Source organism: Thamnophis elegans, chromosome 11, assembly GCF_009769535.1.
Source record: "Thamnophis elegans isolate rThaEle1 chromosome 11, rThaEle1.pri, whole genome shotgun sequence".
Classification (NCBI taxonomy): Eukaryota; Metazoa; Chordata; class Lepidosauria; order Squamata; family Colubridae; genus Thamnophis; species Thamnophis elegans.
The window spans coordinates 46117234-46189322 of NC_045551.1; the positions used below are offsets into that span (position 1 = coordinate 46117234).

Genomic DNA, 72089 nt, shown 5'->3' on the forward strand with positions numbered 1-72089 from the left:
ACTTTTAAAAAGCCAACTGGCCCAAATTTGCCCAAAATCTTGATAAAAATAGATATCACAGATTTTCACCAAACAGTCAGCACTATCATAGATTTGTGAAGGCAATAATCACCTTGGTGAAAAGACAAATACTTCAAGGATTTAGAAGAGAGTACATCCCAGGATGCAATGAAGAAACTGAAGGTTCTATCACATCTTCCTACACAGTAGTGACTTGGAGTTCCCCAATGATCTTTTACACAACTTGGGTCCAGTGTGATGTAAGAAGTGGGAACAATACACAGAATCACTAAATTTCAGCATACGCAGTAGGAAAGCTTGGAGGCTATTAAGAAAATTGGACACAGGTAGAAAACCTGCACAATAAACACTCAGTGTAAGTGAAAGGACACTCCTTTCTCATCAAGAAAGCACTTTCAGCTTTTTGGCAGTCAGGCTGAATGCTTTCTGAGTACTCTTGTCCCTTCTCTTTGAAGGAAATTGACACTGTCATTGATAATCTAGAATATGGTAAAGCACCAGGCTTTAATGGCATTCATTTAGATGTCCTGATAAATCCTGGGAAGTACACATGGGATTGGATTGGTAAATTTCTCTCAGATATAGAGACTAAACTCATTTGGACTATACCAAATAAATAAATAAATTCTTTTGACAATCATTTTTCCATTAAGTAATCAAAGAAAGTTAGCATTTTTCTATATTAAACTGGACTTGATTTTAACAACTGTTTCTTTGGTACATTACACATTCTGGTTTTTTTTAAGGCATCCTAAACCCAAAAACTGCATCACAATACTTAAGAAAGTACAAAATACAGGAGACAGCTAAACTGTAGCCCAAACTCTAATCTGAGAAATATAGAATTGATAATTTTATAATTTTGAGTCAATTAATTTCCTCAGACAACCTGAGATGAGAATCTTCAATCTGTAGGAGCTGAAATAGATTGTTACAGATTGTTTACATTCTACCTATCTTTCAAATCGCTTTGAGGATTGTGAATCTTCACAACAACAACATTCAAAATTATCTTAGACTAATTTAAGAGTGTCAGATCTGTGATGCAAATCAAGGCAACTACTGTATAAAGTAGGAGCAGAGAATTAAAGCCTGTTTCATAAAATATATTGGCTTAAGTCACTATAGAGTATACACCTGTATTGAATTGAATTGCAGATGAGCTTAAAATTTAGCAGAGAGATTTAATTCAAATATAAAACTATGTTACATCATAGTCATAAAATATAAACGAAATACTTAAATTAATAAAGCTTTTTAACCTGAAGAAATTTGCTTTCATTCAGATTGCATAATACCGTACAAAAGCAAAACAAAATAAGCGTAAATCAATTTTTACCTGTCTAAAGTAGTATCAGATCTATATCGATTAAGAATAGCTTTCTCATCATCCTCCGCTTCCATGTTCCTATTATTAAGAAAGGAAGATTTCATGATAGTTAATAATTAATAATTAGTTATCCTCTCACGGACGTATGACATTTACCAGCTATTTAGCCTATATAAAATTATCTTTGGAACTATGGAATAAACTAAAGTATCACAGCATCTCTGCTAATATAATTAATAAAATATTGTTTAAAATAATATTTTTATTAAATAATATACATTTAATATTCTAAAATTATCTTCACAATTAAGTATGCTATAAATAAGAAAAGTGTAATAAGCTTTTTTATTTATGTCTAAATTGTATCAATTTCAATTAATCTATGTTGCATCCAAGACATAGTAACAAATTCTCCCTGAGGTTTCAGCATTCGCAAATTTGTTATTTGCAACATTACTGCAGAATGTCTCTATTACAAATCACAGGAAATGCCTTAATCCAATTATACAAAATTAGGAACATAAAAAATAAGGAAGTGACAGCAAAAAACAGATCTAATGGTCCATCGAGTTTGTCCTTTGAGTTTATTTGCTTGTTGTTTTCTTTTTAATTAATTTATTATTTTTATAGTTTATTAAATTTTATTTTATTTTTGTTGCATGATGGACATGTGTTTAGCCCAAGCATGCTTAAACCATGTAACTTTTATCTTTAAAATAAATAAAATCACTTATTTCCATAATTTGATATCTTGTATGTGAAAACAAAACTAAAGTAAAATCATTTTCCATTATGGTTACCATATTTGAGCTGAAAAAGTTATTTTCTGACTGTCCAGAAATGGAAACAAGGAATTTGTGTTTCCTGATCGGTCTTCTATTGGTCATCCAAAGATTTGCAGCCTAGAAATGGCAACCATAATATAGTCATGCCGGCCACATGACCATGGAGATATCTTCGGACAGCGCTGGCTCTTCAGCTTTGAAACAGAGATGAGCACCACCTCCTAGAGTCAGGAACGACTAGCACATATGTGCGAGGGGAACCTTTACCTTATTAACACCAGCAATATCAGACCTCAATTTAATGAATAAATTGTTCAAGAGACAGGAAGTAGTATTTTTTTCTGTCCTACAAAACTCATAATAAAAGGAGATTCCACTTTTATTACAAATTCAATGCTAATTATTTCCTCTTAAAACTCCTCTTAAGAGATTAGTGGAAAGGCCTGACTTTGCTCAATTAATACATTAGGTTCTTATACATCATTAACAGTACAATGAATTGCAACATTGCAGATGAAATGGGCATAAGGAAAGAATATATACATTAAAATGACATTGTACCTGTGCAAGTTCTCTTGTGATTTATACTGATTAAGAACCACTCTGCCATAGTTTTCATTGGTGCTGCAATAAACAAAAATTAGATATCACCCTTAAATATAGTACAGACAGTCCTTGACTTACAACCACAGTTGGACTGGAAAATCTATTGTTCACTGGTGTGATTGTTCAGTGAGGCCTCATGTGGCTGCACCTGATTTTATAACCATGATCGTTAGGTAAGACATCACTTGATCACGATTTTTTAAAACTCCCCTGGTGGTTTTCCCATAGTGTTTGCTTATTGGAAACTGGGTGGAATGATTGCAAATGACAATCATGTGACCTTGGGACACTGCCACTGTCAAAATTACATGCTGGATTCCAATGCTTGAATCACAATCATGTGATGGATCACGGAGATGATGTGGCAGTTCTAAGTCATTCAATACAGTCTTAACTTTGAATGGCTGCTAAATGAATGTTCATAAGTTATGGAATATCTGTAAACTGAACTATACATCATAGCAAAAGTTTAGGAAACTGGGTTTTTTAAAGCTGTAAGTTTCAATGACACTTTCAAATCTGATTAACGCAATATGCTTTAGGTATTTTAAAGTGGACTACTGTAAGAGGAGAAAATGGAAAGCATCCAAATCCAAGTTCACCGCAATTCAACTCTGTCCAAATAAACCCTGGATCTTCATGACATCCAAAGGAAACTAACACTTTAAATCCAGAACTGAGTAATTTGTGATTCTAGAGTGATATATGGTTTTCAATCCCTTAGGTTGCTTTCAAACTAATATCACGCATCCTTTCCAAAGAAGCACTTCAAACTTTTAGTAAAAGTAAACCAATCCCCTTTTTTGCAACCTATTACATCAAGAAGAAAGGGAAAATCCAAAATGCATATACCATTAGACTCATATAATACAGTACTAGACTTCTTGAATATTGAATTAGACCTACAGTTTCGTGACCCGTCAAAACCGCGGTCCACAAAAGCGCGCTTGACGAAAGCGCGCATTTGACGTCATCACAGCGCGACGAAAAAAATTAAAAATTGAAATAAAAATAAAATTAAAGCAAGCCGATTCACATAAAGGTTAAGGGTTAGGGTTAGGGTTAGGGTTAGGTTAAGGGTTAGGGTTAGGTTTAGAGCATTAGGGTTACGTTTAGCGTTAGGTTAAAGGTTAGCGTTAGGTTTAGCGTTAGGTTTAGGGTTAGGTTTAGGGTTAGGTTTGGGGGGGTTAGGGTAAGGTTTTCGCTTTATTTTTACATTTATTGATCACAGCGTGATGTTTTCATCGCGCTGTGATGACGTCACGTACACGCTTTCGTCGAGCGCGCTTTTGTCTACCGCGGTTTTGTGGTGGAACCCTACAGTTTAGTCTCTCACCATTCATTATTTTAGCTTTAATCAGCAGTGGGATCCACTTACCATCCCTCCCAGTTCACAAATGTGAGCGCATGCGCAGAAGGTCACACATTATGTTGGGGCGGCTAGGCAGAGGCTCCCACCGCCACCGCTAATGGTTCGCCTGAACCGGAGGGAACTGGCTGAATACCACCTCTGGCTTTAATACCTTTGATTAATCTTTTAGAATGAGGTAATAGATTCTTCCATGCCATGTGATCCTATTGCCAAAAAGCCAGTGGGTTCTTTCCTTACCCTTCCTCTTCAGGCCTCTTCTTTATCCAGCTATTATCTTGCAAAAGGGTTCTTCGCTTGTTGACCTCATTAATAACTTGCTGTCTGCTCTTCATCGCAAGGGAAGCATTCTTAGTCTCTGTAAATATATCAGCAGTACATTAGACAGTACATAGTACAATGTAATTAAATCTTTTTGGAATACCACAGACTTTAGTTGCCCCGGGAGTCATTCCTCCAATCTCTGAGTTGGCAGAAAACTGTGCCAACTTAAGTTTGGATGCCTCAACTGCCAAGCTTAATTTTGTCTCAGGAATGATGTTGGTACAGGTTTTTTAAAAAATATTTAAAGTTTATTGTTTTTATATGTTGTGAATTCTTCTAGTATTCTGACTCTACCAAACATTGCCTGCTGGTGGGAAAAACATCAATTGCGTGATGGGGAGAGAATGGGTGGGTATAAAAGGGAGTTTGGGATGGGGCGCTTAACCATCTTTCAAGTTGCCAAATGACATGTGGTTACATCTGGATAGAATGCCAAAAGCCTTTATCCTATACCTCTATCTTATACTTTCTTCCAGAATTGTTTTTAGCTTCCTGGTCTTAACATACCACACTAGCTACCCATCCAACTATTAACTTAAAATATTTGCTTAGCTTGGCTGCTTAGCTTCCAAATCTAGAAAAAGTCAACCTGGTATTAGTCTTCAATGTATTTGTTCCTTCATTGTTTTTCTTCTCAAACTCTTACAAAGTGCAACATTTCTGCATATCTACAGTATCTAAAAGTAAACCATTCTGACGTCAACTATTGTTAAACTTACATGCCACCCATCTCACTCTGAAAAGTGACGGATTTGATAGAACAAAGTTTCAAATTAGCTTGTGCAAGAATGTAGCCAGATACATTATTTGAAATGTGTCCAAGATACATTTTGGCAGCTATATACACTTCTGCCTTTATAAAGAACACGTAATTCCTGAATTGAATTGAAATTGAATAGTCTGCCTATAATTTGCAATTCAAGCATTGTATCTGCTGACCTTCTTGACTTTATTTGCTGCTTCATTATTTCCAGTGCTTCCTTGATCTTCCTTGTTTCTAAGTGACATTTTTTTATCAGATCTTCTTTTATCTTTTTTTAAACCTTTAGCTTCTTTTCTTTCATCTGTTCTAGCCTGCTTGCATCTGATCTCACCTTGCTGGCCCCGATCTTCTATTTTGATGATGCATTGCTTGGCTTTTCCCACCCTTCTTTGTCGATTTTGCATCCCAGGTATTCAGTTAGATCTGGAATTGCTATGCATTACTTGGTTTGTATCTAGCGGTGAAGTGGTGCTTTTATTTCTTATTACAGTATTTGCATCTTTTAATGCTATTTGTGTTAATTATTTATTTGGAACGAGCTTCAGTATAGGCAATCATATTCTGTTGTTTTCTGCTGTTCTAGATACTCAGTATTCTTTATTTCAAATCTTCTCTAGTTGGAGAACTTTGTTCTTTCTGAGGAAGAGATGAGAGTGCCTGGCTTCAAAATGAAAACAATGCAATAGCTTTGCTGGTTTCCTCTACTGCCAACATTTCTATTCTTCGGTGTTTTTTTTTTTTTTTTTGTAGGCAATTTTGATTATGGTTCATTGCACAGTCAGCCAGGTGTTCAGAATGGATTTGGCATTTTTTGTTCACCTATTGAGTTTTCCCCAAGAACCTGGGATAGGCAGATGTGGGTGTTTGATGATGCTAAAGGTATCATCACAGGATGTAATCTGTTCCTAGTAAAACTCCTTTTTGTAACAGCAGAAAAACAACAGAATATGTTGCCTAACTGATGATGAATTGGTCAATGCCAATAGTATTCAAGTTGTTATCAACATTATTATTAATTAATTATCAACATTATTATTAACAATTAACACTATGAACACTAACAATTTTTAAATTGTTTGCTTCCTCCCTGGTTAAAATATTTAGGCTTGAACACTGTCTTGTTTGCACCAATGCAAGCGAAGCTTCAAGTGATTTTCTGAATTTAAAATCAAGCTGCTAGTTAATCACAGTATTTAATAGCTGCAAAACACGTTGCTAAAATAACGTTTACAGCTTAAAAGTGGTGATAGAAGTTTAATCAATGCATTTGCAATTAAACTGCATGTTTTATTCTTAATACAGGAAAGCACCAATCTTCCCTACACACATGCGCGCATGCACACACACGCACATTGTTGCAAGGCATTTCAGTTCTTCATATTTCCTTTTAGTGATTTGTAGGAAGTTAAAACCCACCCTTCTAGAAAAATGAAATATCCTGGGAAATATTGAAAAAACAGAATATTATATTTCCCTGTATCAGAAATGGAGAAACATGTTTTTAGGCAGGAAGCAGACTCACTTTTAATATCCCCCACCTTTGTCAATGGGCCATTATAAAAGCCAGAACCAGTCTATTCTACATAACAAAGATCCCCTTTGGCTCCAAGGTGATGGAATTAAGACATGATAGTATTAGCCCTTTACCCATCAATGCAAGGCACCTGGGGAGAAGCTATGCTCAACCAAATGTGGACTCACAGCTTACAGAGTCTGACAACCAATCAGAATAGAAGCTTAAGCTCAAAGGCCAGAGAGGGCATAAAACCAGGGACTTTCAACCTCTCGGTCTCTTTTTCTTCTTCACCCAACATCTGGAAGCACGTGATCCCCCTTTTCTGTTCAGGAACTCAAGCCATGTGGTCCTGTCCACCATTAAACCACCTTTCCAAGCAGCCGCCATGTTTCCAGTGTCTTTTCTCCCACTAGGAACTAAACCCAGAAGGACATTTCTTCCAACAGATCAATCAATGCAATTGAAACAAAACTAAAAGAGGAATTATATTACCATTTTTGTTATGCTTTGGTTTTCCTACAGTGAATGTTGACATTTTATTCAGGGCTATATCCAGTTTGTCCTAAAATAATGTAAAAACACAAAACAGAAGTGGTCAAAAATCAGAACATGGCATCAGAATGCATCCTTTTCCTGTACTACCCACATGCAAAAACTTTGCTGGATCAGATGAAACACAAACTGGTTTCTTTTCCCATAGTGGCTAACCAGTTATATTTAATCAGGATATGAACCCAATAATTTCCTTTAATGGTCTTGCAGCTAGTGCTCATTGAATTTTGCCTCCGAGCCTGGAAAGAGCATAGCCAAAATGACTTACATCTGGGATTCTGGTCCCAACTGTAGTCGTTTAGTTGAGGACTGCTTTTATTCTGTAATAGTGACCCAAGGCCTGCAACATGCCTATAATTTTAGAAGTGCCCACTCAAATATGAAAAGCTTAACTGCCCTGGAGATAAACTTAAATTAAATCAACAAAAAAGTGTCATAACTTAAAATAAAACCCATCTCTTATGGATTCAATGTCACTTTATCTCCATGGGAAAGTGTAGAAAACAGAGAGAACTATCCATGAAAAATATAGCAAGCTCCAAAGGATCAACTGCTTGCAAAATTATTCTATTTTAAGTTCATGCAAGGAAAATGCCATTAGTAGGCTTCCCCCCCCCAAAAAAATTTCTGCTTATGCCACTTTCGTCTGGATTATGTTGAGAAACACCCTTTCCTTCCCATTTTCACTGGTGGGACATAAAACATTGTCTGACTCAGTGGTGGGATTCAGCCAGTTCGCACCTATTCGGGAGAACTGGTTGTTAACTTTCTAAGCAGTTCCGAGAACCAGTTGTTAGAAGAAATCTCATTTTGTTTTTTTTCTACTTTACAGGGCTAATCCTGTAAGGAAGGCAGGAAGGAAACATTCTGGTATTGTTTCTAGCCTAATCTTTATTGCCCTGCTTACAGAAACTGCCTTTCCCGTTAACCCTTATTACACTGTAACCGCTAAGGTGAAGCGCCCATCGATGTGAGTGACGTTGAGTTGGCCACACCCACCTAGTCACATGACCACCAGCCACGCCTACCCACCTGGTCATTAGGGCAGAAAACCAGTGTTAAATTATTTGAATCCCACCACTGGTAAATGTACTACCTGCAAATGTTTCGAATGTGACTTAGACATTCAAATTAAAAATCAGACATTAATTTCTACACTTTTGATTTTAAAAGCCTCAAATAAGCCTATGAATATTTCTCTGCACTTCCTGCAGGCATGTCCCAAGCCAATTTGTTTGTTCCAACTCTAGTCATAGAGGAAAAAGTCAATGTCATGTAGAAATGAAACACTACTCGCTCAGCAGCTGAGAGAAGAATCACCAGTAAACCAACAGCTACAACATTCAACAATGTTCAAGGAGATTCCAGTAGCATCCCTGAAATATTAATGACCCATGATAGTGCAGTAGTTATAATGCAGTATTGCAGTCTAATTCTACTGACTGCCAATTGCCAGCAGTTTAACAGATGGGGTCTCACTGGCTCAAGGTTGACTCAGCCTTCTATCCTTCGGAGGTCAGTAAAATGAGGACCCAGATTGTTGGAGGCAATAGGCTGATTCTGTAAACTGCTTAGAGAGGGCTGTAAAGCACTGTGAAGCAGTATTTAAGTCTAAGTGCTATTGCTATTAAAAATCTTTTGACACCTTTTCATTTTAAGTGTGAAAATGATTGTGAGGCACACTCAGAAAAAGTTGGTGACTTCAAACATGTTTATATACAACTTAGAACTTAGCTCTCTGATCATAGAATAAACAAACAGATTTTTCCTGTTGATTTTTCCAGATTATTACAAAACCATTCATTCATGTAGTTTTATCAGAAGAACACAGGACTTGTAACCTTTATTTCTAAGTGCAATTGCTCAAGGCTTATAGAGTATAATGTAAGAAAATGTGAAAAGAAAAAAAATAGATATAGCATGCTAAGCATTCTGCCAACGCAGGGCATTTCCTTAGAACCACAGTACTTACAAGCCTTTGAAGTTTTCTGCTGAACTGCAGAAAACAATGTGGGTATGAACTTTGCTGTCCCCAATGGCTGTTCCTTCCCCTACCTTGATCATTTCCCTTCCCAGGGCCTTAGTCTAAACTTTCTGGCAAAATAATGGCTGCCAACTTTCCACACCATTTTGGGATTCCACTTGGACAGCGCTAAGGGGGAAAACAGCCCTTTGTATGAGATCAACAAATAATGCAAATAAGCCATAAAAAATCCAAATTCCAAATTCTGAACAATGCCAAACTGCAAATAAAATATTAGAAGCATACTTGGCTATTTATTACTTTTGCTATTATCTCAGGTTTTTTTTTAAACCCACATGAGTTTATTTTTTTGTTTTTATAAGCATATCCTGTTTGCACAGAAAGATATTACTAGGGTATGATAATTAATACAGTACATGAATAATATTTGGAGATGAGATAGGAAGGAAGGAATGTAAAGGATGTAAAAGTTATTGTAGGGGGGGAAGGAAGAAGGCAGTTAAAAATCATAGAATCAAATCATTATGTCAAAAAGGTAATATAGACATTCTTGAGTAATCAATCTTTGTTTAGTAAGTAAATAACTAAAACAATAAACTTACAGTTTATTTACATTTTGTTCTCAGTTTCCTCGTGTTGTAACAATGGTTACTTGAAAATAATTATAAATGAAAATTTTGTTTTGAGACTTGATATTAACTAAAGTGTTGCTGCTCTAATTGAGCTTGCAGTGTCTGGATTTCATCTATAGCAGGGGCGTCAAACTCAATTTCATTGAGGGCCACATCAGAATTGTGTTTGACCTCGGGGGGCCGGGGGGGCATGGACAGGGTGGGAGTGGACAACTCAGCACCACTTGTGTTGGGGGCACCTGTGGTGGCCTGAGTGCTCTGTCAGTGAAAACGGGCTCCAAGTTCCGTTTTCATCTGTGACAGCCTCCTACAACCCTCTGCCAGTGAAAACGGACCTTGGGAGGGCTGCGCATGGCCCTTGCAAGCTCCATTTTCTGCTGCAATGGCCTCCTGCAACCCTCTGCCAGTGAAAACGGAGCTCGGGAGGGTCAAGCATGCAACTAGTTAGGTTAAAGAAGGAAGACAGAGGCATTGATATGGAGATTGTCTAGGGGGCTCCAGGCTTCAACTGTTCAGCCTCCATGATAAATACTACAAGCCAGCCTTGGGATGACCCACAAGCAAGTTCAAAAGAAGAAAATGCTGGCCTAGAAACCAGGAGACTGTGAGTTTCAGTCCCATATTAGGCATAAAAGCAGTCTGGATGGCTTTGGCCAGGTCTCTCTTTCTCAGATTAATCCCCTCACAGGATTGTTGTCCTAGAGAAAATAGGAGGAGGAAGGAGAATTAAAAGCTAAGAGAAAAGCTAAGAAATAAATACATAAATGTAAGGCAGAAAAACTGGATTCTTGTGCATTAATTTTGATAGAGCAAGTCAGTTGTAATAGCGCTGCTTATGGTCCATTAAAAGAGGAAGCAATCTGTCATTTTTTAAAGAGAGAAACAGCTGTGCATTCTTGGCAACAGATGACTGAGTATAATTGCTTCTTTAAAAATATCAGTTCCCAGAGTCATAGAAGGAGGAACAAGTCCAACACCCTCCAGGATTCACTACACATCCAAGTAGAGTAGACGATCCAGTCTATGGCAAAGGACTTCCTTCGGAGGAATTCATAGTCCATAGTCCACGTGAACGCTGGACAGGTTTGCCAAATACAAGTAATTCTCGACTTACGACCACTATTGAGTCCAAACTTTCTGTTGTTAAGTGAGACATTTATTAAGTGAGTTTTGTCCCATTTTATAATTTTTTTAGTAACTGAATTTTGATCACATGATCATGGAAACGCTGCAAAGATCGTAACTATGAAAAACGGTATAAGTCACGTTTGTCAGTACCGTTGTAATTTTAAACAGCCACTAAACAAACTGTTATAAGTCAAGGACTATGTGTAGCCCTTTTCTGACAGCCACATCACAGTTAAATGATTTTGTAGAGTTGCACAGTTTTAGCTTCCCCTCTTATAATATATAGTCCTGAAAGACTTCAAATTACTTTCCATACACTTTCAACATTTTATGGAGCCCTCATTGTGTGTATAGCATTACCCTGAAGCATTTTTATTCACTATGGAAACCAGAACTTAATAGTTGAAGGTTTATGATCAGGCCAAAATCTGTATTTGTCAGAGTAGTTACCTTGAACAATCTTATAGGATGGAAAAATCTTAATTATCTGGCAATTATGTAAAGTATCAGCCAACAACATTACAAATATTTATCTATTGAGACTCTTGGATCATATTCAACATCAAGAGGTATAAATGAAATGAATGTGTTTTGCAATACTGTATAGTTTTCAATCACCTTGACATTTCAGTCACATTTCAATAATAAAATAAGCCAGAGAATATAGGGCTAAGCAAAGGTTCAGATATTGTCCAAGTTTGCCTGATAGCTGTTTGAGTTGTGCATGAATAGTTCTGAAACTCAAACAGGAGGAAAAAGATGGCCCAGGTAACTACAGGACTGTTTCATGTCAAAGCCAAACAAACTCTAGAACAGATTACTAAATGGTCAGGATTGGGTTTTAGAAGAGAAGATGGTAAAATGTGAACTGGACTATACTGTATTAAATACGGTTGATACAGGGCTGATTTAAGAATTGTACTCAATGAACGCGTGTCAGTGACTTTTTGTCAAGCGGAATGGAGGTGTTGAAGCTCCCATTCCAAGCCCTGTAAAGTTCAATTTATTTATAAATGACCTGGAAGAGAGGTTAGAAAAATAAATATTTTCACATTGAGGATGACAGAAGGAGTGTATGGATATCATTCCTATTTGTGACGCACGAGTACTTCCTCTACTGAGTCAATGATATCTATTGTCACTCAATGCATTCTAAAGTTTACTAATAAAACTAAAATGACACAAAGGTTATTACACTTGGCTTGATAATTAAAGGTTGTGGTTTAAAACCTGGGGGAGTTTTTTTAATGACTATTTTTATTTCCCTGGGCTACAAACTTTGGGACTTTTTTCTCAGTTCAGCAATTTATGTTTCAACACTTCTCCAATCAGCTCTGCCATCTTTGCTAAGCTTGCTGGCATCATGCCATAAATGGAGGGGCGGGAGAAGCAATTTTGGGAAAGACGTGCAGGAGGGAAGGAGGAGAAGGCAAGGGGGGAGGGAATGGTACTGAGAGGAACCAGAAATGTTAAACCAGATTGATCCAGCTACCCAAGGATGCCTGGTCTGGGAAATAATGTGAAAATGTTTCAAGACGCACTAACCTCAAAGCAGTTCCCAAAACATCATAGTGGGGTGCTGTTGGATCTGATCAAGGGGAGAGTGCCATGGAAGGAACAAACTTGTAACTTGTGTGCGGGAATATTCAGTTCTAGCTTTGTTTTGGCTGCAACCAGTAATCTTTAGTAAAAGAACCTATCACTTCAATCAAATGGAGTTGAGAGTCTTTCTTTTCTAGGGACTAGAGGTGGGTTGCTCCCAGTTCAGCCCAGTTCAGCTGAACCAATAGTGGAATTTAGGCCTGGGTTGCAGAACTGGCAGCGGCCCAGGCCTGCCATGCCCCCGAACCGGTTACCAAGGGACTGCCGCCATTTTGGTTTTTAGTGACTGTGCATGTGCAGTTTACTGTAAATTGTTCTGCGCATGCGTGAAAAACAATTTACATTGAACAGTGTGCACGTGTTTTGCGCAGGTTGCAAACTGGTAGTAAAACTGGCAGCAACCCACCCCTGCTAGGCACCTAGCTGAGTTAGACCTGACATCTCCTATTCTTCAGTTTCTACATTAATGACATGGTAAAATGGTTAACTAAACTAAATCATCACACCCCTCATACACACAAATAGGGGATCAAAGCATTACCCTGTTGTTCTACGTAGACAATGCAGTAATCCTCTCCAGGACACCTGCAGATCTTAAAAGAGCCTTGTGAGCCCTCATCCAGTATTGTAATAATGACAAACTGGACATAAACTACCAGCCACTTGAGGTAAAAGTGATTGCCTCTGCATTAGTGTCCTCATCCAATACCTCAAAATATAAAGTTTAAGTTTGAAAATATGTAACAAAATTGTGATTATATTATGTGGCAAGTATGACTTTGGTACTATACAGTACTATAAAACATGCAGGTGCTCATTTTGGTAATCAAAAAGAACTAAACTAGAAATGGATCAAAATGCAGTTGTCAAAAGCAAGATTTTTGAACCATGTAGGAGGTTTGATGTCATAGCTTTTGTACCTTGTGTTAAAACTTTCACACAGCAGACAGTGCAATGGTGGGTTGCAGGCGGTACACCCCGGTACGAGTGTACCAGTGCCCTGCCCAGAGCACCAAGTACCATTCAGGTATGGTGCTCTGGAGGGCCCACCTGCCCGCCCGAGCTCCTTAGCTGTATTTGAGCTCTTCAGCGCTTCCATGCACACACGTGGAGCACACAGAATTTGCGCAACGCTCCACCAAGCAGCTGGAGCATTGCGGAGACTCACAGAGGCATCGCAAGAGGTAAGGAAGCATGCGCACGCGCTGCCCGCATGTGAGCGTGTGCCGCACACATTCATGTGATGGACGCTGGGCCCTGTTGCACCGTACGGATTGCAATGGAATCCAGAACCCACCACTGAGACAGTGGTACATAAAATCAAGGTAAGAGAAGACAATAAGCTATCTCCAACTGATCACTTTTTAACCTATAAACATTTTCCCCCCTACCCTCATGCTGGTGTCATTTCTATTCCAGGTCATATCTTAGGCAAAAACCTGCCCTATTATGTTCTATACTTCAGAGCACCAGTCAGCCATAAAAACACAGTGGATAATAAGAGTCCAGACAATTTCTAACTATCTTGACAGCAAGGGCTGGAAACCACAACTTTCACTCATCTGGAGAAGCTATACATGGAGAAATCTAAAACTGTATTTAAGACAATATAAATTTTGCAAGATTTAAAAATCTCCTTTGAGCGTTAACCAAACTCAATTTTCAATATTATCCTCTCCCCAGTTGTCTCATAACTTTGAGACAACTCATTCACTTTCTATATTATTAACTGGTGTTCATCTCTGTTTACACTTAGAAATTATATTCTCTATGTCGGTAACCCTTTTAAATCCAATCATAAAACAAGATTACATATGCAAAAGAATGCTACTTGAATGCTACTTGAACGCGAAACTAGAATGAAAATCCCTTGTCTATTCAGTATAAAGCAAGCTGCAGGAACAGGTTTTTCAGGATTTGGGTGGAGATGAAGATTCAGTCTTGAAAGAATTAAAATAGTAACTAGCTATGGGATGAGATAGTTTCTCTGTACAATTTTTGATATGTGTGAGTTTTCTGTTAACACTTTAATTGTTCTTTTTTTAAATGAAAACTTTTACACCCTCAAACTTAATTCTTTATTATAGTGAAAAAAATAACTATGTTTCTAAATAGTTTACTATTCTCTTGCAAACTAAAGCAGAATAAATAGTGACTACTTCCTTTAAATCATTCTTTTGCCTCTAAACCCTTACTTTTTCAATATCTAATACTTTTCCTGTGAAAGACAGATAATAGTGTAGTTTTACTATTATGTCATAGAGAGGATATAACTTGTGTACAATTGTACTCCCATGATTAGATCTCCCTGGTGAGATTTTAAGATTAAAAAAAACATCTTCTAAGCAATTCTTTTGATAAGCAGAAACAAAGGATCACAGTGCAAAACATCTTAAGTTTCCAGAGGTTTTAAAGGCATTGTATTTGGTTATCCTGTCTGAGCTTCCGAGGTGGTAAATCAAATCCAAATAGAGAGAAGGAAAGTTCATCAATTGCCCTGCTCTTCTAAATATCATAAACTGAACGCTTTTGAAAAGATCTCGTGCCGATCTATAAATATCTGCTTACCTCTTTATGCAACCAGTGTCCAAATCCAGATTCCCCAGAAATACTGTTGTGCAGTTCAGCTTACAAATAAGTAGTATTGTCTGCACCCGACGGTCTTCACAGCTTTGTGGCTTCTTCAGTAGGGATGAGTCACACTGGGAGGAGGGGGAAGGTGTGGAAAAGGGAGGGCACCTTTTTTACAATATAAATACACTATAGTAACTTAAAGTTGTTTATTGTTGTTTTACATTGATACTTGCTTCATTTCCAAAATGGGACATGTATATCTGTGTGGTAGAATTCTACCATAAGATGAAGAATGCGTTCGTGTATATCTATATCAGGGATCGGCAACCTGTAGCTCTGGAGCTGTATGTGGCTCTTTCATCCTTCTGCTGTGGCTCCCTGTCGCTGGTTGGCTCCAAAATTGATAGGGCTTTCAGTTAGGATGGGTAGAAGAAAAAGGATGCCATGCTAGGAGGAGACTCTATGGTGGGGGAAACTGGACTTCTAGTTGGCTCCAGAATTGAATGAGTGGCTTCCGGGTAAGACCTTTGTGGCTCTTTGGGTGTTTAAGGTTGCCAACCTCTGATCTATATATAATATAAAATGTATGCGCATACATGTATCAACAACATTTTTGGGGAAAAACAGGCTTTATTTGGGAGGAAATTACATATAATACAAATATTAGATACAAATCTAATATTGCATTTTGGCTGTAATGATTAAATTGCTGCTAAAATAAATTCTCTCCCCCCTCCCCACCCAAAAAAACAGAACATGGGAAAGCCTGTTTATGTACTAATGTTATATAAACAAAATAATTTAGGGATTATACCAATAAATGACCTATTTATTAATATGGTGCATCCCTAGCCTTTCTCTCTTTTCTAAGATGAATCCCAGCTAAGCCTTTGCAGTACTTCAGTGCCATCTGCCCTCTTTGTTCTTGTACTGGGGCGCCATCTTTCCCCAAGTTTTCCTTCAGGTATGCGTTCCAGTTCAGGGTTCATTTCTCCCGTCACTTTTCCCTATGGGACCACTGTCCTTTTGCTTTTCAGAGGGCAGAATGGAAAAAATTACCCCAAACTTCACTCCCGGTATGAAGGACATTTTAATCTACACTTAACTATTTATTCTTCTTTTCCTCACAGAAGCTGAATGCAAGCCATAAATATCCTGCCATCATACCAGCTCTGGAATGGGACAAATGAACCAGTGGTGGGTTTCAAAAATTGTTCGAACCTACTCTGTGGATGTGGCCTCCTTTGTGGGAGTGGCTTGCCACCCATGTGACCGGATGGGAGTGGCTTGCCACCGATGTGACCGGATATGAAGATGCCGACGACACTTGTCAGAACCACCTTAAATTACCTCACACACAGCATTGGCATGCATAAGAATATGATGTAAACTTGTTTTTTTTAAAGCATTTTTGGTTTGCGTTAAAACAATTTCAACACACACAATGTTCTGATTGCACCACAAACGCAGTAGTCATCCTTACCTTTTACAGAGGCACTGAGTTTTATAAATATGAGTATGATAATGTAGAATAATCATATCCAAGGACCAGTGGTGGGTTTCAAAAAATTTTGGAACCTCTTCTGTAGGTGTGGCCTGCTTTCCGGGTCCACTGGTGGAACCTCTTCTAACCTGTTCGGTAGATTTAACGAACCGGTTCTACCGAATAGGTGCGAACTGGTAGGAACCCACCTTTGAAATGAACATGGCTATCTTAGCGTGCCCACTTCACCTCGGCCCTCCCATCATTGCTGACCCAAAACAGGCACTCTTACTTGGGTAGCTCTCCACCAGCACTCCTCTCCCGCCACTGATCCACCAGCATTCTGACCCCATCCCTTCATCCCGGGCATATCACACAGAGGTGGGTTCCTAGCGGTTTGGACTGATTTGGCCAAGTAGGTAGTAACTCGGCTGGCCACACTCCTGAACCGGTTCTATCAGTGGTGCCATGGGCACCACCATCTTGTTTTTTGTTTCTGCGCATGCGCACGAAGCATCCCTGAGCGAACCAACAGTAACAGAAATCAGAACCCACCCTGGTATCACAGAAGAATACTTTTCCATGACCAATTGGCTCTGTGGGACATTTAAATGTGCATCAAGGCAGCCAATTCCTGTTCTGAGGAATGGGTGGCCTTGGGCATGAGGAGGCAGGGGACTCAGTGGTTGCTTTGTTGTGCACCCAAGAGGAGGAAAAGGCGGCCTGTGAGAGGGTGGTCAAGGGCATGGCCTTTCCCTTCCCAGATGCTCAGGAAGCTGCCTTTCCCGTTGGCATAATGACAGGTTTAATAACAAGCCAATCTGGCAACATTCAAGATAAAGGATAAGAGAACAATTAGTAAGAGTGAATGGTTTAATTATTATAGAATTTTTGAAAGATTTAAACTTGATTAAAAAAGGTTTGGTTTTGCAGGAGTTAAATCTGAATCTAATGTCAGCTTATGTTCTGGACATGACCACTTGATCACTAAATATATAAAATCAGTGGTGGGTTCCAGATCCCACCGGGCCTGACATTGTCCACATGGACACATGCAGCGCGCACATGTGTCTTACCGCCTCTGCAATGCTCCAGCTGCTCAGCGAAGCATTGTGCAAATGCTGTATGCGCTGTATGCACCGTGCGCAGAAGCGCTGAAGTCTTAAAAGACCGGTAAGGAGATCGGGGGGGGGGGGGTGGTCCTCTGGAGCAACGTACTGGAATGGTGCTCCGGGCAGGCTCTGGTACGCCCATACCAGAGCATACCGCCTACAACCCACCACTGTATAAAATGTTACTCAAGATGAATCTGGAAGACAAATATGTCAAAGATTGCATGATAAAATAGGCAAAAAAAATTGATACAACATAATACTAGGAAAATGGAAGAATGTATGGACTAATGGATTAAAATTCACATTGAATTATAACTTGACGTATTTTTTTTACAAAATGATGCATCTTTGATATTTGACCCTGGATAGACTAGCAAATGTGTACAGGTAGTCCTCTACTTACAAGCACAGCTCAGCCCAATATTTTTGTTGCTAAGTGAGACATTTGTTAAGTGAATTTTGTCCCATTTTACAACCTTTCTTGCCATGATTGTTAAGTGAATCTGAGTTTCACATTGACTGTGCATGTCAGAAGGTTGCCAAAGGTGATCACATGAAACCCCCCCCCCCCAGGACACTGAAACGGCCATAAATGTGAGTCAGTTACCTAGCATCTGAATATTGATCACTTGACAATGGGGATGCTACAATGGTCATAGGTCTGAAAAATTGTCATGTTACATTTTTTCAGTGCCATTGTACCTTTGAACCGAACTGGTAGTGGTGGTGGCAGGAGGCTCCGCCCACCTGCCCAAATGCTTCTATGCAGAAGCGTTGCGCGAGCACACACGAGCAAACCAGTAGCACAGCAATTTGCAACCCACCTCTGCTTTGAACATTCACTAAATGAACTGCTATAAGTCAAGGACTACCTTCTAATAAGTGTTGGAAACGCAACCAAAATCCAGGTACATTTTATCATATGTGGTAGTCTTGTAAAAACATATTGGGTAAACACTATAATGCAAAAAATACTTAAGATACAAATATTAAGGAAACCTGACGCTTTTCTTTTAGATATTATGGATAAACCAGTTGAAAAACAATTTGGGGAGCTATTCCTTCACATGGTGACCACTGCGAGGATTGTACTTGCTAAGCACTGGAAAGGAAAAAAATGCAGCATGCGCCTTAAGAAACAGGAAACAGGAAAAAGAGCACTAGCAAATTAGCAAACCCATAGTTTAGATGCCAAAAGATCTTTCAGTGACTGTAGAAAAGGCTTTTGGCAACACATTTCTTTCCCGCAAATTTCAAGAAAATCCATGAGTAGATAAACATGAGCTGAATACATGTAACGCCTCAGCTGTCAACTTCTGTGTCAAAACATTAAGGCAACTAACAATTTCAAATGCTGTGGTGAGAGGCAGCAAGAAACTTTGAATCATCCCCTTTTAAAAGTGTATCGAATGCACCACAGGCATGTGGAAAGCAGCGGGATTTCTGTCATCTTGCTCGAGGCTGCCATTTTGATGGTATTGAACCCTCAGGGGATGCTTCTATTCCCTTTGAGGATCCTCGTGATGGACATGTGGCAAACAATCTTCTCCCATGATATAGAATATACATAGTATTAATTGTGTGTGTGTGTGTACGTATGTATGTATGTATGTATATATGCATGTATATATGTATATGTATTGTGTCACAACCCCTGGTATGCCAAATATGGGAAGAAGCATACTGCTTAGTGGCTAACACAACTGCCTAATATGTAATACAGCACAGGTTCAAATCCCAGTAAGGGTATGGCTAGCTGATGAAAGCTAAATAGCTTGAAATAGATCTATACTAGTCTCCCTTTATTTATTTATCAGCACAAATTATATGTGTATATGTGTGTGTGTGTGTGTGTGTGTGTATATATTAATATTAGAGTTACAACCTCCGGTATGCCCAAATATGGGAGGGAAGATCACTACTTCCATTCTCTGTCCTTCGGCTCATCACAAGAGACCATCCAGACAGAAACCCAATATTTTTACTGTTGCCTTTGTTACATTTGTGTATTTGTGCTGATAAATATTTATTTATCATCACAAATACACACACACACACACACACACACACACACACATATATATATATACATACATACATACATATACACACACACATATACATACATACATACATACATACATATATATATATACATATACATACACACACAAACACACACACAAACAAAAATATATAGAGATACAGATACAGATACAGATACAGATACAGATGCAGATGCAGATGCAGATGCAGATACAGATAGATAGATAGATAGATAGATAGATAGATAGATAGATAGATAGATAGATAGATAGAATAGAATACAAAATTGTCTGCTACAACATTATACCTGTCAACAATTACTTCAGCTTCAACCACAACAATACACTGGCAAACAATCGATACAAACATAAGGAAAACCGCTCCAAACTCGATGGCAGAAAATATGACTTCAGCAACAGAGTGGTCAACGCCTGGAATGCTTGACCTTGACTTCGTTGTTACATCCTCAAACCCTCACAGCTTCAACCTCAAACTGTCCACCGTGGACCTCACCCCATTCCTAAGAGATCCTTAAAGGAGACATGCATAAGCGCACCTGTGTGCCTACCGTCCCTGTCCTACGGTTCCCATTTATTTGTATTTATTTTTTTTATTCATGCCCATGTTCATACTTATACCTGCTATCTTGTACATGTTTGACAAACTAATAAATAAACATAAATAAATATTCCCAAACTAAGATGCCCATCCTTCAGATGGTTCCTTTGGGATGGTTCCTCTACTTTTAGAAAAGGTAGAAAGACAAAACTTTGTATGTATCTTCATGTTATAAATTACTTTAAAGATTCATTTAAATTGAATATGATTTTTAGTGGCTACTACCATAAAATGTATTTTGGGGGCTAGCAATGTGGAAGTGGTTTCCTCATGCCTCCTACAGCCTAGAGATGTCTCCCTCATAACCAGCCAGGACAATCCTTGAGGGATCAGCTGCATTGGCTGGTTGCTGTCAACTGATGTAAGCAAGTTATTTTTAGCAATTTGCTGTTCTTGTAATACTGTGACAAAATTGCATTTTTAATAATGCCGTGGTTACTATTTTAAATTTTAAAATGGTTATAACCCACCTGAGTTGCTTCTTAGTAGAAAGTCAATATAAAGGTGGCCAAATAAATAATTATATTTATTGAAATTTGAGTCCTGATGCAGAATGTAGATTAAATTACATTTTAATTTTTATGGCATTAACTATATCAGTGAATAAATCAATGGTTGGTAATTTGATTCATCACTGCCATCTGATGCATTCCACAGTATCCAGTAGTCCTTTGTGCCCAAAGGCCTTTTTTTCCTGACCCAACATATTTTGAGGAAAGCGATTAGGAAAGATATTCACGAATATGTTTTGTACAGATTATGGTAATAATAACCAGTGTCAATCTGGATCAGTGTCATATTGATTCATTATTTTGCTTGGTAGCATTATACAGGTGTGGAGAATAAGAAAGATGACCTTGATGGAATATGCAAGAGCTATTACCTCAGCAAAACAACCTGAAGAAAAAACAAGAATATACGGCTGTATTTTGTGTACTTTTGTATTTTCAGCAACCAGCTGAAATTAAAATTCCAGCTCTTCCCTCATTATTTTTTACTCACTGAAAAAACTGTTGTCTTTGTCAGCTGGAAGCAGAGTTGGCTAAGTCAGAAAGATATTATTCTTGAAATACTTTAATTCTGGAATCGTAGCTAAATTGAGTGATTAGAGTTCTCAGGTGTTGAACCACAGTGCAGCTTAATAACATGCCTAACTTGGGTGTGTACTTAAATATCTAAAATGCATTACATGATAAATCACCATACTTGAGTTTAGTCCATTAGCAATTTGTGAAACTTTCAGGGAGTGGAAAGAAACTGGGAGAGGTAAAACCAGTTTAAGAAGCTTTTTACTGTCAATCTTGAAACATAATATTTAATTTAAACATTTAAACATTCAATTCATTCTTCTCCACTCCCCATTCACTACTGAAATACTAACACTAATGAAAGCAATTGCTTCTTGTCTCACTTTTAGAGGTTACCCTTCATTATTACTACTTGTCCATGCTGACAAGAGCTGATGGGAAATATTGTACAAAATATTTACTACAAGAAAGGCCTTCAGATTTGCATATTGTGAACCTCTTAAAAGTACCATATTTAAAAGAGTTTCGTGGCCCGACCCTAATGGTATTTAAAAATCAATATTATGGTTACATTTTGCACGTATTTGCCATGTCGTAAACAATAGTTATTAGAAATCTATGATTTCGTAGAAATTGTACATTTTTTCCAAGAAATTTAGCAATAGTTATTGAAAGAAGAGGAAATGTCAAATTTCTCTTTGCAGGAGAAATAATGGGTAGTTTCCACATTGTTTCCTTTTTAATCCGAAACAAGGATTAGCTAAGTCATCTTATCAAGCCAAACTGTATATGATTGAAGGCTTAATTATAATACTCAGGAAAGTGAAGATATGTAATGTTGTTTTGTCCTGTACATTCTGTCTTGTAATTATCTGGGAATTTTGCTTGAGAGACATGTTACTTTTGTGTGTTTGTTTCTATTCCACCTTTTATTATTATTTTTACAAAATAACTCAAGGTATTATCTCAACATATGTTCTTTCTTTTCTTTTTTCCTCCACAACAACTCTATGAGGTAGGTTAGGTTGAGAGAGATTGATTGGCCCAAAGTCACCAGCTGGTCTTCATGGCTACTGTGAAATAGAATTAGTAGCTAATGTTTTCCATATACAGAATCCTTGAAATTTGTCATAGCTCAAAGGGTAGCCATTTTATGCCAACTGGAGCCTATGGATGTAGAATACAAACTTCTGCACCCACCCCTCCACCTGGGTAGGAATCCCACAGTAATGGACACTCCATATCTAGCTGTCCTATCTGATTCAGTAGCTGGGTGTGTTTAACCTCTTCTAGCAGAGTTTAAACTTTCCCATTTGGTAAGAGCATAATTCACACTGAGATGATGAAAGAGCAGGAAAGTATCATTTGCCACTGAGAGTCAGCCAAGGGGTGTGTTGTGTGTGTGATTTCCCCCATTTTGTCATCCAGGTTCAAAAGTATTCACAGAGCATTCCAAAGACATATTTGGGACTACCAAAGAAAATAGGACAAATTGTCCAGGAATTCATCATAGCTTACATCATTGGTAGAAATCAGTACAATTATAGCTTTGAATACTGTATGCCTTGGGAGCCTTGTAATTTATTTTATTTCCTTTCTAAAGAGACTTGCCTTTCTGGAACTTTAGGGTCTGCTTCACACAACAGTCTCTGCAGTGACTGGACATGATGATCTTCCATTGGTTTATAGAGTGGCTGAAGAGGGCTTTTTCTCTTTTCTCCTTTCTGCCACAAGAGAGTGCTCTAACATAAGACGGAAATGAAATTTCCAGTTAATATATTGAGAATATAGGACTTTATAGGGGCAGCGCAGTGGCTCAATGGATAAGAAGCTGCTAGAAACCCGACAGGCCAGGTTTGAAAGCTGAGCATTGTGCAATGGGATGAGTTCCCATCTTGCATTAGCCACTGCCAATCTAGCAGAATAACAGAGTTGAAAAGGACCTTGGAGATCTTCTAGTCAAGTCCAAGTCCCAGTTCAGACAAGTGGCAGTCCAGTCTCTTCTTAAAAGCCTCCAGTGAGAGAGCACCCACAACTTCTGAGTTTCCAATGAGGCTGATTGATCTATAGCTGTGATGGCAAACCTATGGCATGCGTGCTGGAAATGGCATGCAGAGCCATCTCTCTGAGCATGCATGCCATTGCCTATTGCTTTTCTGGGTTCCAGTGTGCCGGGCAGTTGGTCTTCACATGCATGGGAGTGCCAGAAACTGGAAGAGCAGCCATCCGGTCCACATGTGTGCGCCAGGAAGATGATCTTCCGGTTTCCATCACATGCATGCGCACCGGCCACTTGGTCTTCTGGTTTCTGGCACACATGGACACGTTAAGACCAGCTGGTCGGTGCGCATGTGCTGGCTCCACCTGGCCTTTCGGGCATCCTCGCGCCTCCCTGCCTACCCCCCGCCCTGCCCACCCACTCCTCATCCCCATTGGGATGGCATGACATCTCCACTGACGATCCTGTTCTGCAGTCCCGGACAGGGAGCGCCGAAAAGGTGTTTCACCAACACTGATCTATAGTTTTCTGGATCTGGGGTTTTTTTTCTCTCTTTTTTTGAAGATGGGAATCACATCAGCTCTTTTCCAGTCCTCTGATACTCCCCTGGTGCTCCAAGATCTTTGAAATATAAGGTTCAATGGTTCTGGGATTACATCTGCCAGCTCCTTCAGATGCTGTAATCCATCAGATGCTGATGATTTGCTATTGTTAAAGGTTTTACAAAAGGCTGCTTGGATATTATTGGTAAATTAAATTGCATTAAATTGGTGGCATAATTAATACCATTAACATAACTATTGCCCTCCTCCAATTTAAGAGGCATTCAATATTAATTGAATCACCTGAGATTATCTTTTGAGGAGAATGGTTTTAATTTCCCCATTTTCAGAAATGTTATCCAGCTTTTTTATTTTATTGGCCATATTTAAGTGGAACAAAAATTTAGAACTGCAGACCTTTTTCTTTGAAAGTTTTTTTTAAATTTATCCACACTAATATCCCACATATGACACCAGCTAATGTCATAGTGTTCGTTTTGATATTAAATATTGAAGAACTCAACTTTAAAAATAAATATTAGGAAGGGTTTTTTTGGAAGGTTTGGGCAGAACATGAAATAATTACTTCACATGAATTACTTCATTTATATTAATGATTTCTCTCAAACTTTAGGAGGAAGTTTGCTTGCCTAATTCACAGCAGAATAATATATTCAACAATAACATTTTAATGGCTAAATGTGAACCTGATGCTTCATCTGCTTCAAAGAAACCTGATTTGTTTTCCTTTTGAGGGAGCCTGTCACTGGAACCAAACATTCACCTTCTATGAATTAAAAAAAAAATTAAAATTGTCATTCAATTCTCACAGGCTGAAAGTTGACTCAGCCTTCTATCTCTCTGAGCTCAGTAAAATGAAGACCCAGATTGTTGGGGGCTATATTCTGACTCTGTAAATCACTTAGAGAGGGCTGTAAAGCATTCTAAAGTAGTATACACCACTGCTATTGCTATTGCTATTAAATGATACATGGATCAAAGAATTGGAATTTACAGTAAGGGAACCTCAATGGTTTCATTCTTAATGATGGACTTAATGATTCAAAGTTACAGTGGATGCCCAAAAATGTATTTATAAGAATACCCTGCTGAAAATAAGACCTCCCTGGATAATAAGCCCAATCGGGCTTTTAAGTGCACGTGCTAAAATAAGCTCTCCCCGAAAATAAGCCCTTCCTGAAAATATTGCAACACAGCACCAGCCATGAGGTGACCACACTCCCCACCTCCTGCACCTCAAAAATAATAAGACCTCCCCGAAAATAATCAAATATAAACCACTTTGTTTTTTTCTCATACTATACTACTTGATATTCATATATTACATTATTAACCTTAGCTAAGCTTTGTCTGTGTGTTTGTGTGTGTGCACCATTTTGGAGATTCAACTCCCATGGTTAAATGAATGCAATTATTGGGAGTGGGTCAGAAGAAAGGGCAGTAGGTAGTGGTTGGAATCGGTCTTTCTTACTGAACTCCATAAAGTCTGGAAGCAATTAGAAACTACTCAGAAAAAGATGCAGCAGCAACCTGGAAAAAGTCACTGTTTTTAAAGATCAGCAGTCTGGACAAAATGGGCAGGGTTTGAAGAGACATCCTAGGTTGGCTGTCCATGTTACACTGCCTTGTTTAGTCAGAAATATCTAGAGGCTGGAAGGAGAACTCCAATTTCCTAGCAGAGATTAGACTGTGGCTGAAAATTGTATATAGTGTGTAAAAACAGATTAATTATTCTACTTTTGGTCTTATGCATTTGAGGGAATTTTAAAGGGTAGATAGGATACAACTGCCATTATCGAAACTTGGTGAGATGAAACTCATGAGTGGAATGTACTGATGGAAAGATATAAACTGTTCAAAAAAGAAAAACAGACATAACAAATCAGGAACTGGAATTGCATTATATGTAAGACAGAGGTAGTATTCAGCCGGTTCTCTCCGGTTCGGGCAAACCGGTAGTAGTGGCTGTGGGAGGCTCCGCCCACGTGCCCCAACGTAATTCGTGAGCACTGTGCATGCACAGAAGGCGGTGAGCGTGCACTCACATTTGCGAACCAGTAGGGAAGATAAGTGAATCCCACTGTTGATGTAAGAGCTCATTATAGAAATGCACAAAACCAAGAATGAAAGCCTCCTAGAATGCATATGGCTTGACATAAAAGGAAAAAAGAATGACATTGCCATAAGTGTATAGTACAGGCCACAATAGATTAACTTGGCCACAAGAGATTAACTTTTTGCTAACCAGTTAACAAATGTATGTAGGAAACACACCACAGTAGTAATGGGGTATTTAACTACCCTGACATCAACTGCGAGACAAACTCTGCATCAGGTAGGGATTGAACAGGCTTCTGCCCACCTAGCTTACAACTTTGTCATCCAAGGGTTGGAGGAGAGAAATAAAGGGATAGTTATACTGGACTTAATTTTTACTAACAGAGAAGAAGTGATAGAATGGGTTGAAGTTGCCAGAACTTTGAGGGAGAGTGATCATGTCATATTGACATTCAATGTAATGCAAACCCAAACAATAGAACACAATCTATCTCTTTAAATAAACAGTAGAGAGAAAGCAGAGCTGCTTAATCTGTCTTCACACAAAAAGATAATACAGCCCAAACTACCAAAACCATAAAAGACAGACTAGGAATACAAATTAATATAAGCAAGAAAATGATAAGAGGACACCTGTCCGCTCTAGATGACTTCAGATCAACAGGACCTGACAGATAACATTCCAGAGTACTGAAGGAACTGGCAGATGTGATTTTGGAACCACTGAACATATATTTCAAAGGTCCTGGAGCACTGAGGAACTACTGGAGGGCCTGAAAAGAGCTGATGTAGTTCCCGTCTTCAAAAAAAGTGCGGGGGGGGGGGGAACAGATCCAGGAAACTACAGACCAATCAGCCTGACATCAACACCTGGGAAGATCTTGGAAAAGATAATCAAGCAACAGATGTGTGAACACCTAGAAGCAAATAAAGTTATAAGCAGAATAGCAATAGCAATAGCAGTTAGACTTATATACCGCTTCATAGGGCTTTCGGCCCTCTCTAAGCGGTTTACAGAGTCAGCATATTGCCCCCACAGTCTGGGTCCTCATTTCACCCACCTCGGAAGGATGGAAGGCTGAGTCAACCTTGAGCCAGTGAGATTTGAACCGCCGAACTGCAGCTAACAGTCAGCTGAAGTGGCTTGCAGTACTGCACTCTAACCACTGCGCCACCTCGGCTCAGCCAATATGAGTTTGGTAAAAACAGATCATGCAAAACAAATCTTATTTCATTTTTTCACTAAGTGACTAAATTAGTATACCAGTGAAATGCTGTGGAAATAGTATACTTGGATTTCAGTAAGGCACAGACAGAACCACCATCAAATGTATTTGTAACTGGCTGACAAACTGCAGTCAACATTTAATTCTTAATGGAACTACATCCTTATGGAGGGAAGTAAGCAATGGGGTACCCCAAGGTTCCATTTTATGCCCAGACGTTGATGTCTTCATAAATTAACAGATTAATAGAGTTGGAAGGTACCTTGAAGGTCATCTAGTCCAATCCCCTGCCCAAGCAGGAGACCCTACACCATTTCCGACAGATGGCAGTCCAATCTCTTCTTGAAAGCCTCCAGTGATGAAGCTCCCACAACTTTTGAAGACAAGCTGTTCTATTGTTTAATTGTTCTCACTGCCAGAAAATTATTCTTTATTTCTAAGTTGAATCTCTCCTTGATCGGTTTCCATCCATTAGTCCTTGCCTGGCCTTCAGGTACCTTGGAAAATAGTTTGACCCCCCTCCTCTCTGTGGCAGCCACTCAAATATTGGAATACTGCTATCATGTCTCCCCTGATCCTTCTCTTCACTAGACTAGCCATGCCCAGTCCCTGCAACCATTCATTGTATGTTTTAGCCTCCAGCCCCCTAGTCATCTTGGTTGCTCTTCTCTGCACTCTTTCTAGAGTCTCAACATCTTATTTTATATACTGTGGTGACCAAATAATTTAGATGAGGGAATAGAAGGGGAACTCACTGAATTTGCAGGTGTCAATAAACTGGCAGGAATAGCCAACACTGCAGAAGATAGGCTCAAGAGCCAGATGGATCTTGATAGACTTACATTGGACCAAATCTAACTAAATGAAATTCAATGTAGAGAAAAAGAAGGTTCTACACATAAGCAAGAAATATCAAATGTACAGAAACAGATTAGGTGAAACCTGGCTCAATAGCAGTAACTGTGAGACAGATTGTGGTGTCCTAGTGGACAATCAGTTAAATATGAACCAGAAATATGTGGCAGCAGCCCAAAAAGCCAATACAGTTCTAGATTGCATTAATAGACGGATAGAATCAAGATCACATGACACATTAGTTTCACTTTATAAAGTCTTAGTAAGACCACACGTCGAGTATCACATCCAGTTTTGGTCACTATATTATACAAAAGATGTTGAACACATGAAGTGCAGGAACTGGGTATGTCTAGTTTAGTGAAAAGAAAGACTACGTGTGATATGATAACAGTGTTCCAATATTTGAGGGGCTGCCAGAAAGAAGAGAGGGCTCAATTTATTTTCCAGAGCACCAGAACAAGAAACAATGGAGAGAAACTAATCAAGGAGAGAAGCAACCTAGAAATAAGGAGAAATTTCCTAACAGTGAGAACAATTAACCAGCAGAACCGCTTGCCTTCAGAAGTTGTGGGTGCTCCATCACTGGGGACTTTTAAGAAGAGACTGGACTTGTCTGGAATGGTATATGGTCTCCTGCTTGAGTAGGGAGTTGAACTAGAAGACTATTAATGGCAATAACCATTAAACGTTGAAAAAATGGTAATTTGGGGATTGGCCACAAACCTGGAAGAGGTTAATAGTGCAGCTGAGAACAGATCACAGCTGCATTCCAACCCACATGTGAAGGAAATGTTCCAAAAACAATATCTTTGAATTTGATTGGACAATGGGGCCTAGCAGGGGATGCACCTCAGAGAAGGACAGTTGCACTTGGGGATTTTGGTGCACACTTTTCCATTCTGGGTTTGCTCTATTCTAGCATATCTATACCTATGGGTTGATGTAGCATATCAGAATCAGAATAGAGCTGGAAGGGACCTTGGAGGTTTTCTAGTTTAGCACCCTGCTCAAGCCAGAGACCCTATACCAGCGATGGTGAACCTTTTTTGGCTCACGTGCCATAAGCGGGGGGAATGCAGGGAAGTCATGTGCGGACATGCCACACCCATAATGCAATGCACAACCCCCCTCAGTGCGCATGCGCACATGACAGGCGCTCCTCTCCATTTTCTGCATGCTTTTTTTTTACCTCCCCAGGCTCCAGAGGCTTTATAGGAGCCTGGGGAGGATGAAAACAGCCTCCCCTGCCCCCCCTGGAGGCCCCCCGGACGCTTCAGGAGCTTCCCTGAAGCCTCCAGAATGCAAAAAACCAGCCCTATGGGCAAACTGGAAATTCAGGAACAGACTTCTGGTTTGCTCGTAGGGCCGGTTTAAGCCCTCCGGAGACTTCAGGGACCTTCAGGAGGCTTTCCTGAAGGCTTCGGAGGACGAAAAATGACCCTACGAGCAATCCGGAAGTCCATTCCCGAACCTCTGGTTTGCCTGTAGGGCCGGGTTTTTTTGCACTCCGGAGGCTTCAGGGAAGCTACTGAAGCCTCTGGGTGGCCTCCAGGGGGTGGGGGAGGCTGTTTTCACACACACACCGGCTCCTATAAAGCCTCTGGAGCCTGGGGAGGATGAAAAATGGCTTGAAAAAAGGCTGAACTCAGCTGGCCAGCTGACAGGGCAACACCTCGTGTTCCCTGACAAATGGCTCCGCGTGACATCTGTGGCACGCGTGCCATAGGTTCGCCATCCCGGCCCTACACCATTTCAGACTAGTGACTATCCAGTCTCTTCTTAAAAACACCCAGTGATGAAGCACCCACAACGTCTGAAGGTAAACTGTTCCACTGGTTAATTGTCCTCACCATTAGGAAGCGTCTCCTTAATTCCAGGTTGCTTCTTTCCTTGATTAGTTTCCATCTTTTCTTCTCCTGCCTCTGGTGCGTTGGAAAATAAATTGTCCCTCTTCTTTGTGGCAGCCTCTGAAATACTGCTATAGCAGTTAGACTTATATACCGCTTCATAGGGCTTTCAGCCCTCTCTAAGTGGTTTACAGAGTCAGCATATCGCCCCCACAGTCTGGGTCCTCATTTCACCCACCTTGGAAGGATGGAAGGCTGAGTCAACCTTGAGCCGGTGAGATTTGAACCGCTGAACTGCAGGTAACAGTCAGCTGAAGTGGCTTGCAGTACTGCACCCTAACCACTGCTATCATGTCCCACCTAGTCCTTCTTTTCTCTAGTCAACCAAACCCAAATCCTGCAACTGTTCTTCATATGTTTTAGTCTCCAGGCCCTTAATCATCTTACCCTGTTTCCCTGAAAATAAGCCCTCCCTGGATAATAAGCCGAATCAGGCTTTTGAGCGCATGTGCTAAAATAAGCCCTCCCCGAAAATATTGTAACACAGCAGCAGCCATGAAGTGACCATGGTCACCACCTCCTGCACCTCAAAAATAATAAGACCTCCTTGAAAATAAGGCCAAGCGCTTATTTAGGGGGGTCAAAAGAAAATAAGACCCTGTCTTATTTTTGAGGAAACACAGTTGTTCTTCTTTGCGCTTTTTCCAAAGTGTAAACATCTTTTTTTGTACTGTAGTGACCAAAACTGGATGCGGTATTCCAGATGTGGCCTTACTAAAGCTTTATAAAGCGGCATTAATACTTCATGTGATTTTGTGTGTGCCTCTTTTTATACAACCAAGGACTCATATTTAAGTGATTGTCCAGTAAGATTCAAAGGTCCCTCTCACAATTGCTGTTTACAGTTTAGTTATGGTACTCTCACAGTTACTAACTAGAAACAGCTAAGGACCGTTTCTGGTTATCCCATTTTACCTGTTGTCTGGATGGCACATAAATATTTAAACAAATTAACATTTTCCCTTTTAGATTTCAATCTCAGTATTTGAATTTCATCTACTATATATCATAATTTTGCAGAATAATTTATTCTATTCTTACATCAAGGTATAATTGAGCCGAGGTGGCGCAGTGGTTAAATGCAGCACTGCAGGCTACTTCAGCTGACTGCAGTTCAGCAGTTCGGCTGTTCAAATCCCACTAGGCTCAAGGTTGACTCAGCCTTCCATCCTTCCGAGGTGGGTAAAATGAGGACCCGGATTGTTGTTGGGGGCAATATGCTGACTCTGTAAACCGCTTAGAGAGGGCTGAAAGCCCTATGAAGCGGTATATAAGTCTAACTATTGCTAATGCTCATTAAGCCCCTTTTAGCTCAGCCCCTCTTTCAGTCAATATCTTCATGTTAGATTTTTGTCAACACTGTTGATTAACTTCACTTTGGATTTAGTTCTGAAGGATATTTTGTCTACTTCTCTTACAAAATTATTGTGTTGGAGTATGACATAGCTGTTGGCCTCTAGAGCTTTATTCCTATGGGCGTTTGAATTATTGTCTCACCATTTCACGTGTTCAATTGACTTTAAAGTTCCTTGAGTACCTTCATACACACAGTTGGTTTTGGTTCCAGAGATATTTGGTGTAAACCTATACAAGATATGTAATCCTCTCATAGTTGCCTCAAATAACAAGATGGGTGGCATATAAAACAAACAAACAAATGCATGCATGCATGCATGCGTATGTATGTTGCATCCTGGGTCTTACTGGAGGAACTCTTGTGCACTATTATTAAAGTCTACGTAAGATTCTCTAATGTATTCAGTAAATCTGTTCGCAGCATGGCAAGGTTCCAAAGGTGTCAATTATTTCTGACTCCAGTAGTTCAGTTACAATCTGACCTCCTCTTGATCAGTTTCCATCCATTGTTCCTTGTCTAATCTTTGGATGTTTTGGAAAATAAGTTGCCCCCCTCTGCTCTGTGACAGCCTGTTGGAAAATATTGGAACACTACGATCATGTCACCGCTGATATTTCTCTTCACTGGACTAGCCATGCCCAATTCTTGTAACTGTTCTTCATATGTTTTAGCCTCTGAGCCCCTAATCAACTTTATAGCTCTTCTCTGTGCCTTTGAGTCTCATCTTTTTTATAGTATGGTGACCAAAAGCGGATGCAGTATTCTGTGTGGACTTACTAAGGCTTTATAGTGGTACTAGTACCTCACGTGATCTTGATTCAATCAGTATATTAATGCAATTTAGGATTGTATTGGTTTTTGGCTGCTACCACACACTTGTGGCTCATATTTGGCTCATTTCAAAGGCCAGTTCACTTGGAGTTTGATATTTTTTCTCTGTTGGTTCAACTATGGCATCTCTGTTTTGGGATATAGCGACTTGAACAATTTTGGACATAGGCTTCCCTGCTTTGACAAGGTTAGTCAATTTAGATCATAGAATTACAGAACTGGAAACGATCTCAGTGTCTTCTAGTACAATTCCTTGTTCAAGGTAGGAGATCTTACACCATTCAATCAAATGGCTATCCAATCTCTTCCTAAAAAACATCAGTGATGGAGCATGGTGGTAAGCTGTTCACTGATTAATTGTTCTCCCTGTCCGAAAATATCACAACACTGTTGTGGTTTGCAAACTATGTTCCATGTACATGCTTATGCCCATGGATAGGATAGGATAGGATTAGAATATTAAAATAGGATACGGTGGGGTAGGATAGAATTAGAATATATTAGGATAGGATAGGTTGAAATGGGATGGAATGGGATGTGGTAGAATAGATTAGAATAGAATAGGATAACAGAGTTGGAAGGAACCTTGGAGGTCTTCTAGTCCAACCTTCTGCTCAATCAGGAGACCCTACACCACTCAATCAAATGGCTATCCAATCTCTTCCTAAAAACCTCCAGTGATGGAGCACCCACAATTTCTGGAGGCAAGCTGTCCACTGGTTAAATGTTCTCTCTGTCGGGAAATATCACAACACTGTTGTGAGTTGCAAAATATGTACATGCTTATGCCCATGAAGGAACCAAATCTGAGGATCTAAGAAGAAAATAATAGAATAGAATAGAATAGAATAGAATAGAATAGAATAGAAGTTGTCACTTGGAATGTTTTCCTTGCATACATCTCGCAAAGGGTCACCATCTCCAATATCCACTACCTAACCATGACAGGATAAATAAATACAAAATTATGCATATACCTCGCATATATTAGATGACACAGAGAAACAACACGGTGTAGTTCGGATGTCTCCATGTATAAGAAGAGAAACGTCGAGGAAAATAACCGGTTGAATGGAGCAAGCCACAACCCCCCCCCCCTCGGTGTCATTTCTTTTCTGCCCCGAAAGAAACGCCTCAGAGCATTCCCGCCAAGTGCTCGGGAGAAGCCCGGGAAGGCTTCCCCGTCGCCCCCGTCCCCCACCACCCCTTTACTTTGCCTCCCGCTTCCCCCATCCTGGGCAGGAGACTCCCCTCCCGAACCCCGTGCCCCGCCCTGCGCAGTGCAAGGGTGTCTCCCCGCCCTGCTTTGTTTCCTCCTTGCGCTTGCGCGGTGCCTGCCCGCCGAGCGTCCGCGCGGTGCGGTGCTCCTGCTGGGGAGGGGGGGTGCTGTTTGCTGCTGCGCGGCGGCTGGCTGGCGGGAGGTGCCCGGGGGCGGGGGGGAAGGGAAGCGCGCTTGTCGGGAAAGGGTCGTCTTGGCCGAAGAAGGAAGGGAGTCCCTTGGGTTCGTTCCGGGGCGCTTCCGGCTATGGAGGCCGCCTTGGTGAAGCCGATGGTGGCGGAGGTGAAGCCAGGTGCCGTGAGCGCCGTGAGCGCCGAGCTGGAGGTGAAGAAGCTGCAGGAGCTGGTGCGCAAGCTGGAGAAGCAGAACGAGCAGCTGCGCAATAGAGCCGCTGCCACCTCGCCGGCTTCGGCTCCCGGCCCGAGCCCGGGCAGCCCTCTGCAGCCGCGGCTGCTAGCCCCGGCCGCCACTGCCGCACCGCTAGCCCCCCGCAGCAGCTCCCCTCCAGCCGGCCGGTCGAGCCCAGCGCCGGCTCTCGTGTGCCAAGCCGAGCCCTTCGTCTACTTCAAGCCGTCCCCTACCGGGGGAGCCCACGAAACCCTCGCCGCCCCTTCCATCCTTCTGCCTCCGGCCAGCCTTTTGGATGAGGTGGAGATACTGGACCTTCGCAGGCTGGGTGGCTACGGCCGGGATGGAAAGGAAGAAGAGCAGCAGCGGTTCGAGGAGGAGGAGGAGGAAACCTGGTAGGGTATCTTTGCCCGACTTTTCCGCACAAAGGCTTGTCTCCCGCCTGGCTCTTCTTTCCCTGCGGCTCTTCCTGAGAAAAGAGACCCTTCCTCCTTTTTTTTGTATCCAGCTGGCGCTTTCCATAGCTCGCTTTCCCAGCTTTTGGCTGCCCAAATCCCCTTTAATTCTGATTTGTTTAAAATTAGAATAGAATAGAATAGATTTTTTTATTGTCCAAGTGTGTTTGGATACACAAGGAATTTGTCTTTGGTGCATATGCTGTGAGTGTACATAAAAAGACAAGATACATTATTATTAGTATTCGTATTATCATCATCATCTCTTATTAATTAAACATGAAACTCAGTCAACTGAACATTGAAAATGTGTATTATTATTATCATCATTATCGTTATTATTATTTACATTGGGCCTTCCTCTCTGAACATCTCCGTTTTTCTCATTGATTCTTTTTCCAACCCTTACTTTCCCAAGTCTTCCATTTGTTTCTAACCTGCTTTTTGCCTGTGTGGTTTAAAAACAAAGATTTAGAAACACTGGGTTTTAAAGACTTCTCTTTGTATTGGAGTGGTGGCTAAATCCCAGGCACGAATAGGCATATGCCTTTAAAACGAGAATGAGTATAAATTCTTAAAAGAAATTTAGCATGGAGCTGGGGAACTGAGATTTGTTAGCATTGTGTTCTTTGCTGCATTGCCTTCACTGTGTTGTGCAAAAAATCATGGTGCACTGGTTAAGATCCCAGGGCTGGCTGATGCTGATTGAAATAGGACAGTTTTGAACTACTGTCCTACTCTCATGTAGGGAAGAAATGATAAAATGGGAAAAGCTGGGGATTTCAAATAAAGCTAGTCTGGAGCTCACGGTTTAGCATACATGTTTGAAATGGAAGTTGAGTTGAAAATGAATGGGTAATGTTACTGCCTCGGTGGGAGGGATGAAATCTTACACTTGTAAAACTTGCATGTGGATTTCAGTACTGTGGTCAGCAACCCTTGTGATGGTATGGATATTTATGAATAGATCCAGCGCAATATGGGTGCCTGCAAAAATAATGAAAATGGAGGTGGTATTTGTGATATACTGCAGAAAATTTCAACAGTCAGCAAAACTGATGGGGGGTTTTCTCCATTGTTAGAAAAACTGCAGTCATTTTAGGAGAAATCCTTTTTCACAGGGAGTAGAGAAGTTTGGGAAGAGAATACTGTTTCATACTGGTTCACTTTCTTTACAACCATACCTTCTGATACTTCCTCTTGCAAAATTTAAAATGCTTCCGAAGAAAAGTACATGTAGATTCATGCGGAAAGAAGAAACATCCTTCATTGTTTCCCATATCAAATACCATTTATATTTCCGTTTCATATTTCTCATTACATCATGCAGTCTGTGAATTTTTTTCAGAATCTCAGTCATTAATATGGCATTATCTGTATTCAAAAAGACACACTTCTAACATCACCACAAGCTTTCATTAGGCATTTATCCATAAAGGACATTACATACAATTGTGTTACTCTTGCACAATGTTGAACAATTGGCTAAGAATTCCGTTTTGTAAAATATTCTGGAATTTAAGCAGCTATCTGGAGAGATAAAAGGCATCCATACCATCAGAGACTTTTTTTATTCACCAGCTGCAGTCTCTAAGAAGTTGAATAATGTTTAAAAGAACTCAACGTAGTAAACCTGAAAAATCAACAGAAATGTCTCCCAATGCTTGTGAATCTAATTCTAACCATACCATGAAAAGAAACTGGCTAATGAGTAAACAGAGAATGTCAACCAATAAAGGAGAATATTTGTAGTTCAGGGATGAAACGAAGGGTCCTTGGTACTCTCTGAGCTTGCTTGTTTTCTTGCAGAAGTTTCATTACCCTAACTAGATAACATCTTCAGGGCTAGTAAGGAGTGCTGGTTTGCTGCCAGTTTGTATTCTGGTGTCTTGCCTGTCTGTTTGGATGGGAGCGGTCTTAGGGATATTTTGGTTGGACTGTTTACTGATGGCTCTTTGGCAGTTTCTTGATTGGGGTATTGCTTACTTGATTGTTGGTCTGAAGTTAACCTTGGAGTTAATCTATGCTGATCTGAGTGCTGACTACTGGTGGAGAGGTGCAGGAGTCTTATTCTCTTTTGGGATGGTTGATTGTCCCTTTTGCATAGTCTATAGATGTTGTTAATGTCTATGTGCCTGTTGATGGCTGATTTGTCAGAGTGCTAGGCTTATAGAAATTCCCTGGCATATTTGGCCTGGTCTAGGATTGTCACATTTTCCCCAGTTGAAACGATGGTTAAATCTGTCGATACGTTGTGAAATCAAAGAGTTTCCATCATGTCTTCTGACTGCCAGTTGGTGTTCATGGATGCGTGCTACCAGTCTTCTGCCTGTTTGTCCTACATAGTGGTTGTTACAGTTCTTGCATTGTGTGTTATAGATGACTCCTTTTTTCTTCTGGGGTTTCTGGGTCTTTTGGTTTGCTTAGGATGTTTTGGGGGAACATCAACTCCTAAGTTTAAGCCACGACATCAATGCCATATGTCCAGATATCATACTGAAGAACACCAGTGTGGCTCTTTAAACTTTTACCTCCACCTCCCAATCTTCCAATATATGAAAAATCTCAAAGTACTTCCAGCAACATAGTTATACCAGCAACAAGTTATGGCTGCTAAGTGTGGAGCCCAAGGACATCTGAAATAGAGAAGCTTTGAGTACACAGTACAGTTAAGTGGTGGAAGAGTAAATACTAAAAGTTTCACTCAGATACCAAATCTGAAATGCAGAAATATACTGCGGAACCAACTTGAAGATGTCATCAAAATGGCACAGAAAGAAATTATAAATGGGCAGGAATATTTTTAAAAATGCAAAGCAATGGGTAGCCCCAATAGGATGCTTGTAGGATTGACCGCCTCTGAGTTGGAGAGATGAAATAAAGAAAAATCTTGGACCCAGACAGAATATTGTAGCATTGGACTATATATAACACAAAAAACCTATTGATTTTGTCATTTCTAGCAGTGAACATACCTAAGTGAATGGACTAAACTACTGAATACATTATTTTACTTTTTTCCTTTTCTAATACATCCTTTTTCCCTCAGACTCCCCCCTTGTCACTCATATTCTTCTCATTCTTGTTTCCTCCACTAGTCACCTCAAGCTTTTATTTTAACCAGTCAAATTAATAATTCTTTTAGAATTGTATTCCTTCATTATGTACCTGTATGGTTAGCCATATGCTTAAACCACATATTCCATTTAGACTTTGCCACTTTTAGTGGTTTGTGTAAGAATTTTAACATATAATCAATGTGCCCTCTAAGCTGTGCGGCTGCGCAGCTGCGCATGTGACAAGAAAACGCCGCGCTGCAGTTTCCAACTGCCGTGCAGTGATTTTTAATGTCACAGTGTGCTAGGATCACGCATGTGGCACTGCCGCACTCAGGATGGAGGGCTGTCGTGAGTCCTTCCTTCCTTCGGGATGGGAGCGGCTTTCTGAGCTTCACCCCTTCCCCTCTTCTCCCGATCACCGCCCACCGCCCCTTGGCGAAAGCCTCACCTTCGCTCAGCGGAGTTGGCTGGCCAGCCCGAGCGGACAAGCCAGGCACCCACAGATGCACCCAGCCCAGGCAGTCACCCCCCTCCCCCATTCCTTGAGTGGGTGTGGAAAGCGCAGCCCCCTCCTCAGCAAAAGCCAGACAATATGTAGCATGTCGAGATCTCTCCAAGCCACTGGGGGTCATTCCCTCCCCCTCCCCTCTGCCCAGCAAAAAAATTCAGGTGCTCAGGCATGAAAATGTGCCACTCAAACACTATACTTTTCTGCACACACTGAAAAAAAATTAGAGGGAACATTGCATACAATATTTAATAAGTAGAACAAGTATAGACTAGGTTATTGTCAGCCCTTTGAGGTTGTCCAGATCAGGAAACAGACACCACAAAAAGACTACAACTATTTTGAGATAGGCGGTTGTAACATCAACATACAAGCCTGACTGCATTTCTCTTCCTTTCCTCTTATATTCCAGGGAACTGGGGAGGAACCAGAATGAGACTTCCTAATACTTTTTCTGTTTTCTGGTATCAAAGCATGTTTTTGCACATGTTGTAATAAGTTCTAAGTCCCAGGGTGGGGTCAAGTGCGCAATCAGTTTGGAGTCCCTTCACTCTCACAAGAGATCTAAGTCCCAGCCCTCCTTGAATTCCATTGACTCATATCTAACCGCCAATTTGCCTTAACCATTAGTAGTTCAGATTCTTGTAAAGAGATAAAATGGAATAAACTTGCAATAATTTGAACAACCCTGGTTCCTGATTTATTGCAGCTGACAACGTCCGTTTGATTCACTTTACAACCGTGGTGACTCACTTTACGGTCATTGTAAAAATGGTTGTTAAATCGGGTGAGTCATGTGGTCCCTTGACTTGTAACCACAATATATTATGACTAAAATTCTTGAGTTTCTGGTGCCATGATTGTTAAGTCCAGGATTTACCTGTATAGTATTTAACTTCAATTCAAGACTTGCTTAGAGCTTAACTATTGGCTCATATTATTTCACCAATGGACGTACATTGCATATATCTCCATTCTTGGAGGAATAAATAGTTACATGAGCCTGACTTAGGAAAGGCTAAAACTAATGTTGTTTAATGCTTCAAGCATTGTATTGTTTTAGGACTTGTAATTCCTCTTCAAACACCAAAGGTACAAAATTACAGCTACCACCACTACAAAGAATACTGCCCTAACCGTTTTTCTCTGCTTCTATTGAGGCTATATGCTGCACCGGTTAAGGGCATCATGCAGCAAAAAAAGTTATTGACTCCCCTGCAGTGGTGTCGACATGTTCTTGATAATCCAAGCCCTGAGATGGAAGCTGCTAAGCGTTCTTTGTGCTTCAGGCTGGAACAAGGTAATTCTAAGTTTCTATTCTTCAAATTTATTTTGGGTTTTTTTTTTAACTGAACCTTTTCTTACTGATCGTAGTTGGTTAGATATCAGTACCAATGTAAGATTAGCCATGTGAATGTTTTTCTATATGGATTTTGTCCTTATATATTTTATTTTATTTATAAAATAAGGATTAGGAATTTTTTGGGGTCTTATGTCCGATGATTTTAAGACACATATCATAGCTCTTCGTTGTGTTTCTAATATCCTTATCTTTTGGAAATATGGCTAAAGTCTGGTGCACATTTATAAATAGTTGTTTTCATTTGAATGCCAGTGTCATTTTAAAATTCTCGCTTAGCTTGTACAACAACGTGTTTGTTCATTTGTCAGAAAATACCTTCAAATGACTAGAATCAGAAAGGAAGTTGATTCAGAATACTGGTTTGTGAAATAAGTGCAATATTGACAGTATGGTGAAATGATGATTGTGGCAAAAGCCAAGGAACCAATTAGAAGCAGAAGATATGAACACATTTACTACATCAGCGACTATGTCTCTTATCAACATGGCAGTTGGACTGATTTATTGCCTCTCGCAGAATTTGTCTATAACAATTCACTGTATACCTTTGTCTTCTTTTCAAGAAGTCTGTGGACATCATCAGTGTCACCTGCTCTGTAGAAGTCCCAACTCAGCTGTTCCTTAAGCCTCTGGGATTATCCAGGCTGCATAGTTTCCTTTAGAGAAACAGTTGGATTTGACCAAGGCTGGGTATAAATGTGTAAGATCGTGCCAAGATTGTGATGGAAAATTAGATATGGCTTTCCTCAAAGCCATTGTTGGAGAACCCTTTTGGCAATGAGTGCTGAAACGGGAGCACATGCACACATGCATGCCACAACCCAGAAGAGCAGCCACCTGGTGCCCATGTGCGTGCTGGGAAGATGATCTTCCAGTTTCTGGCACACAGATGTGCACTGGCTATCTGGTCTTCGTGTGCATATGCGCTCCAGAAACAAGAAGACCAAGTGGCTGGTGTGCATGGATGCACCAGAAACAAAAAGATCATCTTCCCGGCACGCACATGCACACCGGGCATATGCTCTTCTGGTTTCGGTGTTCCTGCATGTGTGAAGACCAGCTGGCTGGCACACCAAACCTGGAAGAGTAACAGGCAACATTTCATGTGCCTGGAGTGATGGCTCTGCATGCTGCTTCTGGAACATGTGTCATAGGTTTGCCATTACGTCTCTAAGTTTGTGCATTTATCTCACTTATCAAAGGCTTATCGTCCACTATGCAGAGCAGCTTTCATATCTACTCATTGCCTGCTTCAGTGAAATTTAACTTGTATTTGCCCAGTTATTTCATGTTCATGTTTGATATTCAGCACTTTCTTCTCCTCTGCACATTTTGGTGGATGGGTAAGATTAATATGAGGCGGAGTATATTATGAATTCTTGGTGCACGAACACTTAAAATATCTCCTACATTGGAAGAGCTACCTTGAATCGGACAGATTGTGGGAAGGAATGAAAAATGTTCATGAAGTTCTGAAATTCCCATACAAACATTAGCGCTTAATAGCAATAGCACTTAGACTTATATACAGCTTCATAGTGCTTTCCAGACCTCTCTAAGCGATTTACAGAGTCAGCCTCTTGCCCCCAACAATCTGGGTCCTCATTTTACTGACTTCGGAAGGATGGAAGGCTGAGTCAACCTTGAACCTGGTGAGATTCGATCTGCCAAACTGCAGGCAGCCGGTAATTAGCAGAAGTAGTCTGCAGTACTGCACTCTAACCATTACGCCACCGCGGCTCTGGTATGAAGTCCCTCTAAATTGTCAGAAAACAACTGATATGTAATGGGCAGAAGGAATGACTTTGAAGGACAAGAAGAGCTGCTCTATCCAGTTTTGGTCACCACATTACAAGAAATATGTTGAGCTTTTGTAACAAGTGCAAAGAAGAGTAATTAAGATGATTAAAGGCCTGGAAAATGAAACATATGAAGAACAGTTGCAGGATTTGGGTTTGGTTGTCTGGAGAAAAGAAGGACTGAGGGGGACATGATAGCAGTATTCCAGTATTTGAGAGGCTGCCACAAAGAGAAAATGACAATTCAGCGAGGTCTCACTAACACCACCCTGAAGATGGCGAGTGAGACCTCGCCGAAACGTTGCCAAGACAATCTCAATCTTACATGGAAAAAGACCTGAATACAACAAGACCAGCATACCTACGCCCGTGAAAATCTACGAACACACACACATATATCTATATCTATATCTATATCTATATCTTTATGTTTATGTTTATATTTACATTTATATTTATATTTATGTATGTATGTATGTATATGTATATACACACACACACACACACACATACATACATACATATATGTTACATCAACAGAAGGGAAACTCAGTAGAAAGGTGAATGCACCAACCAAGAAAACTGGGTTGTATTTAAGAGTGAAAAGTTATCTAAAGGGAATTGCTTATCCAAAGTTAGACAGAATAGTGAGTTCTTTTATTTGGAAACAACTTGAGCTGAAGGTAAGGAAAATAGAAAATTAATGAGTGGAAGCTTACTCAAGTTAAGCCTTACCTTTGCCCCCAAACAGAGTATCCCAGTCAGATTCAAGTACTATCGTGTGCAAAATACAGAGCAGAGCCATGAAACTGGTGTAGCAACTGTTAGGAAAGGGAATGTAGAAATTCAGTTTTGCAAAGACTGGCTTGCTGCACCAATACATTGATCAATTGGGGGCTGGGGCAATAGAACCAATTTGGTCCAGTGGTTAAGGCACCTGGCTAGAAAGCGGGAGACCGTGAATTCTACTTCTGCCTTACCATAAAAGCCTGCTGAGTGACCTTGGGTCCAACCCAGAGGTGGTATTCATACTTTTTTCCTTGTACTTGTTGACACATAAATACATAAAATCCAGCCAGTTCTCTCCAGTTCGGGTGAACCGGTAGCGGTGGCCGGAGGAGGTTCCACCCACACACCCTGATGTAATCCATGAGCACTGCACATGCGCAGAAGGTGGTGCACATGCACAGATGACAGAAGCGTGCTCACATTTGCAAACTGATAGGGAAGATAAGTGAATCCCACCTCTGGTCCAACCTTCTCACTCAGTCCAATTCACCTGACAGGTGCTTGATGAGGGGAAAATAGGAAGAGGAAGGAACATTAGACATATTTGCCTCCTTGAGGATTTGGGAAGGAAGGAAGGAAGGAAGCGAGAGAGAGAGAGAGAGAAAAAAAGAAAGAAAGAAAGAGTCAGCCAGCCAAGGAACACTGTACTTTTATCACTTTTCCTAAAACACATTTCATACCTCTGACTTTCACACCTTCCTTCCTCAGTTCTATTCTCAAATTACTTATAAAAGAAGAGCAGAATGTCCATAAGTCTTTTCCCTTCCCCTGTGCCTATTGAAGGCACTCCTGCTAAAACTGACTGGAATAGACCTCACACTTACTCTAAGAACAGCAGAAAGCTCTAGATTAGAACATGCGCTGTCTGCTCTAGAGGTTGTTTTGGGGGGGTGGGGTTGTACAAATGCTGTGTTTTTGTTACTGGGGCTCTCGGAATCCCAGCTGCAAAAACAGTAGCTTTGTTCACTGTGAGTCTTCTCAAAGGCGCAATTGTGGCAAAAGAATGAATGCTGTCCACACGTGAGCTGCAGACTGCATTTGGAGTGACAGGGAGCTGGCCTTGGATCAGACTGTTATGACACCCGTCCAAAGGCACAAAGGACCTTTTTTTTTTTCATTTTAAAGGCATTTTATATTTTAGGATTTCTAATGAAAAGGACAAAAGATGGAAATTTGTCTTAAAAATGTCTTTTGTTATTCTTGGAATAAGATCAAGAAGACAAATAAGATCAAGAAGACATGTTAAAAGTGTTCTCTTTCATATATGCGCGTGCATAATTTAGGTAAATGATTCAATCCATCATTGGCTGTACACAAGGTGGATTTGATTGAAATCAAGTCAATTTAAATCAATAGTAAAAAGACTTGATTTAAATCAAGTCGATTTAAATATAATTTTTAAAGAGCAAATGTCACCTCTGTCCCAGAGCAGCTCCTCCTATGACCCGCTGTTGACTCACCGACAGTCCCATTAATTTAATTAAAGTCCCATTAATTAACAGCTGGTGATGCGGCAGGGACATAACAGGGTGAGGCAGGTAGCAGGTAGCAGGTGAGTGGATGCCCACTAACAGGAGCTGCCATGATGGATCAGAAATGACAGGTGCTCTTTAAATGTAAGGACTCATTCTTGCTGGTAGTTAGAATCTTTAATATTACTTTTTGCAAACAAAGTGAAGATTTCCTATTTAGAGTGCATGTTATCTCAGCTTGCAGAGCTTGGATTCATTGAATGAGTTTACCAAAAATGTAAATATTGCAGAATATACAGCCTCATGCTACATAACTAAGCTCCATTTCATGCTGAATAAACTAAATTATTAATGTAGCTTAAATAGAAAACTGTCTTTAGATAGATTTTTACTCCAAAGGCATTTTATTAAAATAAATTTGATAAAAATAAAAAAAATCTGATTTAAATAAAAACAATCAGATTTAAAATTTAAAAATCTGATTTTATATATATATATGTGTGTGTGTGTGTGTGTGTGTGTGTGTGTGTGTGTTTATTTGTGCTGATAAATAAATAAAGGGAGACTAGTATAGATCTATTTCAAGCTATTTAGCTCTCATCAGCTAGCCATACCCTTACTGGGATTCGAACCTGCGCTGTACTAGTCTCCCTTTATTTATTTATCAGCACAAATAAAAAAACACAAATATAACAAAGGCAACAGTAAAAATATTGGGTTTCTGTCGTGATGGACTCTTGTGACGAGCCGATTGACAGATGATGGAAGCAGTTAGCTTCCTCCCATTATTGGGGCTTACCAGGGGTTGTGACACTATATATATATATATATATATATATATATATATATATATATATATATATATATATATATATATATATATATATATGTATGTTATATTTATGCTGATAAATAAATAATTTATTTATTTATCAGCATAAATATAACAAATGTAACAAAAAAGGCAACAGTAAAAAATATTGGGTTTCTGTCTGGATGGACTCTTGTGACGAGCCTAATGACAGAGAGTGGAAGTGTGACCTTCCTCCCATACTTGGGCATACCAGGGGTTGTGACTTTAAATATAAATATAAATATAAATATAAATATAAATATAAATATAAATATAAATATAAATATAAATATAAATAAATATATATATATATATATATATATATATATATATATATATATATATATATATATATATATTCATCAATTTTTATCCACCCTGGTTGTACACCAGTTTGGCATTTAGCATGATTATAATGGAATAATGTCTACTCTGGAGCATGTACGTTTGCATTAAAAATTGTATTTATGTAACTTGAAATTTCATTTTGGTGAAAAGAAGAAATACTTACATTTATTGACTTAAAAGCTTAAAAAAGGGGATGCAATTTATATTGGCTATTTGGCAAGTGAATCTGTGGTTTATCGTGAAACTTCACTCATTCAAGTTTGTCATCAATCATTAATCCAAATAATATTGGGTTTCAAAAACCTTTTTTCTATGATAATTAAAAGCTCACTAATATAGCATTTCTTTTAAGTGTTTTTAAATACGACTTTGTTATTCTGTATTCAATAACAATGATTTTAGTGTTTAACAAAACTATAACTTCTAAAGTTCTTATTTCAGTATGTATGCTCATTTTGTCCATAATTATAATATTCTAACATCCTTTATTTTATTTTTAAATTTAAATTTAAATAATATGTATAGCTAGATATTGGTACCAAGAAGTGTTTAAAATGTTCAGCGTTAAATTGTATTGTACGGGAGAGAAGAAAATTAGGAAAAGAAAAAACACTTTATTCCCTTTTGCCTGATAATGTAGTTTTTTAAAAATGTATCTTAAACAGGATTTTTTCCCTCTAACCTATAGAAAATTACTTGACCCGACAAATGCACGCCGACAAAACCGTGGTGACAACACCGCGACGTCAAAACCGCGCCCACAACAGCGCACCAACAAAACCGCGCCCACAAAAGTGCAATTAGGGTTTTTACGTTAGGGTTATAAAGTTGTTTTCACGTCCCAATATGTTGTTTGTGGATAGCGCACTTTTGTTGGCGCGCATTTGTCGACGCGCTGTTGTGGGCGCGCTTTTGACGTCGCGGTGTTGTCGCCGTGGTTTTGTTGGCAGGCATTTGTCGGGCGTGCATTTGTCGGTGAACCAGAAAATTATTGGCATTCTATCAGTTCAGTGGGACTAACTCCCATGCAAATGGCATCTTGCTTTGATATGAGATGGACAGCAAATAAATTTAATAAATCTCTCATACATCAGTTGGTTTGGGAATAAAACTCCCTGTCTCCAATGATACTTGTCTCTCTAGATGTACATAACATCACTACTGTTTGATCTTTCCTGTGATATTAACTTCCTAATAGATATGCATTCTGTTGCTAAACACAAACTGATATTTTCTTTTCTGTGCCCACTAACAGCTAGTAGATGGCGGAGTCTCTTCTCTTCATCTGTATCCTTGGCTTTTCCTTATAGTCCTGTTGCAAGGTTCACTCCATATAGCAATAGCTTTAACAGCCCTGCGTTCCCTAAAACCTTCAGCAAAGCAATATTAACACCTGAACAAACAGGTAATGCCTACTTTCTTACTAACATAGCAATTTAATATTCTCTAAATCCAAGCACTGTAGGTTTACAGACGGTGACCCCCGCTTTAAGGACCCTGTTGGCTGTAAGGAAAACTACAAATAATAGACGGAAAATAACTAGGAATCCCAAATCTAAAATAAATCCATACTGCAGTTTTCATTGTTGTTTCTTTGTTCTACTTTTTTTAACGTGAAGAAATTATAGGATTCCTATTTGTATTGAATTAATGAACAGAGATAACTATAATACCACTTTTAATACATGCTGTTTAAATGGACTGTAATAGAACTGAATATTTGGAAATGATTTGAAAGAAGAACCTGTGTTTTCCCCAAAATAGGACCCTATCTTATATATTTTTTGCCACCAAAAAGGGCACTAGGCCTTTTCAGAGGGTGTCGTCCACTGACTCACCTCATTTGCGCACGTCGCCCCTGGCCTCCTTTTTGCTGTCAGAGGCCTCCAGGAACTTCTCTGCGGCTGGCAAGGCTTTCCTCAAGCTCTCCTCAGTCGATAACAGATCCAGAGTTGATCCAAGCTCTGTTATTGGCTGTAGAGGCCTTCAGGAAAGCCTTGCCAACTGCAGAAGAAATGGGTCAGCAAGGCAGGTGTTGGGGTGTCCCAGGCCTGGCTGCAACTGTCCAAAGGTAAGTAGTAGGGCAGCTCCACCCACCGGCATCCCCACCCTAGCTTAATTTTTACCCGTGCACCTGAAGTAGGTGAGGTCTTAATTAGGGCTTATTTTGGGGGTAGGGTTTATGTTGTGACCCCCCTCCATATGGTGAGTTTACTGCTAGACAATTTATTCACAGTAAATTAACACACCGACAAGACTTTGGCAGCATCCTAGACTTCCACAGATAAGAAATACACACAAGAGCTTCTTCAGCTTTAGTATAATGGTTGTGTCCTGCAAAAAGCCTCCTCCCAAAGTCTCTTCTTATATACTCTCTTGGGAGGAGCCTAATCACAACCACCTGGCCCCAATTATCTTCTATATCTCCGTGGTTGCTGTCGGTGCTTATCTGCCCGTCTTTGCCTGGCATCCGGGACCACCTCCCTTAGCTCCTCCACTCCTCCAGGGTCTGACGTCAGGGACAAACTCCCTTTGGCTTTCACCACTGCTCCATGCCTCAGGTGCCTCCTGGTGGCCAACCAGCCTCTTTGGTCCCTGCTCGGAGTCTGACCCCTGTCCAGGGTCCTCCACATCTTCCAGAGCCGATTCATAGGGTCCCTCGCTATCGGAGCCTGTTTGCAGCTCCAACGGCTCCTGCTGGGCCACAACAGGTTTATATTGGGCATACATGTAAAAATCAAGCTAGCCTTTACTTTCGGGGTAGGTGAAACACAGTATGTTTAACCATTCACCAGCACTTTACAGCCATTTTCTGCACTCTTCTGAACTTGCAAATTAATTCACCTGCTTTAGGAATTTTAATGAATCAGCTCAAGGCAGTAGCAACTTTTTTGAGGTTTGTAGAAGTGGCTCTATGTAATGAATAACATAAAACAGTGATGTCAGGTGTCGTCTGAGCACATTCCTAATCATCTGCAAAGTATGCATATCCTTAGGTGACAGGGCATTTTTTAGTGCACTTTCTAGAGTGTCATTGAGTCTTTCTTCCAAATAAGATATTTATAATATTGGGATGATGTGGATAGTCACATTTGTAGTGTATTAATTTAGGAATGAGTGCTGTTATTTTTTATGAAATGCTTATGGATGTAATGTTTTTCAACAGACTGCATTTCTAGAAGCTCCCCTCTTAGTCCCCAGTCATCTCTGGACAGTGAATTGAGCACCTCAGAAGTAGAAGATGATTCCATTTCCATGGGGTATAAACTACAAGACCTCACCGATGTCCAGATCATGGCTCGGCTACAAGAAGAAAGTAGGTTGAAACTTTTATTTTCCTACTTCTAAATAAGGGGGTGGGGTGCTTTCTGATTAGAGAAAAAAGGGCTTGACCTTTGCAAAATAATATGATTTTGTAGAAGATGAGTTTTAAAAATTACCTAGTTAAAATTTGAAAATGTGCTACACCACATTTGGTTTTTAAGGGAAAATGGTGTTTGCATATTACTTCTCTGTAACTCCTTAAAACATCTGCATATTTTCACAAAACTGAATTGCTTTTCTTATGACGGGTGCGTGTTCCCTGGAAAATAGGCATTGAATTGAAGGCGTTGGAGACTGATATTGTATATACACAGTCATGCATTCCCCATTTGCCTTTTGCATATGAAGTACTTCACGGCCTTAAAATGTGTAGGCTCATATGCTTTCAAGAACTTAATTGAATAGCCAATGTAAATCACAATTAACTATCCTAATTTATATGGCATTTGACTGTTGCAAAGAGAAGAAACCTAACTGGAGTGGAGAGTGAGCTAATTGCATAAAGAGAAAATGGCAGTGTGTCACTTCTGTGCTAAAAACGTATGCATACTAGTTTTCAATTGAAGTTGATCAAATTATAGATGAATGCAGAATTTACTTTTTTTAAAATGTATTTAATCATCTTGTTTGGGGATGATTCATTATATATTAAACTATATGTATTTTATGGTTTCACTAGTAACTGAGCTGACTATTTGCAATATGAAGGTTCAGCATACAGATATGCATTACAATGCAATGCCGTGCAATACTACCAGCCTAGTAGCAGCTATTGTAAGAGATTGTGGGGTTCTGGGAAAGGAGTGGAACAGAGAGTGAATGTAAATAATCAAGATTTGGCAGGAAAATCAGTTGATAGCTTATCTCATTAAATGACAACCCAAATGGAAAGAAACCTAGAAATAAGCGGGTCCGTTGCTACCTCGCACTCCCTTGTGCATCAATATCATGCAGTGATGATGTGTCATGGACTCTGGGGAGGGTAGATGGGAAGGTGGATGCTTGGGGGAAAGCGAAAGTAATTGCTGTATTCTCCCCAGAATGCTGTTTCAAGGTCAACAGTTGGGAGAAGAATGCAGCTGCATGCCAACCTGTGCTTGAAGTGATCGTTCTGAAAACACCTTGCTTGAACCTGATTGAAGGGGGAGGGAACACAGCGATGGGAGGCAGCTAAGGGAGGGCAAAGTTGAACTTGGGGATTTGGGCGGACAATTCTCAGTGAACTTGACTTCTGATAAAACTATACCTTTCTCAACAAATAGAGCCAAGGATCATTTCTGTTTAGCGGTTTAAATTTGTGGCAGTTTCAAAAAAAATCTAGTCTTAATAAACGCAGAATAAATAAGGGTGGGAAATCTCCTCTTACCAAGAGCATGTATTTACCCAGACTCATATTAAAGAAACTTGTTATGACCTAGGCTTCCCAAGAGCATTAAGCAAACTCCTTGTCCTGATAAAAAACCCTTGTATTAATTTACTGTGAATTCTGCTCATTCACATCCATCAAAGTCTTTCAAGGGAGGATTTATAGTCACAGGCCTTAATCTGGCTTGGAGATCTGACAGGCCGATATTTGCAAAATATGGCAAGGAATCTCAGAGAGTTACAAACCAATTAAGCAAACTAATTGTCTCCTGCAAATTCCACTCCTCTTTTATTTCCTCTGGGAGGGCCATTCATCGTCCAGCTGTGGCCTTACTCCCAAGTTGACCCCTGTTCTTTAGCTGTTCTCTTATTTTGGCAACTCTGCACATGTGCACACTGGGAACAGGCTCCAGCTGCTCGTCTGTCTCACTGATGTCTGACTCTGAAGGCAGCTGATAACTGGCATATGGCTCCGGCTCCCTCTCTGCCTCTGACACAGGGCCTTCATCAGGGCTTTCCTCTGACTCCAGGAATGGCCCATGTTCCTCCCCAACCTCCTCACTGTCCGAATCTGCTGCCAACTCCTCTGGCCGCTGGCGGACCACAACAAAACCTTTCTGAAATCTCTATAATTTTTACTTCTTTGATTATGGTTTGTCCAGCAAGATGGAAATAATAATACAATTATAATTATATTATTAGTAGAAGTACAATTTTTTACCACTTTGTATTTTGGATCTTGTTTTCCTTTACAGGCCTGAGGCAAGACTATGCTTCAACTTCAACCTCAGTGTCAAGAAATGTTTCCAATGTTTCTCTTCCTTTGATCAAAAAAGGGATCGGTGGTGATCAGGAATTTGATCGTTATAGCCTTGAAGATGAGGAAGAAGAATTTGACCACTTGCCCCCACCACAGCCTCGACTCACCCGTTGCTCTCCTTTCCAAAAAGGAATTCCCCATTCCCAAACTTTCTCCAACATACGGGACTGTAGGAGGAGCCCAATTTCCCCATATTTTCCCTACAGTAATAATCAACAGCAGCCATTTTGTTCTCCTCAACCGCCAAATCTTCTGGAGTCTCAATCAAACAGAATTAATGGAGGTAAGAGTTGCTGGGTTGTGTGAGTTTTTCTTGACATCAGCTTACATCTGATCCTGAACACACTGTAATACTAGTGGGCTGTTCTCTTTTTGACAATATGCCTAAAAACTATTCATAAAGGCTTAATATTCTGGAAGTAGTTTCCTTCTTTCCATATATGTTCCATTCTTCAAATTTCTTTTTTTTTTTATTTTCCCACTCAAGCACACATTTTCTCTTCCATAAGAAGTGGATTCCTATGTTTAGTAGTATGAATTTTGTTGTTTCAAGTCGAGCTCTTGTAATCCTGTCACTCTCAGCCATTACAACAGTTAACTGTTAACAGATTCTAATAAAGTAAGAAGGTATTAAGAAAGGAAGGTTAATTTAAATGAAGGTTCAAAATCCATGCATCACAGTAAACTGCATCTATTGTTGGGGCGACCCTGACTAACAGATGCTGCTGACTCCGTAATTTTTTTTGTTTTGCATTAAAAAATTGAATTATAGTGAATCCATCAGCATTTCTTTAATTTTGGGAAAAGATAACATTTTATATACCGTATTTATAATACGCACCTTCCCCCCCCAAAAAAAGGAGGGTGAAAATCTGAGTGCGTCTTATACACTAAATATAGCATTTTTGGCCTCCTGAAACCCTGCCCTGTGCAAAAATGGCCACACAGAGGGTTTGGGAGGCCTATAGAGTGCTCCTGGGGTGTGGGGAGGGCAAAAACAAGTGAAAAAGGGCCTGTTTTCACAAAAACAGTGTTTCTGCCCTCCCAAGCCCCCAGGAGCACTCTACAGGCCTCCCAAACCCTCTGCACACCCCGGTTTTGTGGAAAAACCACGTGTCACAAAAAATGGGCTGTGGTTTGGGAGGCCTCCAGAGTGCTCCTGGGCTCTGGGGAGGGCAAAAATGTTTTTTTATTTATTTTTTCAAAATCTTGCTGTGTCTCATACTCCAGTGCGTCTTATAGTCCGAAAAATACAATGTGTACATGTGTGTGTGTGTAGCAACTATATATACAGCTTAATTGTAAAGCTGTCAAATGCTGTAATACAGGCACACACACACACACACACACACACACAGACAGTATCAGTATTTGACAGCTTTGCAATTCAGTACACCTGGCAAATACTATGTCAGAAGATCTCACAAAAAAGCATGAAAATTATAGCTAGCTGTAATTTGAACTAGTTTGTTTTATGATCTGACAGGTTATCATTTTGTCTTCCTTCAGGCCCATACAGCTTGAAACTTGCTAAATCTGTTCATGACATATTGTGACTATTTTGGGACTGCAGCATAGCTAAAGTCCTTTTAAGGGGGAAAAAAACCACAATTCTTGAATACATCTGACTTGGTTGGTTTAGGACAGATTTAATTTTCAAAGTTGGGATGGCACAAAAATTGAGGTACGAATTTTCTACCACTCTTCTGAGTGGTTAGGACCACAAGGGAGAGGAAACACGAAGTAAGGAAGGTTCACGATGTTTGGGACTGAATTGGAGTAGCTTCAACTGGCATAGATTTTTTTTTTAACTGAAAACTTTTAGAGCCACCAAGGGCAAATTCCTCCTCTTTCTTTTTTGGAATATCACAACCACCATTATTCCCATTCCAAAAAATGGGATCCTAGTGTGAAAAGAATATTGTTGGAGCTTTCTAAGTTAAGGTATTGCCATTGCCATAGAAATTGGCATGGCACAATCAAAAGAGATAAGATTTTGCCAATATTAGCTTGCTTGACCAGCTATGTCCTTCTGTAAACCCCATCTCGATTGGTCCTTTTGACTTGATCCAAAAGAACTTTCTCTCTTTGAAATTCATGCCTCGTTTTTTCAGACAATGCATTTTTGTTGCAGACAAACTCCGAAGAAGCATGCCTAATTTAGCTCGAATGCCGAGTACCCTTACTGTCAATACAAGCAGCAGCCCAGCAGGGTCTGTGAGGAACAGCCTAAGTTTTGATTCTAACTTACATGGAGCCAGTAATGGGGTATCCAGAATGCAGTCTTGCAGTAAGTATGGGAATATTCGTGGGGTTTTTTAATTTATTGAAAGCTGTTTGATTACCATTCTTTCCTATTCTTGGATCTTTTGATCCAATACTTTTGAGTTTGTCAGGATGCTCTATGTGTCAGATCTGCCACCTTCAGCTTCTATGGTATGCTGGCATCCTGCCATAAAAAGAAAGATCTCCCACTTGCTGCATTTATTTCCCAGGGTGCCAGAGTAACTAAAATCGCCCTACAGTAGTATATTTCTTGCACATCTCATTTACTGGTAGCTGATGTCCAGCAAAATAGTCATTATATTTTCTCCTGCTTGGTTGGGTAGCCTGTAGCATATCCCTTTAGCAATATCGTTTCTTTTTCCTCTAATATTCACCCAAATGCATTCAAGAGGGCCTTCATCCTTCGTATCATGTATTTCTATAGAGAGTGATTACTTACATACAATGTATGTAAACACCTCCTCTTTTGCTATATCCTCTTTGGTTGGGTGTGTTTCAGAGGTGGGTTCCTACCAGTTTGGACCGGTTTGGCCAAGTAGGTAGCAACTCAGCTTGCCACACCCCTGAACCGGTTCTCTCAGTGGCGCCGTAGATACCGCCATTTAGCATTGTGCATGTGCTCGTAGCATGGTTCAAGCGGCTGCACACGGCACGTCCCTGAGCGAACCGACAGTAGCAGCAGCCGGACACCCCCCCCCCGGTGTGTTTGCTTTAAATAATTTATGTCCTTCTGGCAGTATGTTCCAGTCATGGATTCCATCCCACCAAGTTTCTACAATGACAGCAATATCGTACCTGTCCTTGTGCATTAGGATTTCAGGTTCTCCCTGTTCGTTCCCCCAAACTCTGAGGAGTAATGGCTGACTTTGCGTTTGCTTCTTAACTCTCCTGTTTTATACCTGAATTCTCCTTCCTTCTCTCCACTTCCTTCCTCATTGTCTGCTTTATTTTCTTGGGGTTTGGTCTTAAAGTTTGGCCACCCTCTCCTTCCTTTTTTAGTTTAAAGCCTTTCGGATGAGCCTAGCTAGTTGTTTCCCAGTCTTTGGGAGCTGCTGCCGGTTCAGGCAAACCGGTAGTTCCGAGCAATGGCTGGGCCCGCCCACCAGCCCCGGCGCTATCCCATCCTATATAATCGCTGTGTTTTTCTTGCTACGTGCATGGGCGGAAGGTGCACGCGAGAGTGAAGCGAGTGAGCGCGAGCATGCGCTCCCATTTTTGGTTCTGACCAAACCGGTTGTTACATTATGTGACGCCCACCTCCGGATGCAGCCCGTCTCTTGCCAGAAGCCATTTTTGTAGATAATGTAAATGCAAAGTTGTGTTAATGGCACCATCCTTTGAGACAGTGGTTTACTTTTAGAATCCTTGGTTCCCTCTTTTAGTATTGACCTATGGTAGACAGTATGGAAGAGAAGACTGCCTGTATCATGTATTGTTTCCTTTCCTGCTTAGTTGTTCATAGTCCCTAGATATTACATCCAAGCTTTGGGTTGGATCCTTCATCCCAACATGAAAGAAGAGAAAGGGATAATAATTGGTGGGCTTGATTATTTTGGTAAGCCTCTCTGACACATCTTTGATCTTAGCTCTAGGGATACAACTTACTTCTCTTAGCTCCCTACTAGTTATCGGGTCTACAGATTCTCTTCCTCTGTTCCTAGGCAGGCATAAAGAATTAAATTTAAATTGAGATAAGCTTCACTTTGAAGATTTGCACTCAGGAAAATGGTTTAATGGAGATTATTTTGTTCTTATTTTAAATATACTTTTATTTTCTGTCACTAAAAACAGGATTCCCAAACAATACCCAACAAGGGGATTTTTCTATTTTCTTTCTATGCATTTATTGTTAACATAGTTGTAAAATTCCCAAATGCAGGGAGATTTGATTTCCAGGAGACAATGATCCAATGAATGCTGCTGGTAGGACTTGGTACTTCAAGTCAATGCAAATTGATTCCAGATTTAGTTTTATTTTATCATTATTTAAAGAATGCTAGGAGGTTTTCTGCTTCCAACTTTCAAGTTGTTCGGCATGATTTGGATGCGAAAATATTTCAATCCGGTGCTGTTGTTAACTACCCTTTCTTCAGTTTTTCTCCTCTCTGGGGGTTTTAAAATGTTTTCCGAAACTCAATTACCAAAAGATGACTCGTGCAGTGTCATTATGACACAAAGCTCACCCTTAAGTATTTGCAGAACAACTTGTGCTTCAGTTAAACAGGCTTTGATACAGTAAATGTTTTGTCATCTGCTTCCCTTGCCTTCCCCGTGGATATGCATGCCTGAATTTCATACAAAAAGGGCCAAATACAACAGGAAATAACTACATAATAACTGAGCATCTGAATACATTTTTACATGGTACATTTGTTTATATAATTTACTTCCTCGTGTTAATATGTGAAGTCACTGTCAGGAATTATTTACATTTCTCTTCAATGATAGCTGTCAGTTAATGTTTTCTGCTTCTCTTTCTAGTTCCTTCACCAGGGCAACTTCAACACAGAGTCCACAGCGTGGGACACTTTCCAATATCTGCCAGGCAGCCCCTCAAAGCTATGGCCTATGTGAGCCCAACAGTTCAAGGAAGTAGTAGTGGCAGTGGCCTTGCGTTGTCCAATAATAGCTTGCAAATGCACTCCAGTACAAGCATTCCAGTGCCAAACAAGACTGCAAACACAAATATTGTAACTCGTAGTAGTCTTCCTAGGCCTTCCCTGGCCATAGGTGGAAGCAGTATACCTAGGAGCAAAATTGCACAGCCAATTCGAAGGTAAGAATACATTTGTTGAAGGAGAAATTGGGCTTATAAACTTTAAAGAATAATTCCCACACCCTAAGCAAGTAAGAATTCTCATAAATCAAGTGTCTTATAAATTTAATCTTTGGATATGGTAGGAGTGTGAAGGACACCAGATTATGGTAGATTGTAACTTTGGATTCTAACCCTAATCATAAATTGTATCAATAACACTACAGTTCATCAGAATCAGAGCAAAATGTAAACTAAAGATGAGCAATACCCTTTCTCTTAATATAAGCGAAATGAGTAGGGTTTCACATGCCAAAAGAAGCTCTCCCCTCCTTTTTCTCAGGTGGTGTTTCTAAAATACAATAAACCCCCCCTCTAAATTCAATTTTTCAACTCTAGTTAACTCCATGCATGTTAACATACGTATATCATCATTTACGCTTGGACGCAGTGGCTCAGTGGATAAGACAATCAGAAAGATTGGCAGTTCAGTGGTTTGAATCCCTAGCACTGCATAACTGAGTGAGTTCCCGTTACTTGTCCCAGCTTCTGCCAACCTAGCAGTTCGAAAGCATGGAAAAATACAAGTAGAAAAATAGAGACCACTTTGGCACAGTGTTCTGTGCACCTTCGGGGTTTATCATGCTGGCCACATGACCACAGAGATGTCTTCGGACAATGCTGGCTCTTTGGCTTTGAAACAGAGATGAGCACCGCCCACTAGAGTCGGGAACGACTAGTACATATGTGCAAGGGGAACCTTTACATTTACCTTTTATCATCATTTACATGACATAAATGGGTACCCATCATTCATATTGGCAGCTCATTGTCTGCAGACTCATCTCTGGCATATACATATTTTAATCTTCTTCTGTCATCCTCAGTTCCACCCAAAGATTTCTGTATTGATGAGAAGGACCTATCATGACACCTCCTTTTCATTATGCAATTACAAGAGCATCCAAACAATTCTTTCTCCCACCTGCCTATAAATTAATCCAGCTCAGGCTTACCAGCTTGTACTGAGTTTATTGAAACCAGCAAATCACCTCTAACTTTGATTTGATATCTGATACTGATACTGATACTAGTCTATCTGCATCTCTTTTAGAGGAGTTTCCCTATGAGAATCCAATCTTCTCTGAGCTTCTTATCAAAACAAACACAAACTGATTTGTCTCAATGTCGACATGGATATGAGGTTATTAGTGACATGCTATGTTCGAGAATTAAGTCATCAGAAATTTATGTGCAAAAGATGCAAAAATCATTAATGGAATCACCAGTTGGGAAATAACTAGAAGTAGATAACAAGAAACATCGATATCCATAGATAGATAACGGGTCAAATAGTTGTTTTCAGTTGGTTTGTGCTGTTACCCTATTAATTCTGGACTGCCTTTGGTTTATAGCCAATAAATTGGTGTTGGCAAGGTATGAATTCTTTTAACTGAGCCGCTGGTTTGACATTAGCTATTGTGATATCTTTGCTTGGAGAAAAGGATTAACTCCTGACTTTACTGAGTGAATAAAGAAGAAGACCATACATTAGATTGGCAGAGGAGTTGGCTTGGGAGGTAAAGGAAGGGGCACAGGTAAAGAGCCAAAAAGATAGTAGGAACTGCTTCCATGATGTATGAGATATATGTTTTGACCCTTCATAGAAGATGGTGAGGAAGTAGAGCTAGTCCTGATACTAGTGATCAGTGCTCAATCCAAGGACCCCCCTCTGGCTGGGGCATATTCAGCAAGGCCCCCATACTCAGTTTCTCATTCTCTGAAATTCAGCCAGAAATGCTAAGCGGAGGCATGTGATAAAACCAGCTAAACTCTGCAGATCTACGACTTGCCAAGAAACAGACCAATAGAAGAGCAGATTCTCATGTGCCTCAGTCATTCATTGGGGGTTTAGGACAATTGGCTGAGCCTGCTTGGCCGGCCTGCTTCACCCCAGGCCCCCTGCTGCAGTGGTCCCACAGTGAGTATTCATCCTCAGCTGTCCTTCTACCAGCACTCCTCTCCTGCCACTGGTCCCTCAGAATGCCAGTGGAGGGGCAATCAAGGATAAACACTTGCAGTAAGTGGACAGCAGTACCTCCCCACCCCCCCACCCCCAGGATGAAGCAGACACAGCCAGACAGCCACATCCAACTGAAAAATCTGTTGTATATATGCTTTTTATTTCCCGTGCTCTAGCTAATTGTTCTCCTTGAGGAGGAAGGGAAAGGAGTATAGTTACACATGTAATTTTCCTCTGTTAGAAAATAATACTAATGATCAATAGACCTGATCACTACCATTAATATACTTTTATGTTCGACATCTTGTCAACACTAGGAGGGGGAAAAAAACCATTTCAGTTCATCTCTACAATTGGAGATATACTATTGGCTTCTGACTGCATTGGTCTGTTGCAGACACAAACCCAGGGCTGTTAGCACTAGCACTTATATACTGCTTCACAGTGCTTTCCAGCCCACTCTATGTGGTTTACAGAGTCAGCCTATTGCCCCCAACAATTTGGGTCCTCATTTTACCCACCTCGGAAGGATGGAAGGATGAGTCAACCTTGAGCCTGGTGAGATTCGATCTACCAAATTGCAGGCAGCTGGCAATCAGCAGAAGTAGCCTGCAGTACTGCACTCTAAGCACGTCATCACCACAGCTGTTACCTGCCTCCCTTCCCTTAAATCCCATTCTGCTTCATCTGACCTCTATAACATACAATTTTAAAAAAGAGAGAAACAAAATCTTCAGTCAAGCTTCCTTCCTAGTTGATTATGTGGACAAATCCAGACACTTTTCTTGAAAACAGTATCGGTCCGTGATGGCGAACCTATGGCACACAAGTCGAAAGTGGCATGCAGAGCCATCTCTCCGGGAACGCGAATCGTCGCCCATTGCTCTTCCAGCTTCTGACGTGCCGGTCAGCTGGTCTTCACACGCAGGAATGTCGGAAAGCAGAAGAGCTGCCCTCTGGTGCACATGCACACACTGGGAAGGTGGTCTTCCAGTTTCCAGTGCTCACATGCACACCGGCTGCCTGGTCTTCCTGTTTCTGGTGTGCATGCACGTGCGAAGACCAGTTGCCTGGTGTGCATGTGCACGCTGGAAACCGGAAGACCATCTTCCCGGCACGCACATACGCACTGGGCGACTGCTCTTCTGGCTTCTAGCACATGTGCGCGTGCGCTCCCATTTCAGCACTCAGTGCTGAAAACACTGGTATGGGTGGTTTACCATCTCCCAGATTTTTTAAAAATTTTCTCAAGTCTCCCATCCATGTGGTAATAGGCTGAACCCTGCTTAATTGTCAAGATCAACCTAATTTGCCTGCCTGTGTTTATTCTCTTACTCGCTTTGGTAAGGTAATATCTCCGACATGGTGACCCAATAATTACAAGTTTTCTAGTAAATTCTATTTCTGAAGGATTCTTACCTTCCAAAGACCTACAGTTAAAAAGGGGGATCTTGCTGGGCCAGTTATATGAAAAGAATAACCCAATAGATTGAAGTGGGGGAGGGGGAAATATCAGCAACGGGTTAACTCTGTAATCAGTTTGGTAAATTTCCAAAAGAACAACGTTATCGCATTTTAAAAAGAGGTCCGAGAATTCTAGTAGCTTCATTTCAGGGCAAGATTGGCCACTAATCCTAGCACTTATTCCTGCCCAGTTTTTCTACTGGGTAAAACATTTGAAGTCCCTTGTGGATCTGGGCAGATCTGAGCAAAGAATGAGAAGACCAATTTGTCCCATGTTTGAAAAGACATTAAAACGTTCTTTTAAATTAAAAGAATGTGTGCAGTGTATTCCACCAAATCTTTCTTTTGATGATGCTAAAAATGAGAAGGTCATTCTGCGAGATTTCATCTGAGAAGTATGTCAACTGCAACTTGTGGAGAAGATAGCAAAACATTGTGCTTAGTTGTATATGGAACGTCGCCTTATTTTATGCTTATCTTGTTTGTGTGGTTTTTTTAAACAGTTTTCTCCAGCCACCGAAACCTCTTTCTTCATTTACTACTCTACGGGATGGTAACTGGAGAGATGGCTGTTATTGATGTCAGCTCAATCTGAATCCCATTCAAGAAATAGCTCTCCTACCCAGCTGGCTGGGTAAATATAACTTTAGCAGTGCTATAACATAGTGCTCTTTGTTATTCTTATTCTTCTGTACTTATCATTGTCACTAAATATGTTGCACTTAATTGTTTGCTTCAGAAAAAAGCAGTACAGATAGTTCTAGACTTACGACCACAGTTGGGGCTGAAATTTTGGTTGCTGAGCAATATAGTCATTAAACAAGTCATCATGTAACCGGATTTCATTTTACCCATCCTTACCATGGTTATTAAGTGAATCACATAGTCATTAAGGGAATCATGTTTGTTAAGCAAATCTGTCTTCCCCAGTTGACTTTAGCTTGTTGGGAGCCAACTGGGAAGATCATAAATTGCAATCATGTGACCACAAAATGCTACAATGATTGCATATGCAATGCCCCTGAATTGCAATCAGTACCGGTTGCCATGTACTGTATTTTTCAGAGTATAAATGCATCTTTCCGCCCCCCCCCCCCTAAAAGTGTAGAAATGTTGGTGCGTCTTACACACCGAATGCAGCCATTTTTGGCCTACCGAAGCCCTGCCCGCACATCCCATCTTTGTGAAAAAAGGAGGCATGTTTCCTTCCCCCAACCCCCAGAAGCACTCTGCAGGCTTCAGCAGAGCTGGGGGAAGGCAAAAATGCTTCCGTTTTTGCAAAAAACAGTCCATTTTTCACCCATTTTTTGCAAAACCGGGGGTATTTTTGCCTTTTCCCAGCCCTGCTGAAGCCTGCAGAGTGCTCCAGTAGCTGGGGAGGACAAAACCTTTTTTTTCTTACTTACCTCTTCAAAATCTTGGTGTGTCTTATACAGCGGTGCGTCTTATAGTCTGAAAAATACAGTACCTGAATGGCAATCATCTGACTGCAAACGGGTGTAGGACAATTCGATGCAGCCAGCTCACTACAGCCAACTTTTCACAGGGCAACTCGCCATGGGACAAGTGTTACACTAATATCAAAAAAAACGGCAGAATAGAAAAAAGATGCAAAAGAAGGGACAGAATGAAACGTGAATGACAAAAATTAAACTATTTTTTAATTTATTTTAAATAATTAAATTGAATTGTTAAATGGTCCCCCAGTGAGCTGTCCTGGTGGGAGTTGGCTGTGGCGAATTGTCCCGCAGAAAGTTGCCTATGGTGAGTTGGCCGCGGTGAGTTGCCCTATTCCAGATTGCAGGGGTGGTGCAACAGTTGTAGCTTCAAGGGCAGGTTGTAAGTCACTTTTTCCAAGGCCGTTGTAACTTGGAACCGTTGCTAAACAAGTGATCGTAAGTCAAGGACTGTCTGTATTACGAAGTTAGCATTGCATTGTTCTTATTTAACATTTCGACATACATGCACAAATTACCTGAAGTGTCCCTCTGGGGAAGCAAAATGTGACTTCTGAATGTTTAGTCAGAATGAAGTGAGTTTATTTTAAAAATGTGTTCCTTGCTTTCTTTGCTCTCTTTAGCTAGGCATTTTTTACCTTGTAGATTTACAAATTATGACGTACTTCATTTTTTTATAGTCTTTTCAAGAAAGCATATTTTTTGCACTTGATATCTTTTTTGTATTTGCTTGAAAAAGAGTGTCAGAATTTTCATGTACGTTCTATATATACATATATTTTGTCTTTTAATAATCAGTATTTGGTCAGAATATGTGTTAAGCGTATGCCCAAATCCAATGAGGTCCATCTGTGCCAACTTTATATACATCTCTGCTAAGTTGTTCAATACTTGATGAAAGTTCCAATCACTCTTCAAGACAAAACAGTAATTTAAATGATAGCAGTCAATCACGTGGGATAAGGATAGGGAGCAGTGGGGAAGAAGGTACAGAAAGCAGAGGTTGGATTTAGATGAAGACTGAATGGATGGGAAGTATGATAGTGAATGTATGATATAACAGTATGCACTTAACAAGTTTTAATTTAAGTTGCCATGAGTTTGTTCCCTCACCTCCTTGTTAATTTATTACCACAATGTTCTATTTCTAACGAAATGTGTAAATTGCATTGCACTAAAAAGTTGCAGTGATCTCTTACTTATATAGTCAGATTTCAATACTTTATTACAAAGAATACACTTGCGGTGTTTTATTAACAATTGTATATGATGGAAATGAATATGTTTTCATGGAAATATTACATTTTTGATAAAACTTTGGCAAAACATTGAATTGCACTAATAAATGCTTTCTTACTTAAAGAGGACGATTTGAATACTTGACTACAACTTGCATTCTGCTGATCTAGAAAGTTTCAGAAATAAAGAAATCTATTTCAGCAATAGAGTACTTTTGGATGTGCAGCAGAAATGGACTGTCTGTGTTTGCTCTGCTCCATTTTTATTTAGTTAATAAGTATACAGTCTGATTTCCCCCCCCCCCTTTTTAAGTTGTAAGCCGCCCTGAGTCCCCCCAGGGAAAAGGGCGGCATATAAATAAACTTTAAATGAAAATGAAATTGAGGTGAGATCCCTTAATCACAAGGTAAATGAAAGATACCTAGCAGCCTGACTTCTGGTTAGGAGTTTTCCTACCAGAAAAATGGCAGGAACTTATCTGGGCAGTTTCTGAAAATTGGATACAATTGAACCAGAGGTGGGTTCCTACCAGTTCGCACCTATTCAGTAGAACCGGTTCGTCAAATCTACCAAACCGGTTAGAAGAGGTTTCACCAGTGGACCCGGAAAGGAGGCCACACCTACAGAAGAGGTTCCAAAAAAAATTCAAACCCACCACTGCCACACACAGAGAGACAGACAGACAGACAGACTGACTGACACAGAGAGAGAGAGAAAGAGAAAGAAAGGAAGAAAGAAAGAAATAAAAAAGAAAAAAGAAAGAAAAAGTGTGAGAGAGATGAAAGAAAAAAAGAAAAAAGGGACAGAGAGACAAAAGGAAGGAGAGAGAGAGAGAGAGAGAGAGAACACATGGCCGGCAAGCCATTCCCACCAGGTCACATGGCCAGCAAGCCACTCCCACAAAGGAGGCCACACCCACAGAGTAGGTTCCAAAAATTTTTGAAACCCACCACTGAATTGAACAGAAGAAAAGAAAGAAAGAAAGAAATATGTACCTAAGGCATCTGTACAAGTCATGCAGCTCAGTGGTGGGATTCAGCTAGTTCATACCTGTTCAAGTGAACCAGTTGTTAATTAAACACACACCCACACCCCTATCAAAGTGGATCCTGGCGCTGCAATGGAGAATGGGCAACAGAGTGTCCGGCGCAAGGGAAGGAGAAGGCCGCTTTCCTCTTTCTTCTCCCTGCTCTTCCTCTTCCACTCGCGCTGGGCGCTCCATTGTCTGTTTCTCCATTGCAGTGCAGCACCCAGGATCCACTTTGATAGCGGGGTGGGTGGGTAATTTAACAACCTGCTCGCCCAGGGTCATCGCAGGAGGCTCATCCCACATGTGCAGCTGAATTGGAGGACGGGGATGGGCCACACCTCCCACGACAGCCAACCTGACCCTGGGAGAAGCGGTTGTTAAATTATTTGAATCCCACCACTGATGCAGCCCTTCCAAATTCCACCCAATAAAGTAACTGTACAGCAGAACGAAGACACATTACCCTGAGCAAGCTAAATAAAGTGTGAACCTTTATTTTTTTGCAGACAGCTGGTCCAGAAAGTCCTGTTGCCTCTTGAAATAGCACTTTTGGGACAAACATGATCTCAATGACCGAGAATCTCCATAGACAGGAGATAAAGAAATCAGCCATCTTGCTCACAACCATGGTGTAGCCTTTTAAAGGACACCTAAGTTCAGAAATCTTACTTTCAAAATATTTTCAGAAATGACCTTTTAACTACTGTATTTTTTGGAATATAAGACACACTTTTTTCCCTCAAAAAAGAGGCTGAAAATCTGGGTGCCTCTTATACACTGAACACAGCATTTTCCCCCTCCCGAAACCCTGCCTCATTCACCAAAATGGCCAAGCATAGCCTTTAGGAGGCTTTCAGAGTGCTCCTGGGGGCTGGGGAGGGCAGAAATGAGTGAAAAATGGGGCATTTTTTGCTCGTTTTTTGGGGGCCTCACCTTCCCAGGAGTACTCTACAAGCCTCCTAAAGGCTATTCATGCCCTTTTTTGGAAAAAAAATGGGCCAGTTTTTGCGTAAAATAGGCTGTTTTTGGGAGGTCTGCAGAGTGCAAAAACCTTTTTTTTTAATTTGCCTCTTCAGAACCTTGGTGCGTTTTATACTCCGGTGCGTCTTATACTCCGAAAAACATGGTATCTTAAACCTTCAGAATGACATGTTTGAAAAGTATTAATTGGATAAGTTTAACTTCAACTGGTTCTGGCAGGGTGGTGGCAGGGAATGGAAGGATTTATATTCCTCACAGACAACTGGTGATTTGCATTTTTTTAGAGAGTTGTTGAGGCCACTTGGAGGTTTATCTGTGCCTTCCAGGTCATCCCTTCCTTACCATCCAGTCAGAACTGAAGAAGCTTCTAGATGAGAAGCAAAGCATCTTCAGAGTAAAAGAAGAAAATCCAGTTGCCTCTTGAAAAAGCACCTTTGGGATGTCCATGTGAATAGACAGCTAAACCAAAGAAAATCACAATGCTATATCAGACTGTGTACCCCACTATTTATCACGGCCTTAGCAAGTAGGAAAGAAAACATTTGCTCCAGTGATTCCTGATCTCTCCTGGGGGAAAACCTATCAATACTCACAGCAGAGTCAACATAGGGACTGTTGAACAGTATACACCAAACCTGGAATCTGCAGATTCTGCTATTAATAATTTACTTATTAATAAATGTACATAGTTGCTTTATAAATTCCTGGTGGTTTATGTTACAAGTGAAATTCATAAATTCAATATAGTATGAAAAGCACTCACACAACATGAACCTCAATTTACATATATATACATACATGCATACATATGCTCATATATGGTTCAACGTTGTACTGTCAGAGGTATCTAGGTGTCCTAGTGGACTATCACTTAAGCGTGAACCCACAGTGTGTTGCAAGTGCCAAAAAAAACCTAATGTACTCCTAAATTGCATCAACAGAGGGATGGCATCAAGATCATGTGAAGTGATAGTACCGCTTTATACTGCACTGGTGAGATTACACTTGGAATACTGTGCCAGTTCTGGACACCATGATACAAAAAAAGATGTTGAAACAATAGAAAGAGCAACAAAATGTTCAGGGCAAAACTGCATGATGAACATTTGAGGAAATTACTGTATTTTTCAGAGTATAAGACACACCTTTTTTTCCTCAAAAAAGAGGCTGAAACTCTGGGTGCATCTTATACATCGAATACAGCATTTTTTGCCTCCCAAAGCCCCTCCCCCTTCACAAAAATGGCTGTGTATACCCTTATGGAGGCTTTCAGAGCGCTCCTGGGGGCTGGGGAGGGCAGAAATGAGCAAAAAATGGACTGATTTTTGCCTCCCCAGCCCCCAGCAGCACTTTAGAAGCCTCCATAAGGCTATGCATGCAATTTTTTGACAAAAAGGCCCATTTTTGCAAAAAATGGGCCATTTTTTGCTCATATTTGGGGCCACCCCCCAGGAGCACTCTGCAAACCCCACCAAGGCTATTCATGCCTTTTATTTGAAAAAAAAAAAAAAAACGGCCCCATTTTCACGAAAACGGGCTGTTTTTGGGTGGTTTTCAGAGTGCAGAAACTTTTTTTCTCCTTTCAGAAAGCTCTTTAGTTAGAGTGTTTGATGAGAATTACATTGATCAAGGGCTGTCCCAGCAGAAACAAGTCTTAGGTGCTGCAGGTTGTCAGTGATTTCCTTCTCCAGCACATGGATAAATACACCTGGAAACACCTACCTACCTACCTACCTACTCTCTCTCCCACCCTATCTACTTACTGTATATCTATCTATCTATCTATCTATCTATCTATCTATCTATCTATCTATCTATCTATCTACTTACCTACTCTCTCTCTCCCTACCTACCTACTGTATTTCTCTCTCTATCCCTCTACCTACCTACCTATCTACTCTCTCTCTCCCTACCTACTGTATTTCTCTCTCTCTTCCTCTCCCTCTACCTACCTACTTACTCTCTCTCTCTCTCTACCTACCTACTTACTCTCTCTCTCTCTCTACCTACCTACTGTATTTCTCTCTCTCTCTATCCCTATCTCTCTCTATCTACCTACCTACTCTCTCTCTCTCCCTCCCTACCTACTGTATTTCTCTCTCTATCCCTCTACCTACCTACCTACCTACTCTCCCTCTCCCTACCTACCTACTGTATTTCTCTCCCTCTCCCTCTACCTACCTACCTACCTACCTTCCTACCTACTCTCTCTACCTACCTACTTACTCTCTCTCTCCCTATCTACCTACTATATTTCTCTCCCTCTCCCTCCCTACCTACTACCTACTCTCTCTCCCTACCTACCTACCTGCTGTATTTCTCTCTCTATCCCTCTACCTACCTACCTACCTACCTACTCTCCCTCTCCCTACCTACCTACTGTATTTCTCTCCCTCTCCCTCTACCTACCTACCTACCTACCTTCCTACCTACTCTCTCTACCTACCTACTTACTCTCTCTCTCCCTATCTACCTACTATATTTCTCTCCCTCTCCCTCCCTACCTACTACCTACTCTCTCTCCCTACCTACCTACCTGCTGTATTTCTCTCTCTATCCCTCTATCTACCTACCTACTTTTTTTAAAAAAAATGCCTCTTCAAAACGGTGCATTTTATACTCCGGTGCATCTTATACTCTGAAAAATATGGTAGGTGTATTTAGTCTAATGAAGAGAAGGACTAGGGTGATCTGGTAGCAATCAACCAGTATTTGGGGGATTGACAAGAAAGAAGACGCTATTCTCCAAAGCACCTGAAATCAGGGCAAGAGATGTAACCTAGAATTAAGGAGAAATTTCCTGACAGAATAATTAATCAGTGGAACAGCTTACCTTGGAAGTTGTGGGTGCCCCATCGCTGGTGAGTTTCAAGGAGAGAATGGGCAGCCATTGGTCCAGAAAAGGGTCTTCTTGGGCATGGGGTTGGACTTGAAGACTTCCAAGATCTCTTCCTGCCTATTATTCTATGTTGTATGTTCTAAATATTGTTGTGTTTGGTTGTAAGGCCAACTGGAAAGTTTGCTATTGGATTCTTGTCTTCTCTCCTCAATTTTTGGCTGCCAATCAAAAAAACATTGAAAGTTTGGAGTTTTCAAGTTAATTTATTTTTGGGGGGAAAAAATAAGAAATTATGAAAGTTAATCTGTACACATACAGTGAAAGCAATTCTATGTTAGAGTCCATCATAAGGCATCAGAGATCCTAGCTAGTGAGAAAAAAACTTAAATGGGGGGCGGGTGTTTTTAGCATATCATGGGCATAATTTATTGTTCTGACCCAGACTTAACAGAAACTTAACAGGAAAACCTCCTCTTTATTTACCTCTTGTGAGTTAATTGCATTCACTCGATGAAAAGTCCAGGCAATAATCCTTCAAGGAGTTAACTGCAGTAACAAACCTTATCAGTTCCTTGTGATAATTGCAAGGCCGTGAGCTCCCAGCTGAAAGGCTGCAAATTAAGTTCTGGCAAGCAATCTCTGTGGCACAAAACACAATGAGCAAAATCTTCAGAAATACGAACTGTTGTCTCCTACGACAACCACTCCCCTTTCCTTCTATTTATTCCTCAGCCAGAGAGGGGCCATTTAGTGTCCACGTGTGCTTTGGTTCCCGAATCGACTCCTTGTCATCCATTGTTCTCCTCTCCTAACTGCTCTACACATACATGCATCCGGCCCCAGCTCTTCTTCCTCCTCACTCATAATCAGCCTCCATTTGCAATCGACTCTCCGGTGGCTGATAAATATCAGACAGCCCTGGCTCTGGCTCTGCATCTGACACAGAGCATCCATCAGAGCCTTCCCCAGAGTCCCAGAACTGGCCCAAGTTCCTCCCCAACCTCTTTATCATCCGATTCATCCGGCAGGTCACAACACTTACGACATTGCAGTACAAATTCAACCTCTTATATAGTTGTGGGTGACATTGTAACCTAAGTATAAAAGTACAGAGTTTGCATTATGAAGGCATGGCACATGTTACTGCAAAATCCTTTCTGCTAGGAACAGGCATCTATGAACATAGGTCAAGGTAACCAAGAAAGACAAATTGTGAGAACAGTACAACCTGTTTTACATTAAAAACAAACAAACAAACAAATTTTAAAGATGTTGACCTGAAGGCTCTCAAATGAACTTTTTCCAATCCTTCCTGTGGTGTTTTTCAGCTTAGAATAATACAACTGATTCCTGTCTGCCCTCCAAATTGCACAGGCTTATTTAGGAGTGCAAATCTTTCCCCCTCCCCTTTGGGTAAAATTATGCTCTCCTCTTTGTGATATTATTTTCAGAATAAACTATCACCTACCTTTGAATAATGTAGAAAATATGCTACTCCTCGTGTGAAAAAAGAAACTTAAGCAGGAACAGCTTCTGTTCTCAAGATAAATTAAAAACCAGTTTCCCTAAATTTGGGCTTACTTGGAAGTACACTATAGTGTTGTATTAATAGTTAATAGTTAATAGCATTAACTAATACCATTAATGGTATTTCACTCATGGCTACATTTTAAATTGGTCCGCAGTTAAAATGGATACTGTTAAAATTTTCTGAAGACCATGACATTTACACTGAGACGCAAATTGCTCTATTGACAGTGCTGAAAATAAAACAGGGCTAAAGAGGGGAGGAGCTACAGTAACATCCCTCTAAAGGTAAAGGTTTCCCTGTCCAATTGTGTCTGACTTTAGGGTGCTGTGCTCATCTCATTTCTTGGCCAAGGAAGCCAGCATTGTACGAAGACATTTTCCATTGTCATATGGCCAGCATATACGCCAAAGGCTCATGGAATCCTGTTACGTTCCCACTGAAGTGGTATCCATTAATCTATGTGAATTTTCATGTTTTCTAATTGCTATGGGAGGAATGGGAACTCACCCTGTTGCGTGGTTCTTGGGTCTCAACCCAGGCTGTCAGCAGTCTTTAACCACTGAGCCATCGCACCCCACAATCCAGGGGTGGGTTCCTGCCAGTTCTAACCTCTTCTATAGAAGAGGTTCCACAAATCTACAGTGCTGTTTAGAACCGGTTCCAGCTCCCTCCCCCCACCCATCCGGACATCATCAAGAGGAAGAGCAAGAGGAGGAATTCTGGGAGTTGAAGTCCACAAGTCTTAAAGCTGTCAAGTTTGAACACCCCTGGGGTTTTTTTTCCTAAAGGATTAGGGGTGCAAGGGTCTTGTAACCTGACAGCTTTAAGATTTGCACAATGCTACAGTTTCTGAGCCAACATTTTGGTTGCTAAGCAAGAGCGTTGTTAAGTGAGTTTCACCACATTTTACAAGTTGGCCACGCCCACCCAGTCACATGGCTGGCAAGCTACACCCACCTGGTCACATGGCCAGCAAGCCACTCCCACAAAGCAGGCCACACCTACAGAAGAGGTTCTAAAAAACTTTGAAACCCATCACTACCACGATCCGTCTAAAAGGTAAAGGTAAAGGTTCCCTTCGCACATAACTGCTAGTTGTTCCCAACTATAGGGGGTAGTTCTCATCTCTGTTTCAAAGTCAAAAAGCCAGCACTATCCAAAGAAGTCTTCATGGTCATGTGGCTGGCATGACTAAACGCCAAAGGCACACAGAACACTGTTACCTTCCCACTAAAGGTGGTTCCTATTTTTTCTACTTGCATTTTTACATGCTTTAGAACTGCTAGGCAGAAGCTGGGGCAAGTAATGGGAGCTCACTCCGTTACGTGGTGGTAGGGATTCGAATCGCCGAACTGCTGATCTTTCTGATCTACAAGCTCAGTGTCTTAGCCACTGAGCCACCGCGTCCCCTTACAATCCCTCTAGGGATCTATAAATTAGACTGCTGGGTACAGCAGCACAGTATCTAATTGGATATAGTGCATTATGCATCCAGGCCTTCTTATAAGGTAGTTTATGTGATAATGGAGCAGGACTACAAAGACAATGGCATTTTGAAACAACAAAGAGACAGTGTTTGATGAGCATTCTTTCTAGGGAATTACTTAATCTTATTTCTGCAGACCTCTGCTCACCTCCTGGCATCCTTTCCCTGTTGGTCAGATTTTCTTGACCTCCAAAATGTTCACTTCTCTCATTTGATTTCACAATTACTGTAATGGAAAACAGGCTGTGGTTCTGAAAAATGGAAAAACCTTTCTGGACTGATGTTTGGGGCCTAGTATTAAATCTGGAAAGCCTGGGGGGAATTACACAATGTACAAATGTTGAATCTACATTTCAATGTCGTAAAAACGTACATCATGTGAAAACAAGATTTTGGAAAATGAGCAAGTTGAGATCTTATGAGACTTTTAAGCCCCAAACGGATGGACATCTTGGTCATAACATGCCTAATATTTCAAGTGTGGTTCATTGATGTTGCTATTCCAGGTGATGTTCGGATTAAGGAAAAACAATTGTTAAAAAAATGACGAAAGATCCTAAAAATTATGAAAAATTAGGACTTTTTACGCAATTGTTACACAAAACGTGTTTGGAAATCTCAGAGCAATGCCTAAAGGATTTCCTCAAAATCTAGAAATATATATTTTACCAGACCCAAACACTTTAAAAAAAAAGCCACTCTTCTGGGAACTGCTTATTAATTCTTAATTCTTTGGTTGCCATATGAATTATTAAGTTTCCACTTAGTTTGCAATTGGCTGGATTGAACATACAGATGTAGCTGCAGGGAGATATTTACAGCAATCATGATGTCTACTAGCACTAATGGAAGATCTCCCTTTTCCCCATGGTTCTTTAAGTATTCCAGGGTTTGTATTAGAAATGCAGAAAGTGATAGTTTCTCCATGCATTTTTAATGAAATTGACATCCAACAATTGTAATGATGCTATATTTGTAACATGCATGTATATTGTACAAAATGTACAATCAAACGTAAGAATTTAGCTTAGCAGTCCACATTTAATGACCACAACAGCCACTCTATTGCTATGACATGGTCATTAAGTGAGACATTGTGTTATTGTTATGACCTCCCTTCTGCCACAGTCATTAAGTGAGACATAACATGCCCACAACTTGTAATTTTCTTGCCAGTAACTTTGAAAGATGGTTAAACAGAGCATATTTGTTACCTTTATGTCAAAATAGAAAAGAATTTGAATTCGCAACTATATATATACTAGCTGCTAACCTGGGATTGTCCAGGTATTTATTTATAGGGGGAAAATGTCCAGACCAAACGTAATTTCTAATGTTGGATTTCCCCCCACCCCAGCATAGGATTTTTCCCCTTGTGGAGTACTGTAAAACCATTACCATGGCAACTCCACTGAACTGTACATTAGAAGCCATTTTATGGCAGTACAGTTGAAGCCATTTGAAGGCACAACAGGCTGTAATGTAACAGAACACACATCCTGAGGGGTGTTAGGGGTGTCTTCCCCCACAGTATTTGTTTCCAGAGAGTAAGTCATCTGTGGACCAAGTAAGGAAAAATGAGTATTTCAGTTCATGGATAGATGGGCTTTCACAGATTCTTAGAAAGTATAAAGCTCTGAAATAAAGTATTAAACATTTTTAGAACAAGATATCAAAGTTATTACCGAATTAAGATATTGCTAAGACTGTTACAGAGACACAGTTTGTTGCAATGGTCAAGGCCTCAGGCTAGAAACCAGGGGACCATGAGTTGTAGTCCCACCCTAGGTAAGAAGCCAGCTAGGTGACATTGGGCAGGCCAGTCACTTTCTCTCAGCCTTTGGAAAGATACAGTGGCAAACCACTTCTGAAAACTTTCAAGATACTGCAGGGACTTATGTTGGCATTCTCTGAAAATTGGACATGAATGAATGGAAGGGGGAAAAAAAGATTGTCACACAATCCCACAAAGAAATTGAGATAATACGACTTCAAAGAGAAAGTCTTCAACAGGAGGATAAGTGACAAGTTGTTTCTTTAAGAAGGTATAGTACAGAAATATAAATTTAAAAATAAGAAAAAAACCCTCCAAAATGTCAGAGACAGCACTAAGTAACTGCTGATTTAAGAGTCTAAATTGTCTTGGTATACTTTTGTATTGCGGTTCATTCAAATTCTAGTGAAAGGATTTGCAGGGAACCAACAGCCGATCTGTCCTTGTATTGCTAAAGTAGATAAAAATACAATGGTTCAAAATCTAGAAAATATTTAGAGCAAATCCTTTTTCTTATCATTTCTCTTTTCCTTTTGTTAAGTGTGTTTATCCTATGCTTTCAAGAAAATCAGAAGTAAGCAGATAGTGGTAAATATCACTTTACGTTAACTTTAGTAATTCTAGAACAGGGATGTCAAACTGAATTTCTTCAAGGACCGAATCAGCATTGTAGTTCTCTGCAGGCCAGCCAGGGGTGGTGGGAGGGAACAGGACGGACGCCTCCTGAAGCACTCTGCGGGACAAAATGGAGTCTACAAGGCACAAATCAATTCCAAACATGGTGTCCATCCAGAGTGAAGCAGGAAAAAGACAACAAAAAACACACAGCTAGAAAATACATTATTTCCAGCAACACCTCCCTCTATCTGCTGTGATAAATAGTCAGCTTTCCAGTGCAGCCCATCAAGATAGGCAGGGGCTTCTCCTCTCAAATAGTCTGCTGAACTTCAATGCTCCTGCCTTTTCTCTACCCTTCGTGTTTTGGATCAAGTTCAGAAAGCAGTTCCTCCCCCTCTTCACTGACCATCTGCCACTGCAAGCTTTCCCCAGCTGAAGCCTCCTTCAAATCCCTTCTGTCCAACTGTTCAGAGCCATCAATCAAATCAGTTCCTGATGTGCCAGGAATGGCTTCATCCTCCCCTGAACTGTCAACTGAGGAGGAATCTG

The 72089-nt window shown here is 40.4% G+C and overlaps 1 protein-coding gene across 3 annotated transcripts; it reads left to right on the plus strand.

Annotated features, from left to right (window-relative positions):
• The first annotated feature begins 33800 nt into the window (after nt 1–33800).
• On the plus strand, nt 33801–59164 carry SLAIN1 (SLAIN motif family member 1). Of its 3 annotated transcripts, XM_032227008.1 has the most exons (8): nt 33801–34297; nt 39085–39224; nt 45804–45953; nt 47715–47864; nt 49993–50340; nt 52192–52347; nt 54825–55119; nt 59089–59164. In XM_032227008.1, exons 1-8 carry the CDS (start codon nt 33801–33803, stop codon nt 59162–59164), a joined length of 1812 nt encoding a protein of 603 aa, XP_032082899.1. The 3 variants fall into 3 exon arrangements, with proteins under 3 accessions (XP_032082899.1, XP_032082901.1, XP_032082902.1); XM_032227010.1 differs by lacking the exon at nt 45804–45953; XM_032227011.1 differs by lacking the exons at nt 33801–34297; nt 39085–39224; nt 45804–45953; nt 49993–50340 and having other exon boundaries at nt 47804–47864.
• The last annotated feature ends 12925 nt before the right edge of the window (nt 59165–72089 follow it).

Bases quoted from the DNA above. Each gene is read 5' to 3' on its own strand.
- SLAIN1 (XM_032227008.1), top strand. From the start codon at position 33,801: ATGGAGGCCGCCTTGGTGAAGCCGATGGTGGCGGAGGTGAAGCCAGGT. The intron at 39,225-45,803 runs GTAATTCTAAGT...GCCCACTAACAG, and splicing joins GTGCTTCAGGCTGGAACAAG to CTAGTAGATGGCGGAGTCTC. The intron at 52,348-54,824 runs GTAAGTATGGGA...TTCTCTTTCTAG, and splicing joins ATCCAGAATGCAGTCTTGCA to TTCCTTCACCAGGGCAACTT.